At 45.6% G+C, this 72089-nt stretch overlaps 1 protein-coding gene and 1 non-coding gene across 2 annotated transcripts; both read left to right on the top strand.

Annotated features, from left to right (window-relative positions):
- Nucleotides 1–39011: 39011 nt before the first annotated feature.
- Nucleotides 39012–59003, top strand: LOC119393113 (ceramide synthase 1). Its single transcript, XM_037659936.2, has 7 exons — nucleotides 39012–39348; nucleotides 44536–44698; nucleotides 47302–47482; nucleotides 50255–50416; nucleotides 53480–53627; nucleotides 56152–56273; nucleotides 58793–59003. The coding sequence occupies exons 1-7, from the start codon at nucleotides 39109–39111 to the stop codon at nucleotides 58923–58925; spliced, it is 1149 nt and encodes a 382-aa protein (XP_037515864.1). The 5' UTR covers nucleotides 39012–39108; the 3' UTR covers nucleotides 58926–59003.
- Trnam-cau (transfer RNA methionine (anticodon CAU)) lies at nucleotides 57816–57888 on the top strand. Its single transcript has one exon. It is a non-coding gene; the product is annotated as a tRNA-Met (tRNA).
- Nucleotides 59004–72089: the final 13086 nt, after the last annotated feature.

Raw genomic sequence — 72089 nt, 5'->3', positions numbered from 1 at the left:
CAAAAAAGTACTCATGTCTGCTATAACTAAAGCCGCACACGTCACCGATGGTGGAACTGTTGCCGTCACTGGATGTGTACAGGTTGAATAAGCATTGCCGGCCACCATGATCCCGTCTATTTTATAGTGCTCAACAATTGCTCTCACGACCTAATAATTTTGCTTTTGTGTAAAAATGTTTGAAGAGGAAGACCTTAGAAAGTTTTTGGTACTGGGAAAGCATAGAACGACCCTGCAGTCTGCTGTACGCAGTTTTTTTTAATTGCCTTTGTCTTGCTCCTATTTTTACTTTCAGCAGAGAGCCAGAAGACTGCACTGGAAACTCCATTCAACACCATAGTGCAGAACATACAGTGATGTGACCCCAAGGCCCCCGAGTATTTTCTGACATTGTTCCCACTATTGCAATAAATGATGAGATCACATACACTCTACTAGAATAAATGCAGTTGTCGTGCGCTTACAGCAAATAAACTTCTTCAAAGTCTAATTTGTTTTGTGACTCATTTATGTTGCTTCCCCAACACCCACCATTATTCACAGCCAGGATACTAACTACCAGATGGACTGGTCCCACCCATGAAAATGTCATAGCTATTTAGCAACCACAGGAGATATACTTTTGTAATTAGAGCACAGGGTTTACGAAAGGACACAGTACATGGGTCTGCAATTGAAAATACACTATCTGACCTTGGAGTCACTGAAAAGTAAGTAGTGTCTGTGGCCCAATCTAAAATGAGACATGGGACAACTTAGTTACAAGATTCCTTGAGTAAATTCATTCTGTATGTGAATCTAGCAGTACAAATACAAATGAGGCTTATGAGAGCTTTGTTCCTTTATTAAAATATGCTTAGTATAATGCTTTACATTTCACATGGTAAGGGCTCCCAAGAAAGGTAGAAAGTCGTGGATTCCTTGTAATTCTCTGCAAATGTTTCATAAGAGATGCTTCCATATGTCATGAGAAAAAAGGACTTTAACAGTATTTTGGCAATGAACTAATGCAGATATAACAATGTGCTTGAATCGAACTGAAGATGTGCAGATTAGAACCTCTACCACAATGTAGTGCTCTAGTTGAAAGACGTGACGTGCAAACATAGACACACGAGAGAAGACATTGCAATCACCGCCTAACTGAAAAGGCACACAGTGGCCGAAAAAAAAGTACCTAGACACGAAACTTATCTGCGCATGCCCAGGCAAGATGTGATACCTATCAGTCCGCACACGTGGTGGTACACGTGAGAGATAACCGTTCAGGCATTTAATTTCTTTATGCGCGTTAACTGACGGCTGGCTCACGCGTGCACTACCATTATTATTTACACACCATGCCTGAACTATCAGACGTGTTGCTTCATTCCTGTGCCTGTAGAAAACTGCGCATTCATCGAATTTTGTCGTGCATTTACACTCTCGACAATGTCAAGATAGATGCATGCATCATTAACTTGCATAAAGCAGAAATAAAAATCCTGAACAGTTATCGATAGGTATCACCTCTTGCCTGGGCCTGCGCAGGCAAGTTTTTATGTTTACTTTCTTTTCCGCCGCTATGTGTCCTTTCAGTTGTTAGTCGGCGTTTGTGGTGTCTTGATATCTCTCTCGTGCCCGTGTTTGCACGCCCTGTCTTTTAACATGAATGCGAACTAGCTCAGCTCTCTCTTATTGTAGTGCTCATGCCGATTTGTCTCTTCCTGAATGAATGTCATCCAATTCATTATAAGTAACATAAAAGCATCAAATCTGGAAGCATTCTTAATCTGTATTTCACGCCTGTCATGTCATGACATTTATAAAGCGCCTTGTTATCCATAATAAAAACACAAGGGCCTTTTAGGAAGCATAACATGAGTAATGCATATTTCAAACCAGGACCGTACGCAGGAATTTTTTTCGAAGGGTGTTCGTGTGTAGAACGGCTAACTGTGGCAACTGGTGGTCGCTGTGAAGGCATGGAACTATTTTAGTGTCACACGAAAAAATTTTGGGGGTGTCAGAACCCCCTCAACTTCTCCTTAGCTTACGGCCCTGTTTCAAACCCCCGTTCATATATATGTCTAATAAATACACTAGTGCCAAATAATGCCAAATGTCTTATAATTTATTCAATTAAGAGCTTACTTGACCTGTTAACCATCCTTGTCCATTTCATTCAAAATTTGTCACGCTTTTTCCCAGAAAAAGTACTATAGCGTCCATATAACTTGTAACCTACTTTGAAAACACACACCTATTTTGTAACAAGAGTCGGTATTTTAGAATAACAGAGAGCTGAGCTAGTTGGTACGTTTTCATTCTAAAAAGACAGGGCGTGCAAACACGGACACAAGAAAGGAGTCAGGACACCACAAAGCACAAACGGCATTTGTGGTGTCCTGACTTCTTTCTTGTGTCTGTGTTTGCACGCCCTGTCTTTTTAGAATGAAGAGTCGGTAATAGTTCATTGAAGCACTTTCACAGATACTTTTGCTTGCATCAAGAACCTGCTATATATTATACTTTTGCTAATAAAAACAGCAAATCGTTAACGAAGTATTGAGCCTAAGCAAACAATGTATTGTACTAGCAATCTACTTACTGATGTGATAAGCAAGCCTGATAAAAAACTAGACACAATATACAATTGAATGGAAAGTCGCAGTCAGTGTAAAATGATAATATACAGAAAAATAGCAGCATGGTTTACAAGTTGAAGAGGTTCCAGCTGGCATTTGGTTTCTCGTTAAGAAATATATGTGCTGTTGGGCAGGTAATGATGTATACATCAGAATAAACAGTGCACTGTTCTGTTAGACAAGCGGAAAGGGAAAACAAACACTTTTTAAGGATGGGATGGGATTTTGCTTGCTATTTTAATGTCATTAGTGAACCTTGAACATCACATTAATAAAGAAGAGTCTGTGCTCCAATTTCACGACATATGTCGTTATTCTGTACTTCATATTCAAGTGGTATGTGCATCCATTTACTGGAGTAATTACTGGAGGGCAGGGGATGGGGGGTAGTTCTAGGGGTGCTGTATATTTTGTCTTTGCATATTTCTTACAGTGTTTCTTACGGCTGCATTTCGGTGGAGGCGAAAATGTTTGAGGCCCGTGTACCTAGATTTAGGTGCACGTTAAAGAACCCCAGGTGGTCGAAATTTCCGGAGCCCTCCACTACGGCGTCTCTCATAATCATATCGTGGTTTTGGGACGTTAAACCCTAGATATTATATTTCTTACAGTAAACATGTTCCTACTATAATGTACCACGTTCAGAGTTTGCAAAATATAGGTATATAATCTCCAAGTACATCATTTCTTGAATCGACTTCTGCTTTCTTCTGTTCGTGCTCTTTTTTTTTTCTGATCATGTCGTTAAGTTTGTTAACCGTCCTTCACTTCAATGTATGTCCTGTTTTGGTTTCGATATTTGGGCCCTGATGGGCAATCAATTGGCATTACTACTTGGTTCTGCATGTCCAATTCACTGTGATGGATGCATTGCATGCTGACATGTACATAACATGTCCCATTACATGTTGAAGTAGTAGTTCAATGCAGCAGAGCACCCATTAAAATTACATTAGTTCACATAAAAGAGTATGCTTTGCTCCCTGCCTTTTTTCAAAATGAGGTACTACACTTACCAGAAGCTTGGAAGTTTATCATTTAAAAACGCAATTCCCGAAGCATGTTTTTTTTTTTTACATTTGCGTGCGCTAAATTTTAATTTTAACGGCATCGAGCTGTGTTGTGAAGAATGAACAAATATCCACAAAGTGCCTCCTGTCTTTTCTTTCTCTTTTTTTTTTCACCGTAGCTGAATAAGAATGCACTCATACGCCAGCAAAATTAAGTTATAGGGTTTCTTGCGTCGTGTCAATTGTTATTGTTATTATTATTAGGTTTTAATACATAGAGAACACGAAGGCACAGAGGAAACAGAGAGGGTATAGGCTGACAACTGCCACCTAAAGGAGCACAATGCCTTCCTGCTCCTTGAACGGGCAGGGGGAACAGAGGAAATGAAGATAGGGGGAAAGAAAGAGGAGAAAAAAACAAATAACACAGACGTAAACACAAATTAGCACGTGCTCGCTGCATAACGAATGCGGGACACTAAAAATTGTGCTTAGTGTCTCACATGACCCACATGACGGGCTGTCTACACGTTCTTGACGGAATAATATCCCACGCACTCATACAGAGCCAACTTATATAAGAGGGCTCTGTCACGACGAGGCAATCCACGACCACGAATACGGGGAGGGAACAATCCGCTTGCTACACGCTGGTCAGGGTGCTGCTTCAGAAGATGTCAGCGGATGAACAGACGAGCGTTGTCAAAGAGGCATGAAATTTCTCGGCAGTCACATTCGTTGTGGGCACAACTTGAAGCTAGGTGATCGGAGTCTTCTTGTCATCAATACCCACATACGTAGGTATCCAGTAGGTCCAGTAGCACATGAGGGACAACCCCACGAGAAATAGCACACGATCGCGTTATAAAGCACGCCAAAGGGGGCGACGCCGTGTACACGCTCCCGGATTAATGTTGATTACCACTTCATCCATCGTAAAACGATCGGCGTATGGGCGCTTGTCAGCAAAAGGCTCAAACATTTCAGCGTCATCTCTACGGCGGGCACGGCTTCAGCGCAAAACAAAACGCGGGCGCCGCCATGTTGATTGAAAACAAACAAAAACAAAAAAAAATCCCGGAAGTGCGTGTAGGTCACGTGACCATCTCCGGCCAATAGCGGCGCAGTATGGGTCCCAGCCATCCTAGGGGATATGTTTCGGATACACGCCGCGACGAGGGTGCGGCGGCGTGGATAAAGGCAAAATAGAGGAAAAGCTCCCATTGAATCCTGTAACCGCATGGGTTCCGCCATGATGGAACAAAACGATCGTTGCCAGCGTTGCCAGACCCTGAGACGCTCGCTATATTTGACGGTAGTAATCAGTTTTAATCTACCAACCTAAGCCAGCTACGCGCTGTTCAGAGAACATCAGCTGTGTTTTGATGCGCGAAGCCGTGTGTTAGTGTACGGTTGTCTGTGCAGCTGGTCCGGTTGATAACAGTTAAAATTTCCACCTGTTTGTGCATGGTTTTTACTAGGCACTCCCTACCAAAGTTTCTCCGTTCGCTGGTACAAAGGTCACTCGACAGATTCGCAGCTCGAAGCAAAGTCCGTAGGCTGTGGTCGCGCGCTGATTCGACTTGCAATGGCGAGACACCTGTATCCACGTTCTTTTTCAGCTCATTGCTGCCGTACTTCAGCGCAGAGAGCCGTAAAGCAGAAAAATGTCGATTGCAGCATGAATGTGAGTGCGACATCTCCCGAAAGCTTCAATCGAAACTAAAGTTACAAGGCCCACGAAGCTTTATCGCCGTTAAAAAGTATTTAAAAAATCGGTTGCGACTAGTTCGTACATAACTTTCAGGGCTTGTCTCATCTCTTCTTTGCCGTCCGTCCTGGTTTGCACTGATGCACTGAAGGTTCCAGCTCGAAAGAAAAAAGGGCTGTCATATGAAGTCGAGTGCTATGCGGCGACAGAAAACGCACACAACGGGACACTATGACAACTACGAGATACATGACGCGAACGAAGTTTCAGGGGCTTTAACACGACGCGCAAACCGGCGCAATCGGCCGCAAGCACACACTCGCGTACTCGCGAGTGTTGATATAGTGGTGCCATCTAGTTAACCAGCCTGCAAACGCTCCTGTCCGCGCGCAGTAAATTGCATAGATAGCCGTCGTATTCTTTCGTAGAAGTATTCAAAATAAACACAAAACAATATCCTCAAGTTTTCAATTGTGCAGATGCTTCTTTAGGATTGATATGTGATGGCAAGAATGACAACGTTCCAAGATGTCAGCGTTCTTGTGGTTATAGGTCTCGCGGCCCAGCTTTTCCTCTAGTGTCAGTATATTAACTCTATGCAAAACCCCATTACGCGAAAATGCACGCGACAGCGACGAGCGACGCGACGTAGATCTGGTCTTCGCGCAAGCGGTCGCTTGGATGGGCAAACCCCATTTACGCGACGGCTTCGGCGAGCGATCTCCACTGTTGCTGGCATGAGGGCGTTTACTCGTGCCAAAAGTGGCCCGTTGTCAGCAGTATACAATGTAAAATACGATGTTTTGTTGCTTAATTGTACATAAAATGTTTATCATTGTCTTACAGCATTTTTTTCGATCCCATCACTGCTGCTACGTGCCGCCAAGCCGCGTCACAGAGGGCGTGGGTAGTTCCCGGCCCTGAGGTCCCGTAACGCACGTTCGCGTTCAACAACGTCAACGTTGCGCTCGTCGCCGTTGGCCATTGTTGATGAACGTTGTTGTTGATGCGCGTCGATAAGAAAGTGGCGGCAATCAGCAATACGTCACTGATGCATCTTGTTCCGGTGTTTTGCTATTGGCTGCTTGAGCACAGCACTTCCGGGCGACGGATTCCAAATCTGAAAAGCCGAGCGATCGCGCGAAATCGACCACGCGAAACGTCGCGCGAACGGCTCGTTTCGTCGCTCATAGCATCGCTCGTCGCTGTCGCTTGCATTTTCGCGCATATGGGGTTTGGCCTTAAAACAGCGCTGCTACTTTCCAACATCTAGGGGCTTTACACGAGATCGAGCGGAGTCGCCGCCTGGCGGCTACTGGCTGAAGCGCGCCTAGTGTGGATTGCTCCATGCGTCGTCTGCTAGCCGCGTTGTGTTTGCATGTGCGCGTACGTCATGCAAGGCCTCAAAAGGCGGTTTGTTCCGTTGCGTTGGTGCAACTTTAACCGCTCGTACGTGTGCCTAACAACATGTAAAGAAGCATTTGGCCTTGATCGGCTGTATATGTACTGTAATAAGATCAGTGAGTGCACTTGTCGAGAGTGCTGTGTGTGGTCGTCGTGCCGTCCGCTCACGAGAGTCATATCAGTGTAGGTGCCGCTCTGTCGTTCAAGCGCATTGCAAAGTGCACTTGGCGTTGTCCTAAAGATGAGAAGTATTAAATCTCACGTGAATATAGCCTTTTATCGGCTCGGTGGTTAAAAAAAAAGGCTCTCATGCACTTGCGCGTTGTGGTTAGGTGTATAACTTCGGGACTGTCGTTTATAGGTTACGCGACGAGCTTTAGTTGTGTACGGTCCTGGTCCCACTGCAGAGAAATATTTCTGTCAAGTCAAGTCACGTCTGACACTTCGGTACTTAAATTGTCCCCTAAACAGAACAGAAAATGGAATGACACGGAAATCGCAAAACTTAGTTGCCTTGCGCAATTATAACTTGTGGCGAAATGTATACAAAGACACCCGTGTACTTGCGAGGTAGCTTATGCCTGTCAAATTTGCGCTGTGGCAAGTTCAGTGTCGGAAGTGCGTCAGGCCTCAATCTCTTCCGCGAAAACCCTTAAAAAAAAAGAGAGCGAGCGAGAAAAATATATTCATCAAGATCAGCAGTGGCGATAAACTCGCTCGCGCATTTTCATCGCTTACGTGGCGTGTGAGGGCTCATAAAACGATACCCTTTACTATTGGCCGCGAGATCGAGTGGAGTCGCCGCCTGGCGGCTACTGGCTGAAGCGCGCCTAGTGTGGATTGCTCCCTGCGTCGTCTGCCAGCCACGTCGTGTTTGCATGTGCGCGTACGTCCTGCACATTCTCAAAGGGCGGTTTGTTCTGTTATGTTAGCGCGATTTTAACTGCTCGTACGTATACCTAACATTGTGTACAGAAGCAAATGGGCTTGCTCGGCTGCATGCGCATTGTAATTAGATCAGTGAGTGCGACTTTTGCGAGGGCTGTGTATTGGTGTCATACCCTTCGTTCGCCAGAATCATTTCAGTGCTGATGCCGCTTTCTTGTTCAAGCACATCGTAAAGTGCGCTTGGCACAGTCCCAAACATGAGGAGCATTCAATTGTGTGTGAATGCGGCGTTTTAGCGACTGCCGTGGTAAACAAAAACGAGGCTCATGCACTTTCGCGTTGTTGTTAGGTGTATAACTGCGGCACTGTAGTTCATGATGAGCTTTAGTTGCGCTTAAGATGTCCTTTTATTTTACGGTCGTGGTCCCGCAACAGCGAAATATTTCTATCGAGTGAAGTCTGAGACTTAGGCACTCAAACTGTCCCTAAAAAAAAAAAGACAATGGAATGACACGGCAGTGATTAAAACGGTGTTGCCGCGCGCAATTGAACTTGACGCGAAATTTATGCTGAACCAGCCGTGTTCTTATATCCCGATGGCGTGCCTTACATTTATGTCGTATAATTTCACGCAAAACCTCATCCTTTTTTTTTTCACATTATCTTGAGCGTGTGTGTGGCGTTGTTAAAAATTGATGGAAGGCAGCGGACATTATTATTTTAAAAAAAAAGACACTTATTCCACAAAATATACGGACCTTTGTTGCATCACTGTTCTGCACGTAATCAATCGATGAAAGCTCCGTGCTAAACTCTTACCTGCGTATGCGTATTCGCGTGAACAGTGCTATTGAACTCATTGCACAGGAATATGGGCTGGTATACAAATGAACAAGAAGTAAACACTTAAGTAGTTCAGTCGTGCTACAGCAGTGCGCAGTACACAGAACACAAGCTAAACGCGTGCAGAGCAAACAACAATACATATGTATATATAGTGCGTAAGCGCAGACTGTCATCCAGGGCGAGCATCCCTTTCATCGGCAGATTGCGTTTCTCTCACTAGTAATAGGAACGTTGCATAATCTTCGTGCATCAATTCAACAATGAGGAGTGTATATGTTACCAGTAAGCAGCAATCAACGCATTTTATTCGCCGACAATCGGCTCAAACTGCGCACAACGAAGTGCCGCTGTGCGCATTTGTAACGCGCCTCCGACCGCCTCTCCACACTAACGCGGCGACGCTGCTGCCGCCTATAGGTCGATCTCGCGGCCAATAGGGAACCCAAGCTCAAGTTTGCGGCGTGACGACAGCGCCGCACCAGCCGCGCTGCGGCTCTGTCGGAAAGCTCTGAACCTTATGCGCGGCCGACTCAGCCCCTTTCACGGTAGCGGTAGCGCACGTGCGCACGCGTTCTTCTATCGGTGCTGGTAACTGGGGGGCCGTCAGCTCGGCACGTTGAACCGAGAGGCTTGCTGTGCGAAGCTGCGCATTTCCGCGATGGCAGAAGCGACCCCACGGAAGTGGACGTGAGGTCGGAAGTATTCCTGTGTCGTGGGCTGCCACAACAGTGCAGAAAACACCAAGGCATGCGATTTACGTGTGAAACTGTATTGTTTCCCGGTCGTGTCGCACGAGAAATACAGGCGGCAAGCGTGGATAGCTGACAGCGCTGTCTCGCCTTCTATTTTGGCTGTCGTAGTTCATCGCTTTCGTTCGTTTCGACTACCTGAATCAGTACGTAACGCGGCGCATGCACGCAGCGACTACAGTAATGATTATACGCTGTCTTCTCGCATTGTGAAAGTCCAGTTACGGTTGTAGGTGAAACAACTTTGTGTTTTCATTCCCCGTGTTCGTGACACCTACCCGTCGTTGTTGAACGTTCACACTCGCGCTATACCGTTAGCGTTGCGCTGTTGGTTGAATTCAACTGAACTCGGCACATTGTCAGAAGTTCGGCGCCTGCAATTCACGTGTTGGGAAGGCTGCTTTATCACGCCGGAACGGACGTCCGTGCATTTTCAGCAAGCTTTGACATCGTTCTGCAGGTTTGCTTTGTTTTGTCACTTTATTAGTGTGATATATATTTAAGCCGCAAAATACAACTGGCACTTAATACATGCTTTGCAATTGCAACCTTGAAGTAACCTTCTGTCACCTTCTGACTTCGTGCGATTTTGTAGCCGCGTTTGCGCAGCAGCTTTTATACGCCTGTCAAGTCGATATCATAAAAATAGACTGCAAGCATGACACGAGAGCCGAAAAAACGAGGCGAGCCGTTGATCTTGCTTCACAGTGGTTAAAGCTCAGCTAGCTGCCTCGCGTCTTAATCGGCGGGTGATTCTCCAGTGGCACGGAGGACTTGACTCTAAGCTTCTCAGGAAACAGGGCCATGGCCGTGTAATTTCTTTTTTTCGCACGCCGCAAACGTTTGTTCACGAAAGTACACGGCTGCTACTGTTAAGCATGCCATATCAAAACAACAATCATATGATTCGTAGTCCACACCGCAGAACATCGATAGCGTGTACGGCTTCATTTCGGAGTGCATGTGGACCATTATTCATCTTTAACATGACAGAATGAGACTTACCTCGAGGTATACGTCCTACACGGTGTAATCGCGACTTGGGAAATGCATTTCGCTTTGAGTCGGGCGTCGTTGTCGTCGATCGTCTGCTCTTCACCGTTAAGGTGATTGAGCCTTTCTCCTTTTTATCAAGTTCGCTTTTCGGAAGTGCCAGTCAAGCTTGAAGATCCTTTTGAAGCCGCACTGCACGCGGTACATTTTGAGACGCCGTGCACCGCGAGATCTCTGCACGTGCACGGAAGCGAGCGGCAACGCGGTGGAGAGAAGGGAAAACGCTCGCTGCTTACACCCCAGTTTCTCTTTTTCTGCCAGAGATGGCGCCGCCTGTCAAGAGCAGCAGCGCCGCTAAGCGTTGCTTGGGAAGCCTATGCGGCCTATGCACCAGATCATGCATACACACTTGCCGCGTTTCGGTGCACGTACTTGCCCTGCGGAATACTGAGAACTGTTCTTGCGGCCGTGTAAACACAATGGAACATGCGCGAACTACAGAAGGGCTCGGGGACTCTCGTTTAAACAGACTCATGGCCAAGCGCGAACAAACTTTGCATTCACAGCGCAGACGGTACATGAATGACAAAGAATAAATTCCATGAATTAATTTTCTTCTTTTTCGATTGATTCTGGCTTAATTTTCCTGCGGAAGTGTAAGAAAATCAAAACACAGGGAAGCTTCCCCGAGCGTTCGCTTACTGCGACCGTCTTCACGCTCGTAGTGCACAGCAGCAACAAGCATATAAATGCACACATCAGCGAAGTTATCGCTGACTACTCACCATTCTTTCTCGTCTGCGAATGCGAATGCACCGTCGTCGAAGTGCTTGCTGCACACCATCGCGTACTTGGAAGGCGTCCTGCCGTTACGAAGCCTAACGAGCCACAGTCGGCGACGTTCCGCGTCGGTGGGATAAAATGGAAGCTTATCCCTGGCTCTGTGCAGTATGTGCGGCATTGTGGCACCGAACAAAACCTCACCATCGATAATGAATATTTTCTGCGGGTACGGAACACAAAATCACGATGTGAAAACAGAAGCCCCGTGCACTTCTACACACACCACACGAAACCAGTATCCACACTAGCGGGGTGACGGTGCTGCCACCTATAGGTCGATCTCGCCGCGAATAGTGCATTGGTGTATGCGAGCTTGTACAGTGTCTACTGCTGTTTGGCAGATATAGCACCGCTTCATGTGGACGCACCCACGTTGATGCCTAGTGGCACATCTCTGTACCGACGACTAACGCTCATGATCACGATTTAATCCTTGCGGTAGCTGAAGTTCTTAACATGCACGCGGGCACCGCATATGGTGAATCCCGCGCAAAGATGGCAGAAAGCACATAATAAACACTATGTTACTCGATATGCACTCCTCCAAAGCTTCGTGAAACGCGAACAGAAATTAACGCTACGCGCGTCGTGTCTCAGGGCGAGCAGGGAACGAAGTGCGATAGCCAGGCAAGCAATGCTTGCCTGGCTATCGCACTTCGTGAAAATGTTTCTGCTGAAAATGTTTCTGCTGGTTTCTATTGGTTTCTATTGGTTTCAACTGGTCCCAGTTGGTAATCAACTGGTCGGCTACTGGTTTCTAATGGTCCCAACAGGAAGTTACTGGTCTTGAACTGATACTGTACTGGTTCCAGTAGAACGCTACTGGTCTTGAACTGGGATCAAACTGGTTCCAATATGAGGCCACTGGTCTTGAACTGGTCCCAGTAGGAACTGGTTCCAGTTGGGACTGCAAGGCAGTTGGAACTGGGATTGTGCTGGCTTCAGTTGAAGATGCTTAAATAGTGGGCGTTGATAAAATATTTGTGGACGTTCTTTCACTTACATACATTACGCGAGAACAGAATTTAATCCGCGGCCAAAGAATCGAGATTAATATTTTTTTGGAAATGTGCACCACGGTGCACATTTCCAAAAATCTATTAATTGCAATCTATCGCGACACGTAAACAAACCATGTGTACTTAGAAGGGATATCACTGACCATGTTGCGATTGATCATTACTCCATAATATCACTGAAACACACACATTTTCATTTCATTTCATTTCATTTATTAGTACCCTCAAGGCCAAAGGCATTACAGAGGGGAGTGAGTAAAAATAAAACAAGTAAAAGCAAACAAAAAATGCAGCAAACAGGAAAATACAAGTTCTTCGGGCTCCTATTATACAGTGTTAGCTAATGTTTTTTTAAATAGTTGATGGTCTTCAATGGCGGCGATGCTTCCGGGAAGGCGGTACCAATCCTGTGATGTGCGTGGAATAAAACTATGATAACAGTGATCAGTATGACAGGAAATGATTCCAACTTTGTGGGAGTGATCAATGCGAACGGAGTGGTTCGATCTTTGTAGTATATCGCGCCCGATCGACACGGCGTCGACTGCAGATGTCCAACGAGGTGCTTGCTCAGCTTGGCCATACTCCGTTGCACAAATAACTCGTGTTTAAATCATGACAGTTACTTCCCTGTAAAAAAGAGCTCTTGTTTTCAACATTCGCTATTGCATGACACGATCGGAAAACAGTGAACTCTGCTAGCTTGCAATGCTCTATTTTCTATGACGCCGCTATAAACGCCGCCATGAAGAACGCCACATTCCCGCCCTATTTGATTGCATCTCAGTAGCAATAGTCTCGTACCTATTATATTTTTGATGTTTGCTGACTCTAATGGTAAATAATCTACTTTAGAATATGAATGTCAAATAAAAAAAATTGTATTTTTTATTTACAGTTAACAGCATCACAGACAACTGTCCAATTACACAGCATAAATTATTATGACACTTTTGGCCGCGCCGCAGTTTCGTACAGTGCACATGGTGCATGGTGCCTAGGCTTCCCATGTAACACAAAACCTCTAAAAGACGTCTCGAAACGGCTACGGAAGGCTATAAACGTCTTGGTTTACGAGAAGATCAAGAATAGACATTTTTGCAAACTAAGGCACTTGCCGCTCAAATATGCCTGCGTACTGTTTATTACCGTTTTCAACAGCTACGACATAGCCAGAGTGTATTCTTCCAAAGAAGTCCACAACGTCTACTTTGAGCCATTTTTAGACATTCTGCCCATGAAACACAAAACCTCTATAAAACGTCTTTAAAACGTTTAAAACCTCTATAAACCTCTATAAAACGTTTTATAGAGGTTTCGTGGGTGGGGGAAGTGCGCGCGCAACGACTATCTAAATGATTCTTCAAATGTTTTGTCCAAGCGCAAAGACGCCAAAACGGCATGTCTAAAGAGCGGTGACTGTCGCTTTAGTGAAAGAAGAGACGCAGAAAACAAAACCCTCAAAATAATTGGTTTCGCTCCGCAACGCGGGTTTCTATCAGTAATTTGGTAAGTATATTCTTTTCAAGCCAAGGCGGCAAAGGCCGCGCAACGCTCGCGCAACAGCGAACGACAACAGAAGCAAACGCAGGCAAGCCAGGCAAGCATGCTACTGATGCTACGCAGTCGGAGGCTCGAAGCGGGTGTTGTCGAAGCGCGCATGTTTACCCCTGCATTCAAGAACATCTCTTCACTCGGCGCTCCACCTTCACTCAATGTCCATGGCAGATACACCTATTGGCAGGAATGGTCACTAAATATTGAGCAATAGGCGGGATCATTTTGTGAGAAACCGTTGTGTCTTTTTCTGTTGAATGGTGATGCTGTGCTCAGCTCGGTCAAGTGAAGGGTGAGGCTTGTTTCAAAATACTTGTTCCTTCCTTCCCCTTTCCCGCTTTCCGCTCTTCATCCACTAGTTCGCGGCGGCTCGATCGGCAGCAGAGCTAGGCGACGGCCGGCGGTCATTTGTTTTGTGTAGCGTTGTCAGCTTTTGTTTGTGAACGGATGAACGGATTACGGGCTGTTTGGCATCAAGTAACGGTGATCATACTGTCTGTCGCATATTTTCCATCAGTGTTTGGTGAAACAAGCTTTACTGTCGTTTGTGCGACGATACGTTCGTCGGTACGTTCGTTTCAAGAAGCGATTGTTCTGCTCACCACCTTCGTTGCAGCCAGACAAACAGCTAAGAACGTGTGCACGTTCGGATAGAGTGCTTTTTTCGGTAAGTGCACCTGACCTTTCGTCGTTTTTACTGAAAGGTTTTAGAATTATGATTAAAATGTGAACAGTTATTTGCTAGGTTGAACCGCGTGGTCGAACGCGAAACTATAGTATACGCGCCGGTGCGAATCGTAAGCCAGACTGACTCGCCCTATTTTGAGTAATTATGTTTTGCGCGTTACAGCTCGTGGCTCCACGCACGCACGCTGGTCACAGGCCGACATAGTTTAAGCAAGCATGCTTACAACTATGCCGGCCTGTCGCTGACAAAGTGCAAAGCTTCTACCGTAGGCGCCTCGCCTGTAGGTGCGGTTATGATTGATTGTCGTTTCTTAATACATGACAGCATTTTATCATATCTGTAATTGGAAATGTTTCTTTAGAGTGACTTGATGATCTGTTATTTGTTGTAAATCCTGCGTGGCTTACTTGCTTTCTCTGTATGCAGCTTTTCTTCACTGCTGTTTGTGCAAGATATTGGGCCTGAGACCACGCCAGCTAATGCGGAAGCCAGAGCAGTTTCTTTGACGAGACTTGGAGTGCATTCATGCAGAAATTTATTTACGTTGCTGCCGTGCCACTCAGCTTCACCTTGTGCGGTCACCTTCCGACGTGTTTTGTGCCACATTTGGTTGTGCTTTATTCATTAATAAAGCCGATTTGACAACATCATGGGATAATTTATTGTTGCTGAGAAGCGCGATTATTTATTTGCGCGCCATCCGTTAAACGTCATTTATGTAGTACAGTATACGTGTTGATCCCCTGCGTACGTGTTCAAATTTATTATAAACCGATGTCTTTTATATGAAAATTGCATATGTACGGTGTGCTGCAGTAGCCAATAATTCACACGGCATATATATGAGCGACCGCAACAACTTGATTCGGTCCGCAATAAACGCGAGTAAACTAAGCGTCGAGCATTTATATATGCAACAGTGAGGACATGCGTGGGTGAACAGGTATGTACGTATGTTAGTGATCTTGCTTGATTGTTTGGTCACTTGCTCGATGACTGACATAGGAAGTGGGAGAAAAACAGGAAAGTGCTCTTGCGGGAGCTCTTTGGGTCCCTTCAATCTCTATCTTCCTATGGTAGCCGTCAGGCTGCCGACCAAACATGCTGCAAATGCAGTTATATTAGTTTATCTTATATTTCGAAAGTCCGAAATTTCGAAAACGGCGAAAAAACAAGAACGTCTATAAAACGTCTTATCTTGGTCTTTTCAAAACGTCTTCTAAAGACGTCAACTAGCGGGACATTAGCGCAGCTATCAGACGTCGAAAAGACGTCTACGGCTACGGGAATGTCTTGACCAAGACGTCTATTAGCCCTTTTTGGTAGCCGTTCAAGACGTCTTTTAGACGGCAAATAGCTTCTTTTGTGTTACGTGGGGTGCAACAGAAATGGGTAGCAGAAATTGGGCGAGACCTACTACTCACCGCTGGTCCACTAAAAATGTAGAACCTCTTGGCGTTATCATGCAGAACGGCGTGAGTCGTTCAAAGTTCTGTTTTTGTCGAGCTGCGCTTCGCTCACGCGGTCGCGTCTCTGTGGTATTTGCGGTATTGTGCACTGCTGCGTGTGCTTGGCTCTCGCTTTTTTCCTACTGTTGATATTCTACTTACGTTGCTGGCCAAACTAAGCTCCGCTACAGCGAACTATACAGTTTTCGGAATGGTCCGTGGCTGCGTGCTTGGCAAGGTTGATGGCCGCTGTTGCGCAAGAAACCGTAGCGTCAGCGGCCGAGCAGTAAAGGCGGCCAACGTTGGGCACGGCAACAGCTACGTCAGAATGCCCATTCAGGCGGGTGATTTGAAGTGCGCTACGCTGTGCCGACCACTAAAACGCGATTTTCTTTCAAAATAAGCATTTCCTTGGCACGAAACAAACACTACAATGTTTCTGGAGCGCTATTTCAACAATCAACGTCGACTTAATATTTGCCTTTAGTGTCCCTTTAAGGGCTAAGCAAAAATATTGAAAAAATCATTTTTTTCTTTTTGCGCAATTTGAAATCTGCGGCCTTTTCTGAACTAGAATCAGTCATTTGTTTGTTCCAGCGCGACTTATTTTTGTCTAAAAATGACATATTTCGAAACCTCTGTGCGGCCTGCCACGCCCCCCTTCCTTACGCTTCGCCGAATGCACGCGTGGGCAGCTAAAGCGCGCCGAAATGAAGGGGACTAATTTTTTAACAAGTTTAATGAGAATGAGATTTGGTCTGGCAACAAGACTGCGCAAACTAAAGAAAGAAGGCAAAGGCGTCGAGCTCTCTGACGGGAAATCTATAGCTCGCCGGGGACGTCTTAGTAATGCGATTATTGACCAGCTCCAAAACTATTATGGTTTGGTTATTAGAGGAAATATAGGCAGCTTGGATGACATGCGAAAAGCTGTCTGGGCGACAAATTTTCACATGGCATCAACGGATACCAATCCATCCCACGGCCTTTGCCCGGAGGACGCCGACACCTGGTGCAAATTCAACAAAGACCAGTTGAGTGGTGAATCATACGTTCACAAAGAACACCTTCCAGCATCTGTTCTTGAGGCTGTTCAGCCAATTTATCAACAACTTGCTAATCCTGAATTACTTCCTAAATGCCTCCATGGGAAAACTCAAAGCCCCAACGAGCCGTTCAACAATGTCCTGTGGGAGCGCGCTCCAAAAAACGTGCTTCTGGGACACCAAACATTGAAAATATGCACTCTTGATGCTGTGCTCACTTTTAATGATGGCAATATAGCTTATGTGAATGTGCTGAACTCCTTTGGAATTTCGCCAGGGCGCTACACAGTGCACGGCCTACGCGCCCTTGACCTGCGTCGACAGTACTTCGCTGACACAGCACAGCAGGCGACAAAATAGGCTCGCCAGGCAAGACGCCTCAACACAAAAAGAAAAAGTGATATTGGTAGGGCTCCGTGTTTTCGGTGCTTATTTTTCTTGAAAATCGGCGGGTGTTTATTGGAGTTCATATTTTTGGCCGAAATTCGGCGTTTATCGGAGTTTATTTTCAGTAAATCCCCAATTCTCCGAAACTGGGAGTTTTGAAATTATTCTCGAAACCCCAAAATCTTAGATCAATTCATATCTCAATACTAAAACACCAAAACACACGAAGCACATTTTTTTTCTTAAAGGTTTGAATGCACAAAATATACGCACAAGCAAAATACTTGAACACGAAATACCTATATTTGTGCGTATAACAACCTTAGGCTTAATGCTTATTTTAAAACACACGAGCATGCTTTGCGAGGTTGCTGTCAGTGATCGAAGCGCGCCCCTTTCGATATACTCTCAGCTTTGAAAATGCCCTTTCAGCGTTAGCGCTAGAAACGTGAAGCGCCAGAAGACGGAGCGCGGCGAGAAAGCACTGGCCACTGGACATTGTGAAGTCTTCAAAACGACAGGGGTTCAACAATGTTACATATTTCATAGCACTGATAGTTCGCAAAATCACTCAGGAGCTGGCTCATGTCGTCAGTTTCGTGAAGCACTAATTGAAAAATAGGCGCATAGGTTTCGAACGCGCAGGGCAGCTCATGCGTCACATTTGGATTCACAATTTGAACACAGTACCAAAACGATTCTTTGGTGTACTGGAATTGAGTGCACAGGTTCCTCTCAGATGTCTGTCTCCACTTTTCGGCGACAGCAGCGTATAGTATCCGTGAAAGTCTGCGACAGTCGTTAAGCGGCCATTCTTGTCAAGGAGGTCCAACAGACTTGTGACATCTGATGCGAAGACCTCGTTTGAGTCACGCCATTGACTGATCAGTGCGTGCAAACGAACCCCCAGTATGGGATAAACTTGGCGTACCATCTCTACCACAAATTCCTTAATGATTGAGCACACGAATTGGTCTTCAGAAACCTCATCTTAACGAGCAAGTCGTGCGCAGCTTCACGTGATGAAATAAGTCTCTTGCGCTTCTCACACTTCGTTGCCTTGGCTTCGTCGCTTCTCAAGAAAGACAAAATTGCGCGCCTGTAGTCTAAAATATCTTATAGAGCTTCATTAAAAGAGAACCACCTCGATGGACATTCGGTTTTCAGCGACTTGATGGACATGCCCATGGCCAAGCACACGAGATAAAAGTTAAGTTGAGTTTAGTTCAACCACGTGACATGAAAATACACTGCATGTGTGGTTTGGTGCAAAGGGCAAAAAGCTGCATTTCACAGCTTGACTGGCCCCTTCTCTCAGGAAAAAAAAGTTTCGGCGCAGCTCCCGCGACGACTTCAACAGGGCAGGAAAATGCACAACAAAATCGTGAACTACGTTAAATGAGCTCGTCCTCCAGAACGTTGTTGAGTAGGTGGCACGGATCTTTGAAGTGAAGCGCGGTTGGAGAGTTGCAAGTCCTTGTGAAGCTTCTGCGTGTAGGAAGGTGAGTCGGAGAAAAATACGGCTACGTCGCCTAATGTAGCTACACGCGGTAAACTTTAAATCGGTCAAACCAGAAGATGTATCAATGGGCGCTTAGAACTTGCCCTTTCGATAAAGAACAGAACCAGGTCATATTGGCCCTTGAAATCGGAGTTCATCGGATAAATCCGAATTATAAAAAATGTTACCGGCGAATGTTTATCGGATTTTTCCGGATAAAACCGAAAACACGGAGCCCTATATTGGTGATGAGTATCTGGCTGATGCCTATTGAAAGGGTCCTTCAATTGGCGGTTATCTTGTGTTACTTTTGAAATAAAGCACATTTTCCACTTTAAACGCGATTATCTCGAAACATGTTCTTTTTTTTTGTACTTTTGTTCCTTTATCTCAGCAACCGCGGTATCTAGGAACATAGATTTTGGCCAGTATTTAGAGAACGTGCTAGGAAATATACTGAAGCAGAATTATTCTTGTGTGAGGAAGTGCTTTTCTTCAATACGGCATCTAATACCTATTACAGAGTGATAATGACGTACGCGAAGTAAAAAAATTACAAAAAACGAGCATTTAAATTTTCATTGCTAAATCTGCTTCAGTAATAAGAGGAAAGGTTTATCATCACAATGATAGGAAAAGAATTACTGTAACTCTTATGGTTATGGAGGAAAAGGCACATAAACTTCGCCTAAAATACATGGCGGGTATAGGGCTTACCCTGTTCCCGTAAGGGGCAAGGGCAGTATAAGGGGAATGTATTCTAAATTTCTCGTGGTCCCCGACGCATTTTGCCACGCATTCGGGGCGTCTTCCTTACAGTTCCCGTTTACGAACTGCGCATTCTGCGAAACGGCTGAAACGACTGCGGTACGGCTGAAAAACAGCAGCATCGTACGAGGGAGAATCTGCTATAGACCTGTCGATGGCTTTCCACCGTCGAAATGTAAACTGCAGACTCGGGATCACTTTGCCGGCTGCCACTCGGTTTCGTCAGCACTGTCAGAATACCAGTTGGGTGGAGAGTAAATTCACAGCGAACTAGCTACAGCACATGGGCGTCGGCAGGATTTTGTCTTGGGGGGTGCAAACCCGTGTTGCATCGAGGTGGGGGAGGTGGAGAGCGCTGGTAGTGCTTGGGGGAGGGGGGGGGGGACATGTGCTTCTTTTGCACCGCCCCCCTGCCAACGCCCATGCTACAGCACGTACTTCATAAACATGTCCGGGATCACTTGCTTTACACGGCGCACGCTGTGAATCCAGCGTTCCCGCTGGTTTCTGAAGCATGGTCACAGCGGAAAACTGAAAAACTTTGTTCCAGCTGGGTAGTTCTTATAGCTATTGGCACAGTTTACGACACAGCAATTCATACGCGCATAGGCGTGCGCAGAGTTCCCCATTAGGGGGGGGGGCAAAGATTCGTCGCAGCGCCCCCCCCACCCTACTAAGTCAATGAATGGGGCAGATTTTGCGCCCCCCCCCCTCTTAGGTGGCTAGAAGGGTCAATGTACGGGGCAGATTTTGCGCCCCCCTTCTTAGGGGATTAGGGGAAGCGGCCGCCCCCCCCCCCCCCCCCCCCCCCCCCCATGTGCGCACGCCTATGCATACGCGACATTGCGAAGCACCGCTAACAACCTGACACGGCTCCGCTGGCTCCGCTCATGGGTCGGCTGCTCAGTGCACGGAGCACGCGAGCCGCTTTCGTTCACTCCCGCACCGCGGCGCCACCGGCTCAGTGCACGTTTTTTTTTTTGGGGGGGGGGGGGGGGAGGGGGAAGTCAGAGAGGCGAAGAGGACTTATTGGATAGCAGCGATGAAAAAAAAAAAAGAAACGGCTCCGAGTAACTATATGTACCGGATGGGCAAAAACTAAATAAGGAGCGAGGCATTTTATGATAATTCAAAGAGAAGCGCTTTACTGTTTGAAGCCAGGTTGAGTTGCCTTAGAACGCGTAGTTACAAAGCGAGATTCAGCACAAAGAAGTAAAACAATGCACTGCTCTCGTCCGGAGAGCTCACGTCATCGGGAAAGCCTTTGGCCTACCGGTGCCTACGTGGGCGGAGCCACCGACTTAGCCTGGGGGCTTTGCCCTCGGGCCGTAGTTTCTCTGGACCATCATAAAGTTCTTGCCATGCCATACCATGCTCTAAGGTTTCAGCCACAGGAATGTTTTTGAGGCTGTAGCGCTTTCCTTCATGAAACAAAACGAATGCAATTTTAAATTCTTGCTTGTAAAGTATTCTTATAGTAGGTCGATTCCACGAAAGATCGAAAAAGGGTGTATATTTGATGTTTCCGATTTTCCTGATTATTTTGTATGTTGTGCACATATGACTGCACAGCACGAAATCGCAGTTCGTTTTCAAATAAATTTTTTTTTCAACGCAGGAAAATTCGACAAGTGTCGCCGGTTGACGACGACCATTTTACGAAGGGTGCGTTTTCGTAACTTCGGAACCATGCTGGCAGCTACTCAAGCTATATATTACAAATATCTTTCTTTTTAGCGGAAGTAGAAGTAAAGAGGAAATAGCTCTTATCATCTCATAGAATTCTGAGCAAATTATGTATTTTTAAAAATTCACGAAAAACGCTGCGTTTTTGAAAATCAGTCAAATTTGGGACGCTATGGCTACTTCTGTGAACATCTTAGCTTGATCATATTTGCAGTATGAATAGGCCTTTATGGGAATAATGAACCTCTGCATTTGTATTTCTCTAATAATTTTCAAAGTAGTAAATTTTCATGCTCGAAACACCAAAAAGAGAAAAGTGCTCCTCGATTAAAAAATCTATAATAAAAAAAACCCAATCTCAATTTTGTTCAAAGTCCCCCAAAATGTTCTCAAAGGACTGCAGAATGATATTATGAAAAAACATGTTGCATCATCTTTATTAGAACAAAAGCAGAAAATGTCAAACATTGTGTTTCCAGAGCGTGGTGGCTACTGCGTAAAGGACATCTCTAGTAACAAGAAAATACAGTAACACAGGCACGTAGGCAAGGGGGGGGGGGGCGGGGGGCCCGGGTCGCCCCCGAAATTCGTCCAGCCTTCTATATTACCGGGCAACTTTTTTTTTATTTTTGCCATGAAAAGACTTTCTTTCGAATAATTCGGCCTTGGCCCCCCCCCCCCGAAAAAAAATCCTGGCTACGTGCCTGCAGTAACACGTCTTTTTTCTTCTCTGAGCTTCGCTAAACAACAGTAATGATCTATGGTCGGAAATTAGGAACTGTTTTGTAAAGAAAAAGACCGTTCCAATTAAATGCATTCGCGTGGTTTGCGACTTCACGCCAGTGTTAGACATCCCTCAGTCCACAGTAGGCACTTTCAGTTGTAGCCTCCTTTTCTTTCATCTATTTCAGTTGAGTATAATTCATATCTTGAGTGCTAAAGAACGCATTCCCTCCATGCGTCTCTTATGATGATGTGGTGCGCCAGAATTGAGAGATTGGTATAAAAGCCAAGGTCTCTTCATGAATGGAAATGAATTTCTGGAGAGCGGTCGCCAAGAGGTGTTGTTTTTGTTGGCCCAAATGTGTACGTTGTCAAACCTTGTGGTCAATGCAATGATCACATGTCAAACATGTGATCAATGCAGAGTTTAAAAAGAATCGATTACGTGAAGATTGGTGGCAGCAGTTCTGGCTACGGACAAAACACGTTTTGTTTGCATTGCATCTGCTTTGTATTGCATCTCCTTGTATCTCTTGAAGCAGTGCTGGCAGATCTGGTCTCCCTCTTGAATTGAGCGCGCATCCTCCTTCATGACCCCACGCAAAAGAGACTCGATCCGATATCTTCTACATAACGAAAATTTCGCTGCAGCGGAATTTTCTTTTTGTGCACCATGAGGCAATCCGTACAAAATCTCGGTCATGGCTATAACGCCGACCCATAGCCACCTTCAGAGCATAGGATAGTGATCGCATCAAAGTGAAGCACAATTTGGATGCTTAACTTCTATCTCAGGTGGTGTTTGGCTGACTGGCACAGCCGTGCTCGTTGCTGTCGTCTGCTCAGGCGGGCGTCTATCGCGCCGCCCTTTGCACCTGTCCGCGTGCTTGTAGCGCGGGCCACTCGATCCGCCACACGATCCGCACGGTGCGGATCCAGAGACCGGGCGGGAGAGCCACGAGCGGTGAAAAATGTATCGTGTAACCAACGCAATCGACACCCCAGCATTTTCTCGTGCAGAGCGACAAAGCCTGGCAAACAATATGTGGCTGCTGTGCTTAGGTTGCACTGCGGTACTCGCCGTTCACCACTGTCGCCATTTGCGATTTCTTACATTCTTACAATGCATGATCGACTCGGCTACACAAATTTCGCGTTTAGCTTTGTTGCTTTTATATAAGCGCATTTACTCAAAAAAAATTATCCAGAAGAATGAAAATGTCCGTGCTGCCCGTCGACGAGGAATATAAGTGGTGTCGCAAATGCATTTAATCGGAACGATCTTTTTTTCTTTACAAAACAGTTCCCACTTTCCGACCATAGATCATTACTGTTGTTTAGCGAAGCTCAGAGAAGAAAAAAGACGTGTTACTGTATTTTCTTGTTACTAGAGATGTCCTTTACGCAGTAGCCACCACGCTCTGGAAACACAATGTTTGACATTTTCTGCTTTTGTTCTAATAAAAATGATGCAACATGTTTTTTCATAATATCATTCTGCAGTCCTTTGAGAACATTTTGGGGGACTTTGAACAAAATTGAGATTGGGTTTTTTTTATTATAGATTTTTTAATCGAGGAGCACTTTTCTCTTTTTGGTGTTTCGAGCATGAAAATTTACTACTTTGAAAATTATTAGAGAAATACAAATGCAGAGGTTCATTATTCACATAAAGGCCTATTCATACTGCAAATATGATCAAGCTAAGATGTTCACAGAAGTAGCCATAGCGTCCCAAATTTGACTGATTTTCAAAAACGCAGCGTTTTTCGTGAATTTTTAAAAATACATAATTTGCTCAGAATTCTATGAGATGATAAGAGCTATTTCCTCTTTACTTCTACTTCCGCTAAAAAGAAAGATATTTGTAATATATAGCTTGAGTAGCTGCCAGCATGGTTCCGAAGTTACGAAAACGCACCCTTCGTAAAATGGTCGTCGTCAACCGGCGACACGTCGAATTTTCCTGCGTTGAAAAAATTTTTTATTTGAAAACGAACTGCGATTTCGTGCTGTGCAGTCATATGTGCACAACATACAAGATTATCAGGAAAATCGGAAACATCAAATATACACCCTTTTTCGATCTTTCGTGGAATCGACCAGTAGCAATGAATCAATAAGAAAAAAAATCAATGAAAAAGAAAGAGACGTCGGGTTACACTTTAATTTCGTTAAATTTTCTAGTCAGGATTACTAGTCTGGTATGAATCTACAAATAATTATTGCACTCTTTATTTTACATGTTTCCTTTTCTTTTGTCTTTAATCATTCGTTATAACTAATCATACTTAAAATTAAATATCAACAACTCTTGGCCAATCCCCCAGTGTGGGTATGAGCCATTGTAGGTGCACAACAACAACAACAACAACAATGCTGTGGGGAAGCTAAGGAAACGACGGAGCATGTTCTGATTGAATGTGGAGATATCTACCCAGGTGTACGTTTGGGCACGAGCCTACACGAAGCCTTGGGTTTTAGGGACAACAATGGAGAGCTGAACACACCCGCGATAGAAATAAGTAAGAGACGGTTAGAATATTCTATGGTGGCAGAAAACTAAAGAGAAAGGGCAAAAATGAATAGAGGGAAAAATAGGGACATTCTGTCGCAAGGGGCAGAGAACTGTGCTGTGATTTTTTTTTCTATATCGATTTAATCGATGTAGACAAGGCATTAGGCCAACATAAAAAGAAAAGGCAAAACGTTTTTTTTTTCTTTTTTTTGTGTCGAGCCTGGTGTCACACATATGTTATAAAGGGGACGCTCATAACATCAATCCATCCACGTTTCCTATACGGGTGTTTCAAGAAACGTGTCCGAAAATCCTTAAAATTAAAGGAGTCCTGAAGCACCCTTCGTGCTTGGTGAAAGAATACACAGCCGAAAGCAGAAGCTGCCCTGAACAGCTAGCACAGCCCAATATTTTACAGTCGTGCGCGGCAAGGAAATATCACAAGCGGAGCGCGAAGTTGGCACTTTCTCAACGCCATCTATTCATACAGAGGCCCGTACGTACCCGTACACTCTCTTCGGAGGGCCGCCATAGTGATACAGCAGATTTTTGTCATACAACATATTTGCCGACAGCCACGGCCCGACAGCTGACAAGAGCGGCGTTTGGATCCGATGCGATTCTTGCCACGGGGTGCCGCCACGTGTCGCGCACCGTAGCAACACTAGCGTGCACCGGAATAACACAGGAGAGCGCGATTGCGCTTCTTGAAGTGCGCTCAAGGTCGTGACACGTACGACCTGACGTTGCTTCTTTCCCTCTTTGACAACGCTCTTCCCCCTTTGTAGCTTTCAACGCGCTTGTCGGAAGAAAAGCAGATAGAAAGCGCTCCCCGGTAACTTCGAAAGATTGTTGCGGCAATCCCAGAAATGCGATCCCGTTTTGTCGATGCGTGCTTGATGCAGCTTCTTTCCCGCTTTGTCATCCCCCCTGTGTAGCTTCCAGCGGCAAGTCCGGACCATCAAACCGCAGAACAGTGAATAAGAATTGTTACCATAACGAGCCAACTGATTCGTGAATCGTGAGGCAATTAAATCTGATCTTGAAATCATTCGATGAGTACTTGGAAAGTTGATGCAGGGCCCGCTGTCGGCTGCCACAGAAAAATAATGCCGAAGGTAGCGCGCAAATATTGCAGTTACCTTGTTTTGAGAATTTTTGGACACACTTCTTGAAATATCCGGTACAGCTGTCTCGTACATTGCTACAGCTGTTGTGTTAAACAAGGAAACGAGTCCTCAGATTTCCTTTCATTCATTCACTCGTAGGGATCGAGGGTCTCGTTCCGGCAGACTTGATACCTTCAAGTAGTATGCAAGGGCTTATTGGCCAGCTGTCCGCTCGTTAAAGTATCACTACGTGACGCCAGCTGGCAAAAGAGAATGTTCCGCACTAGCCATCATGCACGGCTACGAGCGGCGCTGACTAATACTCCCAGGTTTACACGCTCATAAATATACCCGATAAACGTGGACGAGGACGACCGCCGCCGTAGCTAGAGCATTGGGCGCTTTATCGGAAGGTTGCAGGTTCGATGACTGCCAGTGGCAAGTTGTCTTTTCGTCCACTTTACTTTCTTTACATATATCACAATTACTACAATACAACAGTACAAATAACGTCCCTTATACATTTTGGCTTCATTATATCTGCTGGTCTTCATTAAGGTTGTGTCAAACAAAGAAACCAGCCCTCAAAGTTCCCTTCTTTCATACATATATCAATGCGTCACGTTCCTGGCAGAACATCAGCTATCTTTTTGTCCATATACGGTGTTTGTGTGATAATCAATGCACAGAAGAATATGCAGTTCAACACATAAGAATAATTAAGCCCTTTATAAACTATTTGTGAATGGTTAAAATAGGTACTCGAAATGTATAGCGCGTAACAACGTCTACCGTATAAATTTGGACATTATATTAAACGTAGTTTTGCGTGAACGCCGCTGCGGTCGCATTGCGGGAGACGGACACCGGAAGGCGTCCTTGAAGGCGACCAGTGGCATGGCGACGTCATTACAGCGGCGCGTGGCCCGCCGCCTCTTCCCGCTATCGTCTTTACCCGAACTCGTGCAGTGTGTGCGGCATGTCGCTACGAAGAAGAGGCGCTCAGCTTCGTGGGAGGACGCGCCCAGCGAACGTAGCGCCGACAGCGCTACGAGGAGCGCATTGCGGTCTCGCCGCCGGGCGCTTGGGGCGGAGCGAGGATACCGGTCCAGCAGTCGCCGGGCGGCCCGTTCTCCGAGGCCCGCGAAGTTCACGGCCGCCGGCAGGTCTTCGTGAAAGAACGGAAAGAGCCACGAGTGCGGCTCGAGCATCAACGTTGCCGTACTCGAGTCGCGTCGTTCTTGCGCTTGCGCCTCGCTCAGAGCGAGCCAGCTGGAGAAGGCTCCTTGGCTCGTCTGAAGATGCAGTGCGGGGGTCGACGACGCGTTGACGTGCACCCGGGTTGGAACAGCTAGAGCCGGCCTGGCGCGTTGCAGCACGTTCCTCACGGCGTCGATGACCCCGCCGTCGTGGCGCGGCATGATCAGGAGATCGTGCCAGGCGGCGCCTACCAAGTGCTGGACCTGAGCGTGCATGAAATTCCAGATTAGACCGAGGAGAAAATTGTGAGCATATACAGGGTTTCTTTAGACAATACAGATTTTTTTATAAGAATGCTATGACAGTCGGGCCCCTGTCGTCTTCGCAAACGAACTCTACGCCGAGGCGGACAAACTTTGCCGCACGTAAAGTTACATTCAGATTAGTTATGTCAAAAATTCGTTAACTTTTTAATTATTAGCTTTAGTGCCGAATTGATTATATGGAACATTTGTAGGACGTGACAATTTATGACATCGTCATCTTTTATTAATCGCGAAAAACGCACGTAATTTGAGACAATAATCACCGAAATTCAAGGCCCCGATCTAGGCGAAACCGAAAGTGAGCTCACCGGTCGCGCAGAAAAACCGTCATCCCCGCAATGTCAGAGCGGAAGCTCAAGCGGCTCAAGTGACAGTTTTGTGAAAAAAGGTTCGTCGCCGCAGGTCATGGTCAGGAAAAGCGGCAAGTCGTCTCGAATACCCGATTGGACCGCTTATTGCACGCGTGAGATAGTAGAAGCTGCAGCAATGAACTGCAGCGATTACGAGTGTGTCAGTGCACCATCCCTTGTCTTATCCCCAGGAGAAATACGTTTTCTTGATAGCAGCTGGTGAAAATGCAGTGTAACGCCCACGTGTTGTTGTGATCAGGTGATTGGGTGCAGCTGTTCTTTCTTTCTCTTTAACTGCATATATTTCCGAGCTCTGATATTAAAAGTTAATTGGAAGTAAGCTCGTGCCTGTCGTGTTTCTTTGTCCTTTGTGTAAGAAGTCCGCGCTATAAAGCTTGTAACTATGGATTACCAACTAGCCTGAAACAACGTCTTGCAAAGAATAAGAAGTCTATTTGTTTTGCCTGGCCATTATCTGCTGCGACTCGCCTTTTTTTCAAAAATTGTCGCGCGAGCTTCCGGTCTGACATTACAGAGATGACTTGATTTCCTGATTATTATCTTTCGATGATTATTATATTATCATCGATGATCTCTTTCGAATTTCGATTATTATTATCTCAAATTACGTGCGTTTTTTGCGATTAATAAAAAATGGGGTTGTCATAAATTGTCACGTCCTACAACTCTTCCATAACAATGGCCCTAAAGTTAATCATTTAAAAAAGCTAATTAACACATTTTTGTTAATTACTCGTTTTAATGTAACTTTAGGTGCAGCAAAGCTTTTCCGCCTCGGCGTAGAGTTCGTTTGCGAAGAGAACAAGGGCCTGACTGTCATGGCATTTTTATAAAAAGATCTGTATTGTCGAACAAAAAAAAAAAAAAAAAACGCCAGGCCTGCGCTGAAACCGCAGCACAGTCACAGCGAAAGCTGGAAGAGCGGCGTTTCTAAAGCACCGTTGTAAGCTCTCTTGGGGCTACTAATACAAGCACACTAGCAAGGTACCCACTACGCCATAAATCACAATTTTTGTGAACTTCGGAAGCACCTACTAAGCCATTATCCGTCATTCTGTCGGAGAAGCGAGGCGCCATCTACACGTCTGTAAGCATTATGTGCACTTTGTTGACACGACGACTGATGACGATGAAGAATTATGGCTCAACCCTTTGTAATGGGTTGGAAGCTTTAAACGGCCCACCAGTTATGTAATCTGCATTAGGTGACGCCCGGTCGCTATGTCCCTCTCCCGCCATGCTGTATAACATACGTTGACGTGGGAGAGAGAGGTGGGGGGGGGGGGGGGGCGAAGAACTTTACTGAGACCCCGAGGAAATGGATCATGCGCTTATATTCCTTGGCAACTAATACAAGTGCACTTGCGAGGAACCCACTATGCTATAAATCATTGTAATTTTTGAGAACTAGGAAAGCAGGCATTATGCCATTTTTCGTCATTCTACGGAGAGCCGTGGTACCTACTAAACGCATGTAAGGCATTATGCGCACTTTGTTGATGCTGTGCCTGATGACGATGAAGAATTATGGCGGAGCCCTTTGTAATGGGTTGGAAGCATTCAACAACCTTCTCGTTGCGCAATTCGCATTGTGTGACGCCTGATTACAGAATTCGCGTTGTGCGACGTTTGGTGTTTGTGTTACTCTTCTACCACGACCTTTTTGCAAAGCAGTTTCAAGCACCGGCATGGCTCAGAGGCTGAATACTGGCCTCCCATGCAGAGGACCCAGGTTCGAACCTCGTTCCAACCTGGAATTTTTTTCTTATTTCGTTTTTTTTTTCTTATTTCGAGCGATAGTGGTTACGGACACCGGCGGCGGCGGCGGCGGACAACTACGGCGCCGAAAACGGCCGGTGAAATGATCTCATAACAGCTTTCGCTGTAAAAAAAAAAAAAAAAAAACCTGCATAAGTCGGTCGCAAAATCCGGTGTGACGCCAAAGACCTTCACTACATTCCCAAGAAGAAACACATTCAAGACGCATGCAAGAAGGAAAGGGAAGACGAATATTTGTGTATGGAATGTCAATAATTTAGATAGTGCACTATATCGCTATTAGTCATAGTGCAGCAATAAACAGGCATCACGCCAACCGCCATATAAGCTACACTACGAATATAAAGAACAACTCCCGTTCAGGGAGGTACCGTTTAATTTTTTTTAAATTAATTCAGCTACCGTCATTAACATCACAGTTTCACATCCGGTAGAAGCGACAAACAGACAGAGAATGATGTTTTTATACCTCTATGTACTACGCCGCATATCAATAGTATTACGTACTTGCGACAAGCAGTGACGCGACCGCTGCTCTCCGTGAAGGTCAGGCGACGCTTCTAGCCGCGGGTCAACCATCCATCCGAGCAATTCGACAACACGGAGACCCACGCTGAGTGCCAAACGGGCCTCCGTTTCCGTGTCCAGCTCAGCGAGGTACACGGCGGCCTTGATCACCTCGCGGTCGCGCAGTCGGACGGTGTCGTGCATTTCCAGAGCTATTCCAGGCGGCAAGACGAGAGTTCTGTTGAACAGGTTGAGCCAAGCGTCCGTCGTATTTCCCAACTGCACGTGGAGAGACAGGTTTCCCACCGACGTCTCTGTGAGCATCTGCGAATGGCGAGACGCCGCGGCGCCCAGTAGAGTGGCAACCAAGTTGTCCATCGCTTTGATCACAGTGATAACGCTCGAGATAACATTGCCACCAGGTGCTCCGCCGAATAGCTTAAGAGTCATCGCAATCCAGTCCTCGTAGCCGGGTCCTCGCCTCATCCGTCGCGTTCTGATCCACCCGAGAAGGCTAGGGCTGCGTCGAAACTCGACAGCGGGCGTCTCACCGACAGTCACGTCCAACTGGAACCACAGATGCAGGTTCCAGTTTGCCGACAAGTCTACGAGCACTTCCAGCAGAGACAGGGTCGGGTCCCGCGGCCAAGGCAGGCCGCGGTCCTCCAGGAACCGGCGCAGGAGTTCGAGGTCATTGACGGCACCGTGGCCTTGACGCAGGCAAGCGCGCACGAGAGCGCCGACGTGCCCGCTTTCGCGGTCGGAGAACGCCGTTGAGAGGGCCTGAGTTTGAGCGTCGCGCTCGGCCCTGGAACGGGCTGAGCCGGTGTGCCAGCGGCCGCACACGAAGCCGTACAGGTCGTCGCAGGGCTGCTGCCGCCAATCGAGTGATTCGTTAAGCTCGCGGGCGTAGCGCCTGCATGCGGTTGACGTGCAGCGCGTGGGTTCCAGCGCGGATAGCCAGTCGTGTCGCGGCGCTGTGGACTGGCGGTGCCTCAGGGTAACAGTGGCGAAGCCCACGAAGACGGTCGCTACCGCAATGACGCAGCATCCACAGCAAGCCCACAGCAACCGCTTGGTGGCCTGGCCTCGTTGAACTCGTTGAACTAGGACCCACCACAGGAACTGGTCCGAAAAGTTTAATTGGACAGAGTGAGCCATAAATAGTGCTGCGTCATTGCTGTGTGCTCACGGCCATAGAGTTTCCTAAAATGACCTAGAGGGAACTCTGGCGCTGCGATCGTTCAGCCACCATGGGAATGATGGGTAGTACACGGATTTGCCTAGTCTTCGTGCTTGTGGGCTTCGAACGCACTTGTGGCTTTGTTTATGCTATGTTTTGGTTTTCTTTCGGATAAAAGAATGGATCGTTGTGAACTTCGTGACCAGATTTGAATCGGTGAGCCTGAAGAAGTTAAAGTGGTGAAGTGAAACTGCTGATTTTTGCTGAACTTCGTTTTGCGACAAAGCGGATGCAGGCGACGCGGAGCCCAACGGAGCCGAAAGAACGAAGTTTAGACAAATCCGTGTACTACCCATGATTCCCATGCTGGCTGAAGCGCGATGCATTGCAGCTCCCATAGACACTAGCGCCAGAGTTCCCTCTAGTAAGTATTGTAGGAAACTCTATGCTCACGGCGGGGCACACATGCTTCGCTCAAGCGGACACCTGCAAGTGACTAGCTTGTGGGTGTCCGCGTGGAAAAAAAAGAAACTATGTATAGGAATGTAATGAAGTTATGTACTGAATAAAATGGACTCTGTGCGGTATCTTGTGGAACTCTTGCTCTTCGATTTATTAGATTGGTCCGCTTAACTACTCATGATTGCGTCGTTGCTCATGGTAGATGGCGCAATCGTTGCCTGTCGGTAGACCATGTAGTGGCGTGGTATAGATAGCGGGATGCATGCAGTGCCTTTACGGACGGGATATACCAAATAGCCCACAGGGCTGCGTGCTATAAATCAACTGTGCGCACCAGTTTCTTGGGCTGCCTGAAATTGCAAACAAATGATGCGTGATATAAAATGAATTGTGCACCTATGCGCGGTTTCTTACCCGTCGGTTTTCGGAGTTCAGGTGCGACTCAAGGTCGAGGTCGTCCCCTCTGGGCCATTGGTCGTGGACCACCGGGTCGCCGTGGTTGTTGTCCACCTGACGTGCGGCTTCGCCAGTCGCCATCTTTTCTTCCTCTTTTAATCCGTTCATCACGTGTGTGCCTGCATGATGATGATAACGATCTTCCTGATGGCACTCGCCAGGGGATGGGCCAAGAACCGGGCGGCAGGGTGTTTAACCTATAGAGACCTTGACTCTCACATATATTCCATCGCTGCTAAAAATCAGACAAACAGACAGGCAGAACAACTTGCAAACCAGCCACCAACTAATTGTCAGCTGTGCTGCAGCTTAAAATTTAAACCCTTTATTAGATATGCTCTTCTGCCAAAGAAGTGCAGTGATATGACTCGGAAATACCTTCGATAACAGTCTTTTTAATGCCTCTGTCTCCGTGCACGAAGGCGAACTGTTCGCTTGCTCAAACATGATTCAACCAATTGCTGTAGCATCGATCGAGAGTATACTAGCGCAGTCTCCGTTAAACAAAAAAGAAAGTTGTAGAAGCGGCAGACGACTCAATTATTGACTGAATTAATACAATGTTACTGTTATATAAGCGATCGAATAGCCATCATTATCTAACATAAATAGCCAACGCTGTCAAACGTATCAATCAGTGCATGGTGCAGCAGTATGGCATGCAGTTGTCATATCGCGTAACGGAAAACGGGTGAAAGAGACTCAGTACTTCGAAAATAAGTTCCCGTTACGTCACAAAGCACATGACCAGACATGACACGCTCATGCAACCTTGAACGTGCGCCGGCCCAGACTGCCCACAAATCTTTCGTCCCGGAAGCGACGGTTTGTAAACACGCGTTCATCTATAAATACGCGCCTCAAAAAAACAGCCGCCGCAGCAGTGTCAACGACCTGTTTCTATTGCTCCCGGTTTTTACTGGATGCTGAACAACAGAAAATACAATACGGTGAATAGAACTTTAGGCACGCACAATCTGGCACACCATGCAGCCTAACAGCTGTATTCATAGCACGGCTATGGACTACTGGTTTTGTGCGTAATCGCCAAGGTAGAAACCTACTGGTTTTCTTGAGAAATTAAAAATAAAAGACACGTCTGCAAAATATGGGTTAACCACCTCGTTTGAAAGTCGCACACGAAGCAACTTTGGCAAGAGCGATGCCCCCCGCAGTAAACCGTCCGAGAACGCTCCCCACTATGCACGTCAAAGCACGTTTTTCAGTCGACCGGTGGCGCTGTAATGATGCCGTGCAATGCATGCAAAAACGGTGCGTTTAAGCGCTTTCTCAGAGTTATTCTATGTAGCTCTCTGAGTTTTTTTCCTTAACAGCGCTAACCTCAATTCCGTAGGAACATTACATTGTTGAATTCCCATGCGGCGGTAGTCACTATTGGAAAAAGAAACAAATGAAGGATTTTTTTTTTCTTGTCTTCCATCTTTTATTGAGTACAAAGTATAGTAATCGCCTCTTCTTGCGAGCCGATCCCCGAGATCGGTCACTTCGGTACTGCATAAGTCCTGGCTTTACCAGAATTTAGAAAATCCCCGGCGGTCTTCCTATGCATTCTATGCAAAAATCTTTCAGTTAAATGAATTTTTGAATAGTGAATATTTCAGTTGAACGAACGAGATCTGCGGACGCGGGCTCATTTTTAAAATAAATTCAGCAAAGTTTTGCGCTCTGCAGCACTGGCGTAGGCGATGAGTACCGCAACTAGCAAGTTGTAATGGCTGACGCAGGTTCGAATCCTGTTTCTCTAGCCGAGGCTGTAGGATATATTAGAAGGTTGCGAGACTTCGTGTCACAGCAACAAGCTGTGCCAGTGGCAGCTTGTTGCACAGAAACGTAGACTCTCTGGACAGCTTCATCTCTTCTTGCGCTTTAAGGGCGCCAGTACAAATGAAAATTACAGAATTCATTTCAAAATATATTGCATTTCACACTTTGAACTCGATATCTGCTGTGCCCCATGCTGTTACATGTGAATATTCGGTTCATTGAACTTTCAGTTAAGTGAACTACAGTGAAACCTCGGTGATACGATCACAGCTCATACGAATTTCGGGGTGATACGAATTATTCCTTGGGCCCGGCCAAGGCCCATTGGCCTGCAATGTAATGGAGTACGGTTGTTGCGAACCGATTTTCACCCAGCGACGTTTGATACGAACGTACGCTACCGCCCAGGTACGAAGAGGTGCTGTCCGCGCTGTCGCGGAAGACGCGCCAAGCACGTGCGAGCGAGGGAACGCAAGCGTGGGCATGCGCGCCGCACCGCCGAATCGTCAGACTCACGTTGTAAGAAAAACACTTTTCTTACGGTCAGAATAAACCTTCAGAGACGCGTCACGGCCTCCGTGTGTCGCGGGTCACAACGCACCTGGTTCATTAGTAAATGAGCGCGTACGGGCCGTATATTTACGATTGCTGGTATGACTGCCGACATCTAAAAACTTAACTGAAAATGATTCAGGATTCTTCCTGACGTTGCCGCAGCCCTGACAAACAATAAATGAAAATGTACGCCAGCTTTCTTTTGTCGCATGCTAATTTTTCATGCTTTCTGGTGATACGAATTTCGGATGATACGAATATTTTTGGTGGTCGCGTGAGATTCGTATCCCCGAGGTTTCACTGTATTTCCTTGGGTCCCAATTGGTGTTCGCTCAAGTGAGAGTTCAGCGTATTTGACTCCTCCTCGCGAAGAAATCAACTTTCTTGCGAGGAGAAACTTCGTCGTTGGTGTACAAAAGCTATCATCATCATGAGATCAATAATTCGGCCGGCACGCGCTATCTTCGTCCTCTTTTTCATCTTCTGCTTCGCTCCCAGAACACGTGCGCCGATTTGTCCGGCGTGAGACGGAATAACTCGGATGGGCGAGAGAAGGAGTACAAAGAGAGAGAGAGAGGGAAATTAAGAAAGCGAAAACTGGAGAGACAGAAAGAGGGAGAGAAATAAAGGGAACGAAGACATAAAAAGATAGAAAGACAGAGAAGGAAATAGACAGAGAGAGAAAGAGATATAAGGAAACAGACGCAAAATACAGAGAGAAAAACAGAGAGCAAGACAGTAAGAGAAAGGAAGAGATATATATATATATATATATATATAGAAACAAAGAAAGAGAAAGAAAGAAAGAGCGAGAAAGAAATAAAAAGAGAGAGAAAGAAAGAAATAGGAAAAAACGGAAACAAAAAAGATAGAAAAACAGAGAGAAAGAGACAACGAGAAAGAACACCTGAGAGAGACATAGAGAAACAAAGAAGGCCGCCCAGCGCCGCTCTTCCTTCAGGTTTGGCACCACTATAGCGCGAAGCTGCCTTAATTTATTACTATTTTATTATTAGATGTGAAGCATCTTATAGCGGAGTTCAATCCGGTGGTGGTGGTGGTGGTGTGCGGCGTGACCGCCCTTACTGCGTATGCGCAAACCTTCTCCACTTCCCCTCTCCACTCCCTCTCTCACCTTTCCCTCTCCACATCACATCTCCCCCTCCCTTTCCCACTTCCCTTCCCCCTCTCATTTCCCTTAACCCATTCCCTATCTACTTCCCCTCTCCACTCCTCCTCTCTCCCCCTCCTCCTTTCCCCTGTCCCCCTCTCACCTCGTCCTCTCCCCTTTCCCCTCTCCCCTCCCCCTCTCCACATCACCTCTCACCTTCCCCTTCCCTTCCCCCTCCCCTTTCCACTTCACCCCTCCACCTCTGAAACGTGGGCTCTACACGCCGAAACACTGCTTCGCATCGCCTCATGGTCCCCTTTAGCGGGAGATGGTGTGATTTTCTTCTTCTTCTTCTTCTTCTTCTTCTTATTATTATTATTATTATTATTATTATTATTATGTATTCAGCATTATATTATAATTTTGTTTCTTTCGCGACATACCTGGCTCACAGTCAAATACAGGTGAAGCTGCGCCAAGCTACTCTTCCGGGCTCCTCTCTGCTTCATTTCTAATAGCTTCCAGCGTCAAGCGGTGCTTACATAATCTCCGCTACTATATAGTTCCGAAAATACATATGCTACTATATAGTTCTATATAGTTCCTAAACAGTGAGGATACAACACGACCTTTCCGTCGTTTCAAGCGAGCGTTTTATACCTGTTCAACCGACAAGGCCGAACGTCAACCCTTGTCAAGTACCAAGGGCGTCCGCAGAACTTTTTTTGCCGGGGGGTGCATCCGCAAGGGGGGATAGCCTTTCTGTCACTGCCGTGCCGCGACGGCAAAATTAGTAAACAGTAGCGTGTAACGTGCAAAGTTGGATGGCAATCCTGAAGGCTTTTTCACACGGATATGTGGAAGCCGAGTGCGCTGATCAAGATAGCTCATTGCTACTTCCAAGAAAAATATTACCCGATATTCCAGAGGGGGGCAACTGCCACCCCTTGCGCCCCCCTCAGTACGTCCATGTCAAGTACCGCTGTTATATGCTTTCCACCATATTGCTGTGTAGAGGTGCGTGAGTTAAACAGCAAGCTTTGCATCGGAAGTGGCCGCGCGTCGCGCCGATTACGCGGCGGCACGCCTGCAAAGTATCGAGTGGCTTGCGAAGCTCGGCGAAGGCAGCTTAAACTTCAAACGAAGGCCGACGCTTATCCTCCCTCACGAGCGCACGCAGACATAACAGTCAAGAGAGAGAACACACATTTTGTCTAAGCAAAACTTAGGTTTACGCGAGTTGGTAGCGCTAAAGCACATGTAGGGACACAACGAAAGAGGGGGATTTTTTTTTTTTTTTTCAAGGGGCTATGTTCTTTGTTAGACCCACAACTTTCTAAGGCAGTGGGTTCGGATATCCCACCGACAGGAAGGGTCTTTTTTTTATCGGCTCTTTCGTGTTTCGGGTAAAATGTTAATTAGTCTAACTAGCAAAATCAGTTGCCCTATGTTTGCATGCAGTCATTTTGTGTGACTGCGCGCTAAAGGAAATCCAGCAGAAATCATTTTATGATCTCTTCAGCTCTGAATTTAAGGAATTTTCTGTACGTATGTCTTGAAACACGTGGTATGCGGATCCATCGTAACGCGCTTTCTCAGTCAAAAGAGCATGCTGGATCACGATCGCGCGGTGCGATGTCTAATCCTTCTTGTATATCGGCGGCGCCAGCATAGTATATGGTCCTCATTGTAAAGGGGCACAAACAACAGGTCACCATCAAGTATTGTAGCTTTAAATGTGTTAATAATGATCAGTATAGGGAAAATCACAGCAGATGGTGGTTTCGTATGCGTCACTGCGTTCTTAGCTCGCTGACGTTTTTGACGTAAACGTTTTCGATGTTTACCATTCGTTTTGTTTTCAGTGATGGAATATCAGAAGCCTCTAAACCATAGAAGCACCGTCAAGCAGAACAGCACCATAAATATTTTTGCGCCATGTTTTTATCGCGATCGAGGTACGTGTGAGGAGCGCGAACTTACACGAAGAGACACACGAGGGCCAAGTTCACGCTGCGAGATCGCCATGCCCATCTGCAACCTTGTTTTGATCTTGCGGTGTGTTTGCAATGACGTTATGGGCACTCTTCGTTCCTGTGCCCGTTGCGTCTTTCGCAGGCGAACGCAGCTGAAGCACACGCGCATCACTACAATCAGTAACGTGCCAGGAATTTTTTCGGAGATTGGGGGAGTGGGCACCATATTTTATGTATGTTCGCACGTATGTTTGTATGTGTGCGTGCATACACATGCAAAATTGAAAAAAATGTCGGGGGGGGGGGGTACATAGGCGTGCGCAGGGTTCCCCTCCAGGGAGGGCGAAGGTTCATCGCAGCGCCCCCCCCCCTTCCTATTAAGACAATGTATGGGGAAAACTTTGCGCCCCCCCCCTCTTAGGTGACTGGGGGGGGGGGCGCCACCCTGCCCCCCCCTCCTGCGCACACCTATGGGTGGGGAGGGGGGGAGTTGTATGTGTGCGTGTATGCACATGCAAAATTGAAAATTTTCGGGGGTAGGGGAGGGTTTAACCCCTCCCCCGGCTACACCAGTGACTACAATCGTTTCGTGCGTACCCGATGTCAGCAGTTAAAACGTGCTCTGTTAATCGATCATGTCGATTACCGCAGGCCGACATTTCCAAACAAACATGATCGAACTAATATATATCTTATGTTTCCAAACTTTCATCATAATCGTCATTCTACGCGCACGAAGCGTGTGTTCTTGGGTTTCTGAGTGAAGTGCGCGCCTCTGTGAACGCGTCACAAGGACGCGGTTCTCTATCAGCGATGCGAGGCCGTTTTCCCGGTGTGCGCGCTCGCACGCACGATGCGCGCAAGACGCTCGCGGGGGTACGGGTTTTTGCTGCCGCAACGGGCCGAAAGTTCACAGCGCGCCGCTGAACTTGTGGCCGAGCCCGGTGAGCGCCTCTTCGGGGTCATTGAGCGAGCGCCTGCGTGACTTGGGCGCTGAGAGCCGCCACTCGCACTCGTTCTTCCTCTGTTGGTGCGAGCCAACGGAACAGACGCCGAAGGACATGCGCAAGAAGCTCTGTGACAAATATATTACATTATAACAAACGGCTGGCGTCAAGAGTGTTTTTTACGTACAAAACTCGCAAAACAAATTACGCTTGTCTATAGACCGGTCGGCTACCGACTACGCGAACGTCGGCATGCAGTTGAGGTAGTGGCAGCCGTGATGTCTTAACCTATATGTTAATTCGCATGGGTCGAGCATGCAACGTGAGCATGCATGGCGGCCTTTGCTCTCCCCCTCTAAAGACAACACTAAATAGGCTGATTCACCAGTGTGATTGACATATGTGGGCACTGCAGTGGAATAACTGCACCAGAAATATCACTGTACCTTCTAAAGATCCAAGAGGACTGTACAGAACACATCGCGACTAACACGGAGACCTGTATGCATGAATAATGTCTTTCACTATAATAAAACACATTTCCTTCTTTCGAAATTTCCCGCGCGTCCTTGTGACGGATTGTGAAGGACTCGCGAGTCGGTCGTGTTTCCTAAGCCCTAAGCTGCTCGAGTCTTTTGGTACGACGTAAACAACACACGAAACAGAGCGTATCCGCTATGATTCGAGGCGCCTCGCGTGTGTTCAAGTGACTCATTTGAGCGCGCGTCACAGATAGCGCAAGCGACGTTGATTCGGCCTGCGGAGTGGCGGCGTGCGCAGGGAAGCGCGTTCCCCAGACGGCCGACCGCGCCCTCTCTCGCGGACAGTACGAAGGTGCATTAGCGCATTCGTTGGGTCGTCGGCGTACGGGCAAAGCGAGCTCCGCACGCAGCTACGGATTCGTGGGGGTGTGGTGGTGCTGTCAAGCCATGTCCGGCGACGACGGCCAGTGGGAGGTCGTGCCCTCGTATCTCGATGTGCTGCGGGGAGTGTACAACGTGTGCCACTACGGACTGTACGTGACTAACGGCTCCGAGTCCGTCAGCGCCAGCGCTGGGCCTCATCGGCGTCCCTGGCTCTTCATACCGCTCGAAGATGTCTTCGTGGTGCTCGTGCTGGCCGTCCTCTGGACTCTGGTCAGGCGGCTGCTCACCGATCGTGTCTTTAAGGTAACACTTCGCGCCTTCGCCTGTTGCTATCGCATCTCGCGGCGTGCTTTGCTCTCCATACCGACCGGCAATGGCGTGACCGATAGCGGCTAATGTTTGGTCGTTGTTGTAATGCGAAAAGTGTTCCGCATTTGGATAACGTGGCGCCCACGCCTACGCGTCAGTTCTCGCATTGTTTTATTTCACGTGAAGTGCTTCAACAGCCGCTCTTTACGTACTGTTCGTTCATTTCGGAAAACGAAACTTGCTTCGAAGGTTGCGAATACTCGCCTTCACTGCCTGCCATTTGTCGATGGGCGTTAGGTGCCGAATATACAGACCCCCGTACACCATTTCTTTCCTTTGACACTTAGCAGCGGCTATCCACATTTTCGCTGTTAGTATTGGTCAGCACTCGTCACTTGATTCTTGCGTAATATCGGCCCATATTACGGACCGACGTTTCCTTTTATGTTTGGCAGCCTGAACTCTAAGATGTGTGCATTAGCGCGATATTTTCCTCTCCGAAAGATAGTTTGGAGAAGCGAGAAAGAAACTATCACATTAAAAGTCATACTTTATCATCGCAGTACTCATCTATCCAAGAATTGTGTGCTGTGGTACAGCACACGCAGGCAGCGGAAAGCTGCAACAGCATAATGAAAACATGAAAGCACCACTGCAAGTATCTCTTCTTGGTCTCCGTGTGCTTGCGCTAATCCGTGAAGATGAACACATCCACAAATAATCAACCAGTACTTATTTCTAATGATGCACTGCGGTTGTGGCATTATACCCATGAGTGCAATGTCTGTCTCAACTCTTTTCCACAATGGAATTGTAGTAAATGTGCATCACAAAAACACTTGTGCAAATAGTCAAATCAATAAATTGTCCAAATGAATTCGGGACCCCCTAATTGATTATAATGTTCATCATAGTCCACTCTAATAGCTTAAATGCACAATTACAAATCAAGACTCTCTCATGAATGCAACATCATGAATCTCTATTCTGATGTGATGGTTAGGTTATATCCAGCCAGCATAAGAATGTATAGCACAATCATGGTTGCTGGATTACATGTTTGCATAATGGCACAAAACTGAGACAAACAACACAGCTACAGTACAAGTTTCTAATGACCATGCGATAGGGCAGAATAAATGTTCTAAAAATATGAACTAATAGAAAAATAATGGCACAATACAAATACGACAACAACCTCTGTGTCGAAGGCTAGAAATGAAAATAATGTTCCATGAACTTTCTGAAGACTGTTAAGTGTGCACATGGGCTCATTACATCTGATTCACGGCTGGACAAAGTGGAAGTTTGCTTTTTTGCTTGTGGATCTAACACTGGAACGACTGTCTTGGTAATGTGTCGATCCTGGGTAAGATCCCCAAACCTTGCCAACACCTTTCTTCGGCAGTCGTTCTATCACCTGAGCTAACTAGGAGGCAAGCAGCATGCAGAGTGAGGTTGAATTAATAAACTCAAAGCAGAGGGACACTGAAATGGTGAATCAGTTATGTGGAAGCCTGCAAAGTTTGGGAAGCTTCATGCAAGATAAAATTGCCATCTATGTATCACGAAGCTGCAAAGAAATAACGAAAGGCAAAGGAAAATTGTCATTCATCCAGCTGTAGCTTGAAGCTGCAGTTTGGTGGCTTAGTGCTTCGCCCATTTGTAAACAATGCTTACACAGAACTGGTTTGAAAGTGAAACTATTTTGTAGTGAAAATGTGGATTGTGATTAATGTACACGAAAGAAAGGTGGACGATTAGATAGTAATGTTGCAAGTATCCTAGATGCGAGGATTAAATTTTTTTTTCTTTTCTGTAGTACTTGTTACACTGCTCCACTGGCTTTGGCACAGCACATTCAGATGCTGAGCAAAAAGACGGTGATATATCTGTGTTCTTACACAGAAAATGCAATGCTCAGTGTTTAAAATGTGACACATGGAGTGCGTTGCTGCTGGCAAATTTCTTGCCCCCATTGGGCTCTGGAAACACGGAGCTGATGTATTGTAATATATGATAAAGGCAAGAGCCTCTGCATTGCATTGTGACTGCACTTGGTTCTTCAGCAATCACCCACAGCTCACTGGCTGTAAAAGATGTGCCATCTGCGGTGTGTTCATATAAATGCTGAACACTGTACCAACAGAGCCATTGAACAATACTGCCATGGTCATTTGCAACTGTTAGTGCAGTACAATTGGTTGGGTATATTGTGTGCAATTGATTAGATTGAGACATTGTCTAGGTAGGAGCAAATAATTAGCAGAGACTCTCAGTAGTAAATGCAGCCTACCGATCTACTCAAAGAAAAGTATACAACCTAAAGTCTGCTAGCGCTTAGCGATGGGTGAGTAACTCTGATGATAAAAAGGAAACTTGAGGGGCTGGCAAGGAGAAACAGTGTTCAGAATGACAGGAGATTAGGTGGCGTGACGAGATTAAGTTTGCAGGCAGAGTAGAGTAGTGTGATGCAAGGCAAGTGATTAGACGGCAGGGAGAGGTGCTTGTCCCACCCTGATAATTAACTGATAATGATGATGATAGTGCTTGCGTGCTGAAAACTCCACAAATTAGTCACTAGCATGGAACGCAGATCATGAGAAAGCAAGTGCGACTGGCATTATTTGTTGTACACATATCGTAGCTCCTTCATGAAACAGGCAGTCATTGTTGCCTTATTAGTGTTTTGTTTCAGTTGAGTTTAACTGTGGTACAGCGGCTTCATGTGAATACACCATCTTCTTTATAATTGCAGAAATCATTCTTAAAATTAAACTAATCTTATAAAGGTGCCTGATTATGAGTTGAGAGTTGTGATTCTTTATTTCTAATAAATGCTTTGCAGAAATACAAAAGACAGTAACTTGAAGGTGCTTCATTAGTTGAGACAATTAAAATATTGCTTGAAACCGCTATATTCATTCATTCATTCATACAAATAAAGATGATTAAACAAATAACTTAGAACATAAAGTTTACATTGCTCTAGCAAAAATCGCAGTGCCGAGGACTGCATCACATAGGATATCCAATGCAGAACGAGATTCATATGTTATGCACTGTGCAGGGGCGTGCCATTAATTTGTGATTAATACTATTGTGAAACTGACTTCAAGGAAGTGCTAACAATCTTTGCAAAATATTGGTGGCCCTAAATTAGTATCCTGCTTCGAGAAGCCAGTGAATTCTTAGTTATTTTTTAATTTCTGAAGCCCCTAAAGGCCCTCGGAGAAGGTATAGTATAGGGGAAGGTCAGTACAAGGATACTGTCACATAATTATTGAAATATATGGTAAGCATAAGTACACAATACAAACTGGTAAACACAAAGGTTTAAAAATCAGAAGAGGCATATTACAAGAGAAAAACAATATATAAGAGCAAAATAACATGTTACAATGCATGTGTATGTATACAATGAATTAAAAATAGTTATAGATTGTTATGCAGTAGTTGGAACCTACTCAGTGTCAAGAACTCTCTCTTAACTACAACAACACTCTTCCACATCAGTTGACTGTTATTTAATAATGAAGGCATTTTCATTTTTTGTGTGCGTTTGTACAGGTTGATTCAGACTTCCCTGTTTGCATTCCCTCATGCATCGCTGATTCATCCAGCCAGTTGTGTTTACAATGTTCGGGATAATGATCGGGACGTCAGTTGCGCAGGACTGCTCATACGTTGCGACAGCATTTTATGGCCAGGCAGTCTTACATTCCCTCATTGTTCGTTCATAACAGGTGGCAAAATATGAGCATGTTTATTCTTTTCGTTTCTCTCTCTCTCTCTCTCTCTCTCTCTCTCTATATATATATATATATATATATATATATATATATATATATATATATATATATATATGACATACGTATGTGGTATGCATTTGGTTTGCATTTCACAACGCTGGTAGACCTTGGAGTTCAGCTGAAACAACCAGGGCAAATATTGTGCTGGTACAGCTGCTGAAACAATAGATGCTGATACAGATATCATGTGCTGGAAACAAATGTTTGCTGAGTGATGGATGAAGGCCACTTGAGCTTAGCAACCAAGTAAATAGACGAGATATGACCGCTTTGTTCTGAAATCTTGCAGGGTTTATTTTTCATGCTGTTTGGCTTTCTTGTTTCCTCTGTGAAACGTAATTTTTTTTCTCTTCGATGTCAACAGCCTGCCCTGTTCCAGAAGCATTTTTTTTTAAGCTGCGCTTGTGTGTGTGTTGTTAAACAGAAGCCCGGGTGCTATTTGTTGTTCAGGATAAATGACCCATTAGCAGTGAATCACGATTATCATCAGCCTATCTTTATGTCCACTGCTGTGCAAAGGCCCCTCCTCGTGATCTTCAATAGACCATATCTCGTGCGAGCCAATTCTATTTTGATGCCCACAAATTTTCTTATTTCATCACCTCGTCCTAACTTTCTGCCATCCCTGGCTTCACTTCCCATACCTTGGTATTGAAAGCAAACAACACGACCAACGATTTTCAACATTTATATTGAAAATAGGGCTTGCTCATACAGGGCGCTTCTGCTGACTTGTGCCAAGCTTAAAGGGACACTAAAGGCAGATTTAAGTCGATGTGGATGTTGAAATAGTGTTCTAGTAAGCTCGTAGTGCTTGTTTTATGACAAGGAAATATTTAGTTTGGAAGAGAATCAAGTTTTAGTGGTCCGCATGCCGATGGTGCAATTCAAACTGCCCACCTCCGAGAGCGGGCTTGTGATGTAGCATTTGCCATGCCCACCCTTTCCTGCCCGATAGCTGGCGCAGCGGAGCATAGCCCGGCAAAAATGGAGGTTTTGTACCAGCTGTATCGTTCTCAAGGGTAACATCAAGTTGTTCTTTTTTCCTTGAAGCAAACTGAAACCCACAAGTTTCGTTTTATTGCTCTGCTATGTCCTTTTTTTATCATGGATAGCTTGAGTACTAGTGATTAATAGCATTGAGGGCCTTCTGTACCATCGGGCTGCAGTACCAAATTGTCCCACCGGTGGCGCAGATCGGGCCCTACATTTAACATAATCTCTCGATTACTATAGCACTGCTGTGCATAATATTGATGTTTCATAATATTGATGCTCTCAGATGTGAAGTGCATGTGAGCTTTCTCGTAAATTTGGAAACGAGTTTATTACACGTCTCACTCAGCACTGTGCATTTGTTTATGTGCAGCCCTTGGGCTGGTGGCTGTCCCTAGAGCCATCGAATGTGGCCAAGCTGCCAGAGAGTGCCTGGAAGCTTCTCTACTATGGATGTGTCTGGCTGCTCACCGTGTACATTGTGGTGCTCCAGGGGAAGTACCGCTTTTTCCAGCAGCCCTTCTCCGTTTGGGATGGTAAGCTACCCTCTCCCTGCCAGATCATGTGTGTTTTTTCTTCTCTTCTACCCTGACCATAGAGTTTCTTACAGTAACTTATGCACTGCATTTTTGTTGTAAATACACGAGAATGCTGACTTTGCATCGTAGAAGAGAGGGCCTTGAAGGCGTGCCTGGCTAAGAGCATTCGCTGTGTGGCAGTGGTTTATGCTATTCTTAAAGCATGCGTATGCTGCAATGTTTTTCTTCATTATTATGTCGAAAAATGTTTTCTAAAGCCATGAGGACCTAAAGGTTAAATTAGGATGAAGATGCAGTCACCGACCAAGTCAAGGTGAAAACAGACGTTTAGGGACCCGTACAGGTTCCTTGACCACATTCCCAAAACGTTTCACCTTGACTTGGTCGATGACCGCATCTTTATCCTCAACGCGTTACCTGACCAGACAAACTTTCGTTGAATTCTTCACTACTACATAAAGGTTAAATTGTGAGTTTTTCGGGTGCTAAAACCAAGATACAATTGTGAGGCATGCCATAGTGGGGGCCTCAAGATTTTGATCTCATGGGTTCTTTACCATGCATCTGTAAAGCTAAATGCCCAGCAGTTTTTGCATTTTGACCCCTTCATAACGTAGCCACCATGGCTGGGAACCTGAACACGTCTTGGTGCCTCCCAGAGCGACACCATAGCTAAGCCGCTATGGTGGGTTACCACAAAAACTTGTCCTGGGTGGTTCGACGCTATTATATATGAACACTTCTAATTAGTTTTCTTACTTGTTATGTTAAACAAGAGTAAGCAATAACAAGGATATATTACTGATAAAGAAAGATTCACTGAGATGACTTCATTCTATGAAAGCTTTATTTCTGTGGAAGTGACTGTATAGTTGAAGGAGCCAGCAGCATCCACTCAGAATATGTATTGAGATTTGGGTGAAAATGGGAAGGATCATGATTTATAGTGATGTAGCAATAAAGTCAGCCATGATGTTTGTGGCATAAGTAAGAATTGATATTTTAAATTAACAGGTAAGGTCTCTAAATATAGTACGTTTCTATGTTTTGTAGTGGAACAGTATCACTGTTACTGGATGACTACCATGTAATTGCAGATTACTGTACTTAACTGAGGTGTTTTGGCCATCATTGGCCTTTACGCTATAATGCACCATATGTCACCATTATCATCTCTGAACGTAACTATGCTGTTATTAGGTGCATCACATGTATTGTTTAAAAGCTAATGCTTTATATTTTGTGGCAATTTGCATTTTATGCTCGGTGTGCATTGTACTCTGAGGAAACGTTCGGTTATGCATTTGGTGCTGCCCTATGCAGCAGCAAATAGACTTGCAGAATCATCGTGTCATTGCAAGTGGTAAGTGTTATAATTGTATCACATGTTAGAGTTCATATGAATGTCAGTTCTGGTTGCACAGTTCAAGATAAAATTCACAATTCCTGCTTACTCGAGTTTACAAGAGACGACATGCTCCCACACATCAACACACTGAATTGCATGTCATTTGTAAAAATAAGAGTGTCATGTCAAGTTCGAAAACTTGGTTTGGCTTTGCGAAGTGTACATCTACAGCTAACAAAGTGCTCCAGCAGAAACCTTCCCCAGGAAGTGAGCAACAGCTTCTGTTTCTTACATTTTTTCCACAGTTGTTTCGCTCACGCAGTAAAAAACAGCCCAAACCAGAGAATGTCTGCACAGACGTCTTGGTTTGTGCGAAAGCGCATGATGCATTTCCAATCGTGCAATAATCTCTGGCGCTCGGAGTACACAGGAGTATAGCCTTTGAGGTTAGCTTCTATTGTTCTGAAAGAGATGACCACTAGGGTACCTATCAATTTCACGTCGCTCGTTGATCATCACTTGTCACTCTACTAAGCTACAATGCAAAATGTACAGGCTGTTTCACACTTAGGGGAAAACTTGGAGCGCTTTGCAACGTGCTCCGAGTTTTCCCCTAAGTGTGAAACAGCCTTTACATGCGGATCCCACAGGCTGTGGAAACCTGCTTAAATAAGCGAAGCTATCTTTGCTGTTTGCGACACATGCTGTTTTTGTTTAGCGACCATGTGCAACTAGAGAGCACATGAGCGTTTTACACATCTTCACCGGGAACAACCTTGCTCAACATAAACTTATGGTGCTCGATCAGTGCATATCAACATTTAATTTCATGTGAACATTTTATCACAGTGGCAGCTATCTGTGGTGCTCCATATTTATTTTCCTAAAGCAGCTTAGCAAGACAGTGTTCTCTGTCAGTGGCACTGGTACTGCTTTGATGTTGTGGTTGCGATGCCATAATTCATGAAGAGCAGATATCTGGGTTCATTCCACCTTCAGGTGTCTACATTTTTCTACGTTACTAAAATGTTCTTGGGATATATGTATAAGTTTTAAAATTTCAGTGGAGATCTCAATAACACACTTCCGTGTTATTGATATCTCCACTGAATAGGTGGTAGCACAGTCTCAAGTGGATCGAAGTTGACCACATGTCATCATGTATTGTGGCTGGTTTCTTTTTGAAATGTGCACAGAGTTGCTCAGCTTTCTGTGCATCCCACTGCAGCTAACAAAAGGAAAATCTGTGCAGGTTGGTCCCCGGAGGTGACTGTTCCTTCAGACATCTGGTGGCTATACGCTATACAGTCTAGCTACTATGTGCATGGCATGTATGCAGTATTGTATCAAGACCTGTGGCGCAAGGACTCGGCTGTCATGCTAGGACATCACAGCCTAACATTGGTTCTGCTTGGCATGTCCTACACCTTCAGGTACTGGGCTGAGTCGTTTGTTTTCACCTGGGCGACATAGGGGATGACCGTAGTTGACGTTCAATTGAATGTTCGAATATGTTGCCCTGCGATATTAGTTCATTGTCACCGTGAGAATTTGTAACTGCAGTTGACAGGTGCTGACTTTGTCCTTATGTTCTAATATGTATTTGAATGTTCTTACCTCACTACTGCATAACCTCTTTGAGGGTTGCAGCATGTATAATAAAAATAACTAACTATTACAATAGTCCCTAATGCGAAACTTGAGCATGGCTCTGCACATGTTTTTTTGGTTTGACAGACAACATAAATCCCATCGGCTTGAATTATGTGCAGTTACACACGGTTAACGTACCCTACATATTACCGAATACTGTTAAAACATATGATTGTTCTGTAATAATTGAATGTTGCTTTATCCATTTCGAACACTATACAGTGACAGTGAGAAGCGAAAGGTGGACATGATGTATGAACGTACGTTAGCGCCGGTATTATGTCTTTTTTGTCAGAAGGTTTCAACGCGCCGGCTCCGCAGAGAAAAAGTTTTGCTGAGATGCACGGAGCATCAGAAGAAGTCAAAATGCCATGCCATGTGACTGGTTTCGAACTCAAATTGGAAAATGCGCACAATACACGGCACATGAGGCATTCCTCCTTACCTTTCCGTCTTTCGCTGTGCTTGTTTGCTCTGTTACAGTGGAGTATGATGCTTAATCCAGGAACGGCCGATTAAGAGCTGCACTCTAAAAAAAATAAAAATTGTAGGATGTGACACTGCGATAATTATTTGACGCAACATGTGTAGCTTGTATTAATGAGAACTAACAGACAATAGCGTCAAGGAAAGTACAGGGGGTGTTATCTGTAGTATTTAGAATATAAATGTGAAGAAAGTAAAGTGGATGAAAAGATTACTTGCTGCCGGCAGGGACCGAACCTGCGACCTTCGAATAACGCGTCCAATGCTCTACCACTGAGCTACGGCGGTGATCATCCCCTCGTCCACTTTATAGGGTATACTATGTCTGCATTTAAACCTAGGAGTGTTAGTCAGCGCCAATCGCAGCCATGGCGGCGAGTGTGGAATACTCTTTTTCGTAGCTCAGAAGCCGTAGCCGTAGCTCAGTGGTAGAGCATCGGACGCGTTATTCGAAGGTCACAGGTTCGGTCCCTGCCGGCGGCAAGTTATCTTTTCGTCCACTTTACTTTCTTCACATTTATATCCCAGCTATTACAAATAACATCTCCTATACTTTCCTTGGCTTTATTGTCTGTTAGTTCTCATTAATATTGTGTCTAACAAAGAAAAACAAGCCCTTAAAGCCATCTTCTTTCCTTCAGGTGTAGTTTGTGCAATTTGTTGTTTGAATAGATGAATGAAATTTGAGAGGAATAATAAGACACACAAATGGAATGTGTGCATGTTTTTCTTTTTTTTTTTACTGCAAATCGCAGCGAGATGTGGGACTAATCTACCTCCGTTTCGCATGCGTTCGTGTTCTCGCTGTTTGCGCGTCGAGCAGACGCCAGCCCTGACAACGCTTGGTGCGTTTTTGGTGCATCGTCTCTGACAGCAGTTCCAGCTATGCGATGCGGTGTGTCACGGTAAGGATCTATGATCCGTGCCAGCCTCTCCAAACACTTGTACACCGAGGTATTCATCCCGCAGAAACAGGCAGTAGACCATAGAGAACGCTGACACAATGTGACAACACCACTCGCGTGCTCGGGGGTTCGGGCTGGCTTAGGCACGTTATGTGCACGTGACCTTACGTGTGCATGATGTCTTCATGCGTATGCGTCATGTGACCCTCCGGCTCCGATGCCGAAGAGGGCAGGAAGGGGATTTGGCTTGCAAAGGCTACACGGGGCGAGTGGCAAGAGTTTCAAGCTCGCCTCCTCACGTCATGGTTGTGCGCCGCTTCAAACTATTGTTTTTTTCAACTCGTAATGAACCAGTTTGAAGAATTCTTGCGGCATAATGCTCTTCATTCCACACACAACTTCCAGTGTCTAACAAATTTTGCTATGTGGCCTGTTGAGGGGCCCTTTAAATAAAAAAAAAAGTAGGGAATGCTGCAGGAAAAAAATTACACCAACTGAGGGCCGAAGGCATTCTTAATCAACAGGCAAAATTGTACAATAAAATACGTAACAGTTGCTGAGACGTAAGGATAAAATGAAGATGACGTATTTACTCTACCGTGCCCCCTTAAAGCATGTGACAAATCCCTGTAACTCCACTCGTTCTTTATGGATTTGAAAAAATTTTTCAGCGATCCATTTGTGGGGCAATAAACTCCGATACTGAGGTCATTCGATGATTACTTGAAGAAATTATTCAGGATGCCTTTAAAGGTGTGAACATTGTTGCATGCAATTATTTGCATGATTTAATTGCATGAATTTCGATAAATTGTTTTCAGGAGTCATAATTACACGGAATGGATGAGCGCAAAATGTCGTGGATAGCAGTGCACTTGGTTGCCCTAATTAATTAACGCAAGGGAAACTTACCAAAATGGCAAGTTAGGTGAGTTGGTGCGTATTAATTTCTTGAAGAATACACTGCAGAGAAAACGAGGACACATGAGAGGGAAGACACGCAGCAACACCTCTCTTTTGTTCTCGTTTTATGTGTGCTGTTTTCTGCAAGGAAAACTTCGTGGTCGTGAATAGAGCAGTCATTTCCGCCTCATTTAGAGTGTGACCTTTTGCGGAGCATTGTCAGTGATCTGATTATCGGTCGCTCCTTCATCCATCCAGGTGCCACAACATAGGTGTCCTAGTGTTGGTGCTGCACGACCTGTCAGACGTGCTGCTTGAGTTCTCCAAGCTCAACGTGTACCTCAAGGTGCGGGCTGGCCGCAAGCACGTCGTGCACGACCGCATTGCCTCTGCTGCCTTTGTCTGCTTTGCCATCACCTGGTCAGTACTCCTGCCTTTTCCTTTTTCCTCATCTGCCCTGTAGTGGTGCTTAATATGGGTTGCAACATGACGGCCATGGTTGAAGGGGCTCCAAGCCTATACTGTAACACCGGCAAACGTGAAATTGGGTTCGCAAACAGCAGCAGTCGGAACAGTGCTTACGTCACTTATTGTTTTCTATGCCGGCACCACCATGCAGTGTTGGCACCACTTTGACCACGGACGGCATGCTGCAACTCATATTGGGTGCTGCTGTACAACCAGAAGCTATTTAAAAGTAGAAGCTTTTCCACCGCGTCCCCTGGAGACATCCAGCCGAACAGTGATAACTAGGCTTGTGCGAATGCCTGAATTTCTAGATGTGCAATCGGATATTGTGATGTTCACTTACTTGCATTCAAATTTCAATACTTGGAGCTTTATCAATATATATTTGAAACTCCACAAATGACAGTCTTGGTTTCGGTTAGCCATGGCCAAAACAAGCCAAAGACAATCAATTCAATTACAGTTGCTGACTGATTTCTCTCATCTGCATAATTATTCAAACAGATGCAACCACTCATTGCCATCTTCTCTATTGAATTGGTGTATAATGGTGGCTGAAATTTCAGGTGCCGTACAGTTCCTCATTCTGTTTGTTGGACGTGAGCCACATTCACAGTGTCTAGAAAGTAGGCACTATTCAAATTGCCCCCTATCCTTGCACATTCATTGTTGAGATGCCTTCTTGACTTTCAAAGAGCTGTATAGCTGATTTTAAAAGAAATATCCATGTTGACTCGGCACCAAACCGTACATTTCGTTGCCAATACCCACTGTAGAGCACTCGTTAACCCTAACAGCTAAGGCAGTTCTTTGCTGTCTGGCATGAAAGTGAGTAGCAAGGTGTTCAGAGAATTTCACAATCATGCCAATATGCTAGTACAGCGTCACATCAGTGATTTCGTCTAAGATCATGTGCACGAATGTGAAAGCTGGGGCTGAGACTTCAAAAGGAGCATCTGGATCTGCGGGTCACCGGTCTACAACTACAGCAGGCATGTGTTCTTACCGTATACAACAAGTCAAGCAGTGACATGAGTCGCCTTAGTTCAAGTGAGGTGCATTCAGGTCACTTCTTATTTGTTGTGACCTGAATTTCAGGTCAAAACAACCTGAAATTCAAGTCACAGGTTCTCACAACCTATTCTTCGGCGCATTCAAACGGGATTTATGAGAAATGAAAGCAGCTTCACATATGCAGTCGTAAATCTTCGGCGCATTCAAACGGGATTTATGAGAAATGAAAGCAGCTTCACATATGCAGTCGTAAACGCAGTACATCATCTCATGCGCTGTTATTTCAAGCTACAAAATCTAACAGATATTTGTGAACTCTTATATAGCGTTATTCGTACGGGAGACTAGCATTGTGAACAAGGCTCCCGTCATGGGAGCCGAAACATCTTTTTGTTATTATTTTCCGTGGTCCGTGTCCCTCTTTTACTCTTTATGTTATATATTCAACGATGCCGGCTCCTTCTGCTGCACATAATCGTAGAGGCAGTTTGGCACTGGCGCGTATGGTACAGGTTCTGGTATGGGCCAGCCAACTCCAGTAAGATTGGTTTGGATTGGATAAACTTTTATTGGGTCCTCCAAAAGACAGATCACTGTCCCGCTGGCCGCTCCCACGTTGGGACGGAGAGGCCAAGCCCCTCAGCCGCTTCACCACATTGTGGGGAAATATCCTCACTAAATTGTACTCTCTGGCATTGTGTCAAACTCGCTCATTTACCTAACATCACGTCTGCCAGATGGAAGGTGGCAATCCGCAGCCCATCCTTGCCAAACAACTCTGGGCTATCCACCAAACTCCAGTAAAAGCTCCAGCGTCATTGCAGTGAAACCAGTGTCTTCACCAGTGAGACCCAGTTCTTTCCCAGTGACTCCCAGTGGGCACCAGTGTTTCCAATGAATTCTTGTGCCATAATACCTATTGGTTTCACACTGGAAGCACTGGGATGATGCTGCTGTTTGCCATAGGCTAGAGTTACTGTATATGCTACCTTTAGGTAGCAGAGTTGCGCATCTGTTTTCCAAACGCCGCTAGCAACCATGCATTGCGGAGAAGCTGACGCTCGGGCCAATTTTTGTATTTCTCGACGCCGCCGCTGCAGCTCACTCAATTACACTAGTCATCGACAGCCAATGTTTTCACCGGCCTCACACGCCAGCATGGTTATCGGCGACGCTAGGCTGTCGCCTTGCAAAAGGAGGTAGCACACAGCATAGCTGTGTGCTGCGGACCTATGCGGACTCTGCTACCTAAAGGCTATACAGCAGTCACTCAACCATGACTCAGAGCTCCGTTCCTTGGCCAGGGGGTGACTGGCCACGGAACCACGGCAAGCGAGTCGGATAACGTGTTGAAGGGAAGTACACAAATAATCGTCATTGGGTTCAAAATGTGGAATTTTCGCAAGGCTCTCCAGCGTTACTAATTCTAGAACAAGATGCAACCAGTGACTAGGGTTGTCAAGGTATTGGGCCTGGAGCCCCCCCTCCCCCCTTACAGTTGGGGGGGGGGGGCGGCGAGCTCTCCCCCAACTTGCCTCTCATAGCGTATGCTCTGTCTGTCTAAAAATGTCTTTTTTTTTCTCACAGTGCAGACTCCGAGTGCTTCTTCGATTAAAATTTTAATATCATGCTTGAAGGTACTTGAAAAATTCCTCAATTCAGTCTTCTTGACACATCGTAACGGTCTGTGAAAATGAGGAATGGCATAATAATGATGAACGCAACATTTTGTACGAAGCGTCTGCTCATTCTTCTCGGGAAAGTAAGGAGTCCATGTTCTGCCAAAACAAATTATGCAGTGCATAGTTTCGTGCCATATGTAGAAGTTAAAATGACGTATTAGTGGAAAATTTTCTCTTTTTTTTTTTAGTTTTTCTCTAGGGTCTCAAAATCTCGGTAATCACAGGTGAATGAGCACCGCTGCTGAGGCATTCGACGTGAAATATGACCCGCAACAACTAGTACTGTGAAAGTAAGAAACACTGCTTCCTTGTTGTCCAGGTATCTGATGCGTCTGCACTACTACCCATGCAAGGTAATGTATGCGGCCAGCACGGGACTCTTCGTCAAGCAAGTCTTTCCCGCGCACTACCTTTTCTTCCTGGGACTGCTGTCAGTGCTCCTGGTCATGAACATCTACTGGTTTGGGGTGTGTAATCAGTATATTTATTATTCAATAATATTTTATATATTTAGAGCACAGTGGCAGTGCTCAAGAGAATGTCTACAGAGATAGAAAAGGATGAGGCCAGCAAGTGAAGTTTCAGTGGCAGCAAAATGTGATACAAATAGCGAAAACAACAGAAGCAACGATGATTACTTGCAAGGCCATAAACCATAATGTCACTTTGATACGGATTAGATGAAAGCATTACAGAAACGAAGTGCCGAGGAAATATTATCTCTCTTCCCTTCTAAGTCAGAACCTAAGGAATCCAACAGACGTTATAGGTTTTCAAAGCAGGCCTACAGGCGAGCACTCTGCTGGTAGCGTCGGTGCACAATTTGCCGTAGCCACAGCCAATCGGATATCCACATAGTACAATGTGAATTTCATCAGGCCTGCCTTTATCATAATTTTTTTCTTGCCCCGTTTTTCTATGCGCAGCTGTTGTATGTGATGACGGTGGTAACGGAGAGGTGGAAATATAAGCTTCCAAACCATATCAAGACGGCAGTGCTTGGTGGCAGGACGTACAAGCGATGCCTCCTTGTACTTTGGTTCTTGTGCAATTTTGGTTCTTGTGCATTGTCCATGCTGACTAAATTACTTTTTCAGGCGCACTTTCAGCTAAATTGCATCTATACATTGTAGATTAAGGCAAATATGCAGACATCGGAAATGCAAACAAAAGTAGCCTCAGTCTCTTCTTTTTAAATTATTTAAATTTAAAATTTAAAATTATTATTATTATTATTATTATTATTATTATTATTATTATTATTATTATTATTATTATTATTATTATTATTATTATTTCGCACTCTCACAATGCGGCCTTCACTCTTTTTATTGCTGAAGAACTGTAAAAAATTAATAAATATAGCCTCATCCGACATTGGATTTTCGGCAAGTCGTGTGCTCCGCTAGAACAAGAAGTTGTCGCAGCCTTGCAATTTTAAATTTCAATTTAAATTGCAGGCAATTGCAATATATATCTTCTGTGTTCTCTGCTCTATCTTTTTGTCTGCTTCATGACCCATTTCTACAAAATGGCATCCATTGCATTAGTCAGGGAATTTTAGCCAAAATGGTCAGGGAAAACCTGGAAAAGTCAGGGAATTTGACTTACTGCAATTTGCTAGACACCCTGTCTGGAGTCTCGCATTGCAGCATGCCTTATAATCATATTGTGGTTCTGACCAGGGTGCTGAACTGAACTTTGAACCCGATTTGATAAGCATACTTGAACCAGAATTTTGGCCAGCATTTAACTTGAGCCCGAACCGACATTCTCAGAATGTGCCTGAACTCGAACCGACCCTGAAAAAGAATTTTTCAAAAATGTTATCGGTTATCACTTCGGAACAAAGTGGTTCAAACAAACACATGAAGGAGGTTACTTATGCAAAATAGTAGCCTGCAGTTGAGTGAGCATATATCGACTTTACGCAGCCTATCAATTCACCCTGTCAAGTCATTATTATTCACCAAGTAAGTTATTATTTCACCAACGTTGACACGCTTGTATTCTCTAAAAATAATGCACATTGCTTTAGCATTTAGCTCGATGGACATTGCACTCTACACTAGATGCATCAATGATGTACTCTTCTTTTTCAATCGCTTTTTATCATTATGTTCAGTGTGATCAGGCAATCGATGTAATTCTCCTGTGTGGCACGTTGTTTACATGTATCAAATTATGTAAACAGTTTGTTGCTGGACAGAGTCTATGAAACTTTTCATTTTATTTCATTTCATTGGGCATTCGGACGGTTGTTTTTCTCTAACATTCCTATTGCAACCATCTCATAGATATCGCTCCTCAAGCATCCACATAAATTTCTGCTGTTTTACCCATTCTCCTTGTGATTAGCAACGGAAAGAAACAAAAAAGAGAGTGCAGGGATCGCTGCCTCAAAGGACTACACATGCCTCCCATGTAACGCAGTGTCTATGAGTATGCCTGCCATAGCTGTTCTCGCTAAATTTCACCGATATTCATGTCAAAACATTGATCACTGTTTCCAATCTGCCAATGGCTCGATTTCTTCCACCTCCTGACAAAACTTTGGATGTGGCATGCCCTCTGCACAGCACAGGATTGGAAATGGAAAGGAGATTAAATGAAAAGTCGCAAAATACAAGTCCTAGTAAACTAATGAGTGCAGTCACATGAGCAGTGCTGCCTGGACTACTTCTGCTTAGCACATTCAAGTCTGTAGCATTGAGCAGCATGTCTGAGATGAAGTTTACTGTGCCATATTGGTTCAAGGTTGCAAGCATTTTCATGATGTGTTATCAATTTTTATTTCTCCTAACTGGAATGGGATGGGAGCGAGAGAAAGCACATTAAACCCAAGCTGAACCTGCATTTTTTTTCGGTTTGAAACCCTGGTTTTGACGTTTAAGACCCCCCCCCACTTAAATTTTTCTTAAAGAGCTGTTTGACCATTTGGTCTGCCCTCTAAGGTGATGCTAAGATATTCCTACATTGTATTCAATGCAGATGATCGTGCTCTTTGCGGTGCGGGTGGTGACAGGCGACATTCAGGAGCTGGATGACACACGCGAGTACGATGTGGCCGAGAAGTTGTACTCTTCAACTGCCAGCAATGGCCGTCACCGAGAGTGAGTACCGGCTCCATCACCCAGCATTTGAAGTGCAATTGAATGACACACAGGAAAAGAAATAGAAGTTCTCCACCGTTCGTGCTTTGGCCAATCAAATAGTTCATTGTTGATTCTAGCAGCGGGAGTACGTTTGGTGGAAAAGTTTGCAAGTTTGGAGAGCCAAAATAAGAGTGGCCATAGTCGTCTGCTAGTGGATTCATTATATTACATAGTGATGCGAGTGCACTTTAAAGGGGTCATGAATCACCCTTCGGGCTTGGTGAGAAAACATCCTGCGTAAACACACTATGAACATATGAGTCAAACCTTGCAGTGGTGCATGGCAAGGAGAGCTTAAAAGCGGAAAGTTGCCATTTGCTCGAGCACCCTCTTTTCATACAGAGGTCCTCACTCGCTTCGGAGCTGCCAGAGCCCGCTGTTCGACGTCAAGCAGCAGGTAGCATGCTATTGGCCAATGGCTAATGTAAATCAAGTGGGGTGTTTGGGTCAGACACACTTCTTGCCAAGGGGTGCCACCATCTGCAGGTGCAGCACTCCATAGTCTAACTTTACACAGTGAGCCACACTCGTGTGCAAAAATAGCAATAGGAGAAAGCGATCGCATTTCATCACGTGTGCTCAAGGTCATGAAGCGCTGACGTAACTTCTTTCCTCTGTGCCATCCCTCCCTGCTTATTTTCCAGTGCGCTCGTCGGGACGATAGAAGAGAGAAAGCACTTAAAGTGCGCGTCAAACCCCTGTAACTCCGCTTCTTCTTGATGGATTTGAGAAATTTTTATGGCAATTTATTCGTGAGGCAACAAACTCCGATACCGAGGTCATCTACTGATTACTAGGGGTGCGCGAATAGTGAAATTTCATCTCGAATCGAATTCGAATCGAATAGTGTCAAATAGTGGCCAAAAGTATTGCATATCGAATAGTATATTTACATGAAATGCGTACTGCCAGTTACAGCAAGCCAAAGGAAAAATCAGGGACGCTACAGCGTGCTGACAACTTCATTATGCACTCGTTCGGGAGTGGCTTTTGTTTCAGCTTTTATGGGCGCGCAAGCATGTTGATAGAAGAGCCGCCATTCCAGTCAGCAGTGCCGCTCCTAACCTCCCAACGGCTAACAGAGGGGCGTACAGTAGCTAGTTTTCTTTCCCTATGGTCGCACAAAATGGCTCACCTGACAACGGTAATGTTAACTTTAGGAGCTCGTTTTCTTTGTTATACACAATATTTATGAGCACTAACAGACAATAATGCCAAGGAAAGTATAGGGGATGTTTTTAGTAGTAAATGTAAGGTAAATGTGAAGAAAGAAAAGTGGACAAAAAGGTAGCTTGCCGCGGGCAGGGACCGAACCTGCGATCTTCGAATAACGCGTCCGATGCTCTACCAACTGAACTACCGCGGCGGCCATCCCCCCGTCCACATTATAGGGCAGAAAAAGAGTGTTCCACACTCGCCGTCATGGCTACTGGCGGCGCTGACTGACGCTCCCACGTTTAAATGTACATATATACCCTATAAGTGGACGGGGGGATGGCCGCCGCGGTAGCTCAGTTGGTAGAGCATCGGACGCATTATTCGAAGGTCGCAGGTTCGGTCCCTGCCCGCGGCAAGCTATCTTTTCGTCCACTTTTCTTTCTTCGCATTTACCTTACATTTACTACTAAAAACATCCCCTATACTTTCCTTGGCATTATTGTCTGTTAGTGCTCATTAATAAACGGTAATGTTGTGCTTCATTGCCATGGGTGCTCCGGGCCCAAAAATCTTCAGGAGCCCGTTCACAGCAGCGTTTTAACTGTGCTCCGGAACGATGGGAGTTTCTGAGCGAGTGGTGCGGTGCAGCAGCGGCGACTGCCCAGCATGAGCAAATTTTTACATGCAAAGCCAATCACCGATCGTTTCGCATGCCAAAGTCGGGTTGTTTTACTGCGCTTGCGGCATATGCGACTGAACTACACAAGAAGCTTGTGCCTTTGTTTCGGGAGCGATGTTGCGAAGGACTTGACAGTTTTCTCGTGTGTTTTTCTATGTGCGGAAATGACATAATTTCCTTTAAGATCAGCATGCGCTTGCTTTTGAACCAGTATGTCGGTGAAAGTTTAGCGAAAGGTGACGTTAGTATTAGTTTTAGCCACCGCACCCTAACCAAGTTGCACCATTGGCCTTTGTTGCATTTTAGATATTCGTCCTGTCGAATTATTCGAAACTTCGCTATTCAAAAGTTGGATCAAATTATTTGATTAGGAACCGTTGGATTCGAATTCGAAACTCGAATATTTAAGTGGTTCATGACCCCTTCAAGGCCTAGGTGAGAAGCAATAAGCCTGTCTTGCATCACAGCATCTGTCATCACCAACTGTGCGCCCTTGGGGAGCAAACACGATTATTCTGCTGAAAAATGTCAGGGAATTTAATGGCGCAACAAGTGTTTTTTCGCAGATTGTAGATTTAACATCTACAGTAACACTCACAAACAACTATAGAGGCACTGAAATGCAATACCATTCTTGCAGGTCTGATGAAGCTGTAGTCCTGCGACCAGCAAGCCAAGATGATGGGGCCAAACCAGAGAATGGCTTCCAGAACGGCTGGCACGGAGGTGTGCGCGAGCGCCATACGCAGCCGCAGCCGCAGAACGGCTCTTAGCCGACTACGGTGGCCAGGTCGCTCTTCCCTGCTGTCTGTTATCCTAGGATTGGCTGCCCTCTGATCTGCATGTCGAGCTAAGGAAACACCCAGAGTGGCCAGCTTCCTTGTTGGCTGCGAGCATCTGCTTGGAGTACCAAGACATCTGAAGGCCAGCGGTCAAGAGTTGGTGCTCTCCTACTGTTACTCGAGGCACGTCATGCTGCTCTAGGTTAAGCAGCATGCGCAAATGTTTAAGAAAAAGGCATTCCTTCTAAAATGTGGTTCGCCAGAAGGAGGAGTGTACTTCGCAACACACCACCGAGTGCCGTCGCCGCAGCAGCTCTGCAACAACATTTGTGCAATGTTAGATACAATGTTATTGCGTGCACTGCCTTGCGCTTCCAAGAAACGCTCTTCTCTAAACACTTGGCTATAGGCAAGTTTCGAAGTATTATGCTATTTCTGTATGTCCCGCGTGGTCTCCTATTGAGAGAAGCACTTTTTTTTCGAAGGGATCACACAGTTGAGTGTGTTTTTTGCCTACGTCATCTTGACCAAATGGTACGGTGCACCTCTGGGATATGCCATGTTTGGTTTGAAATCTGAGACCACTGGGCACTGTGGTCCTTTGGTCTCGCAGCAGCCTCAGCGAGGCACCTTGGCACAGTTGCTGACAGCAGCCAAGCCCACGTGCAGTGATAAAGGAAGGAGTGGCACTTGGAGCAGAAAAACTTGATAATTCAGGATGCTTGAATGGGCAAGGTTTCCTATCTATTCTAATGTTCGACACTTTTTCGTGTTAAAAAAAGTCTTCGCATGTGGTACCTACACATGCGCTTATTGTGCTAGGTGACTCCCTAAATAATTTGTATGTTCTTAAACTGAGGCACTTGAATCAAACATTCAGTCTGAATACTACAAAACGGAAAGTCAGGCTAGTTGGTCTTGATTCACAACGTATGGAATTGTACAGCGTGGAATACAGGACGAAACACTTGAATAAGCACACACGGACAGAGCTGACTCTCAAATGAGGTTTATTGCATACGACACATGCGCAAAGAAAACAATTATGAGCAAAAGAAAGGAAAAACAAGAAGTGCAATCTGTTTACCGTCTGTGCATGACATTCAGGAATTGAACTGCTTCATAGAAGGCTGGCTGACACACTGCTCTCTACCTCAGTTGAGAATTAGTGCTGTCCGTGTGTGCTTCTTCAAGTGTTTTGTCCTGCATTCCGCGCTGTGCAATTCCATACGTTATGATTCAGTCTGAGTGTTTGCTTAGTTAAGTCTTTGAAAATGTACAGTAAATCCAAAGAGCTACAGGAACTTGGGCACGAAGCTTTGCTCTTTCGCTTGTGTGACATGAAAGTAACGTAACGGCACCTTTGGACAGTAGTCTTCAAGTGTTCTAAAACACTCTTGAAAGGCCGATCTTGTTCAGATGGTTGAAAAAGGGGTCTTACTGGCTACGTTTAGATGGTCATTTGCTAATGTCAAACACCAGATTGGAGCGCTTAGAGGGTACTCCGGGTATCAGCATCAAAACTAAGCTAGCTTAGAGCTTTGAGCGGTTAGAAAATTTGCTTGCGCCATCCCTTGCTGTTCAGTACCTATTTCCCTCTGTTTGATCTGTAACTGTTCTGTTACTTTTTTTGTTCTTATTGTCCTATTCTTTTTGACATTCTTCTTGCGTGACGTTCGAAACGATGGTGTTCATTTGTGTGCTTTCAGCGTGTGTGCATTTGGCATGCTTACATCTCTCTCTGTTGATATCTTTTAACCCAAGGTGTACAAGTTTGTGTGGCAGCTGCAGGCTTAGACAAGGCAAAAATTGTGAATTTTACAGGCCTAGCGAAAACTGCTTGAGCTTCTCACTTGAAACACCCACTACACTCCTTCAAAGCCAACATCTCAGTGGCTGCATGTTTGATTGGATGCTTGATCACAACGAGTCTACCTGCTATTTTCCCATTAATTACTGTGCAGCATCTCGTGCCTGTGTTGTACCTCTGGCTATTTCTAAAAATCACATGGGTGTGGTCCACTTTCATATATATATTCGAACTATGAAATGCAGTGACTTGCTTTATTATCATAATTTAATTTGGGACCAGATATCTCATGGAGTGTTATCTGATGTCAGGCTCTGTTCATCGGACAAATGCAAGCATGGTGTAGCGAGTTCAAGGTGAGAAAAGAAGAAAGACTGCATTGAAAACAATGCTTTTCGTTGCTTTTGGGAAACCATCGCAACATTGTAGCATGTGTAGTGATGCACTATTGGCAGCCTAGCTCAGACGTTTGGTTCTGTCTCGGAACACTACAGTGAAATCTGACTTGAACTTTGAACCTTTGTCAGCATTTGAAAAATCCGCAGCCAAAGCCTGTTCACGCGTAAAAGTAATTCAATACGAACAGATCTCATAATACTAAATATATTTGCAGATTGTGTTATGATTCAATGCGTCTGAGGCTGTGCGCACTTCAGCAGTGCCTTCACGTAATGTGCGCATTCCCACTCCTATCTTGTAGAGTCCTTGTCATCAGCATAAACATATTTGTGGATGTGCTGCTTTCAAATGTAGGCGGCTCGTTTCGCTTATTCAGTTCTTAACGCCAATCTCCATGTTCTCGATGCAGCAATATTTTTGATTACCGAATCAGTTTCAGCAGTCATGGGAGATCAGCTGTTGAAAAAGAAAAGGAATAAACGCGTGCAGGCGAGCACTGCAGTAGAAGAAGAAGAAGTTGGAACGATGAACGGCTGTCTGTGTGGTTCCTTGGCTGATCGATAGTTTCTTTACATTTTGGTGCCGAAAACCCTCGTGCGGACACGTCTCTCTCATCGCACGACTCAAGGGGACCGTCTACTCGACCGCGTCACTCTGCGGGCGGCGAGGACTCGCAACGGATCGCTCGTGATCAGCGTGGGCCCGACACTTCAACATCTGCACGGATGGATCGCCTAAAGACCAAGCGCGCAGCTCGACGAGCTCAGAATACCAAGCTTATACAGGAAGCACGGTCCCTGCTGACGGATCCTACCGCGGACAATCCCAAGCTAACAGGTATTTATGACCGTTTGTCGGCTAGCAACAGCGAGCTCTCGAAGATTAATGATGCACTAGAAGAGCACCTAGCTGACGAGGAGCTCGAAGCGGAGTACGTAGCGGCGGCGGAGTACAACGACCAAGCCATTAGCATGCTCGCCGAGATTCGATGCAGAGTAGCCGATTTGGAACGCGGAAACAGTACAGCGGCGACTGCTCCTCAGAACGCAACGCCATCAGCTCCTGATGCTCCGACCAGGATTGGCCCAAGACTGCCGAACCTTGGCATGCCAACATTTAGAGGAGACATTCACGAATGGTCAGCTTTCTGGGAGCAGTTCGAGCAGACTGTTCATCTCAACAACGCTCTATCAACTACGACGAAGTTTTTCTATCTACGGCATTACCTTGCGGGTGAAGCGGCAGCGGCGATATCTGGTTTTCCGACTTCCGAATCCTGTTACGCAGACGCCATAGAGTTGCTAAAAGAACGCTTCGGAGATCGGAAACGGATAGAGCAACACCACCTGTCAGCGCTTCGCAGCCTCCCTCACGTGAAGTCAGGAAGCGACGTTCGAGGCCTCAGGCGACTTTACGATGCCGTGCAGCTCAACATCAGGTGTCTGACTGCGCTAAACGTTCCCACGCTCAGTTTCTCAGCGATGCTGATCGACATTTTACAGCAAGCGTTGCCGTATGACATCGTTTTGGCCTATACACGTAGAAAGCGCAGTCAAGCGTTAAGGGAAAGCAGGTCTTCTGCAAACGTCTTCGAGCCAGCCGCTGCAGCTGCGTCATCGGATGCAGAGTTAAAGGAGCTGCTCACCTTTACACGCGTCGAACTAGAAAGCCGGGAGCAGTGTAAGCCATTTGCAGAGCGACCGGTTGATGACCGTGCACAGCGAACTCGAGGCAGCAGCACCAGCACCGCTTCTGTACTACACAGCGCATCGTGCAACTGGAACGAGTGTTTTTTCTGCAAATCGAAGAAGCACGGCACACGCGCCTGCGACGCCGACCTCTCTATCACTTCTAAGAAAGAGATGCTGACTAAGGACAACCGCTGCTATCGATGCACGTCACGAGGTCATCCGGCACGGTCCTGCCAAGTCAAACTCACGTGCTCGAGCTGTCATGGGAGGCACGCATCAAGCATGTGCGACCCTAACTACAGGAAGAACATGGCAGTGACACCTCGACCAGTGGACGCCTCCGGAAGCACAGTAGGAATGGTGTCATCACAGTCGGTTATGCTGTGCGACAAGGATTCACTGAGCGGGAGCGAGATAAATGACAGAGAAGTATACTTGCAGACCTTTCGCGCCTTTGTCGTGAAAGATAACAGCTCAAGATATGTCCGAGGGATTCTCGACGGAGGCAGCCAGCGATCCTTCGTCACGGAAGAGCTCGTCAGGAAGTTACACCTGCAAGTACTGGGAGAAACACGGATTGCACTGAACACGTTTGGCTGCGCATCACCAAGTACTGCGGAAAGGCGGAAGGTTGTAGAAGTTCCCCTGCGCAGCCAGCACTCTTCCGACACCCGCATAGTGTGTGCAATTGTTGTCCCAGTTATTTGTCACGACATTGCTTCCCCGAAAGCTGACAGCCACTTCCTTCAGAACCTGCGGCTTGAAGGGAAATTCATCGCGGACGAAAAGAAGTTCGAAGCGGAGACGGAAAATGGCCTCAGCTTGTTGATAGGAGCTGACCATCTTTGGCAAGTAATGTCTGGAGAAATTGTAAAGAGCGCAGAAGTTCCAGGACTGGTAGCGATCGACACAGCGTTTGGATGGACGCTACAAGGACCCAGTCAGCAAAAAGCCTTTCTGCACTGCGACTCTAGCCTCATGGTCTGCATTCTAAAAGTACAAGCAATTGATGACGAAACAACGTCACAGATCTTGCAATCGTTTTGGCAACTAGAAGCCATGGGCATTACAGATTCGGGGGAATCTCCGTCCCATGAGTCTGTTGCAGGATTCCGTGGATCGATTAGCAAGAAAGACAACAGATACACCGTGGCGTTGCCTTGGAAAGAAGATAAGAAACCGCTCTTAGGAAACAACCGGGAAGTCGCGCTGTCACGTCTACAAAGACTAACACGGAGGCTATCGACGAAGGAAGGACTGTTGCAGCGATACGACATAGTCATCCGGCAATATCTGGAGTTGGGTCACGCTGAAGTGGTGCCTAAGGATAGCCCTCTGGATTGGGATCGGGCTATATATTATATGCCACATCGCGAAGTCATAAGGGAGGAATCGTTAACTACCAAACTGCGGGTAGTGTTTGACGCATCGTCACACACTCAAGGCGTACCATCCCTTAACGATTGCTTGGACAAAGGAGTGAACCTCAATCCAGACTTGTTGCAAGTCCTCCTTCGCTTTCGGTGGTTCCCGGTCGCCATAAACTCGGACATCGAAAAGGCATTCCTACAAATTGAAATACAGGAAACTGACCGAGATGCCTTCCGGTTTCTGTGGTTTGATACTACTCCCATAAGCCAACACAGCAAGCTTGTCGAATGGCGCATGACACGGGTGCCGTTTGGATCAACATCAAGTCCCTTCTTGCTCATGGCAACTATACACTACCACTTGGATAACGCATGCGAAGATAAAGCACTCGCTTCTACATTGAAGAAGGCATTTTATGTCGACGATTTATTGGTGGGTGCGGAGACATTCCATGAAGGTCTGCGCATCTATGAACAGTCAAAGGCAATCATGAGAGATGCAGGCATGAACCTCAGAAAGTGGAAGACCAACAGCCATCAGCTGCAGAACATTTTCAACAACCAGGAGGAACAAGTAGAAGGAGCATCCAGAGAAGCAGCTGCGGTCTTGGGAATGCAATGGGATATAGAAAACGACTACTTCAAGTTTTCTTCCAAATCTGTGGCACAATATTTAGTCGCTGGCCAGCCCGACACGAAACGTACTCTACTAAAGGCTGCTTCTCGAATTTATGACCCGCTTGGCATTCTATCGCCTTTCACCGTAACAGCGAAGCTTTTGTTTCAACGCCTTTGGGTTTTAGGCCGTTCCTGGGATGATCAATTACCCGAGGAGATCAAGACGCAGTGGACAGCCTGGTGTGCGGACGTGATTCAGCTTGGCCACATAAAGATTCCGCGCTGCGTGAGAGACGGGCTTCATGGAGCAGTGAAAGAGGCTGAACTGCATATATTCGTCGACGCCAGCCTGAAGGCTTATGGAGCATGTGCCTATTTGAGAGCATTCGACGAAGACGGGAACTCGGCTACTTCACTGATAGTAGCGAAGTCAAGAGTGGCACCTATTAAGACTTTAACACTACCAAAGCTCGAGCTTATGGCCGCGGTAGTGGGAGCCAGATTGCTAAAGTACATTTGTTCCTCATGGGATTCAAAAGATTTCCACTGCGTCATGTGGACTGACTCTATGATCACATTGAGCTGGATCCGCGGTGACCATAGCAAGTTGAGTCAGTTTGTAAAACACAGAGTGACTGAAATAGCAAAAGCTACTGAACCAGTGCTATGGCGCTACTGCCCGGGTGAAGACAACCCGTCAGATGTACTGACTAGGGGCATACCTTTGAAGACTCTACGTGCATGTCGCTGTTGGTGGTATGGACCTGAATGGTTGTCCCAGCCTAAATCAAACTGGCCTACCGAACCGAACCAGTGCACACCGATCAACGAAGAGGCAGAGATTGACACGCAACATGTATTTCTTCAAGCATCATCCAGGAAATTACACCCTGTGATTGATTTAAGCAAGCACAACAATCTGCAGAAGCTCCTGCGCGTCACCGCCTGGGTCTTCCGCTTTGTGGATCGATGCCGTTGTATTCAAACATCGCTCAGCGAAACAATTTCGACACTGGAGCTATGCAAGGCTGAAAGGTTTTGGGTACAACGAGTTCAACTCGAAGTATTCGCGAAGGACGTCGAACAGCTTCAACTTGGAGACACTCTCTCAAAACACTCGAAGCTGCTCGATCTTCACCCTTTCTTGGACCAAAGCGGACAGCTTCGGCTTGGCGGACGACTTGAAAGAATCGACGCTACGTATGACGAAAAGCATCCGGTCATACTACCACAGAGGCATCCCTTCACGGCTTTGGTAGTGACAGAGGCTCACTGCAGAGCTTTGCATGGTGGTGTGGCAAGCACTATGATGCAAATACGACAGCGTTATTGGATTATCCGCGCTCGACAAGAAGTGAAACGAATCATTAATGCTTGCTTCCTCTGCCGAAGGTACAACATGAAACCTGGAAACGTACAATATGCGCCGATGCCTGAGGACCGGCTTCTCTCGTCACGACCGTTTGATGTAGTGGGATTGGACTTTGCAGGTCCACTATATATAAAGCAACAGGAGCTACATGGTGATGCATCGAAAGCTTACATCCTGCTGTTCACCTGTGCGACGACGAGAGCAGTACACCTTGAACTGACGAGTGCGATCTCGACAAGCGCTTTCTTACTAGCGTTCCGCCGGTTTCTGGCTCGCAGAGGGGTACCAGCAACACTGTACTCTGACAACGCTCTTGCCTTTAAGAGAGCATCACGGGACCTCAGGAACATCTGGAATGTCATGAAGAGCTCTCCGTTCGCGTCTTTCCTACTGACCCATCGCATCGAATGGAAGTTTATCGTTCCGGGTGCACCTTGGTGGGGTGGTTGGTGGGAGAGGCTTGTCCGAACAGTGAAGTCATCGTTGCGCAAGGTGATGGGAAAGAGCAAACTCACCAGCGAACAAACCGAGACGATGCTGCTGGAGGTTGAAGCAGTTGTTAACTCAAGACCATTGACCTACACGTATACGGACGCCAAAGAGCCTTCTCCGATATGTCCGGCGCATTTTCTTGTTGGACGTTCCTTGCTAGCTTCTCCAGAGCGGCCCAACAATGACTACGATGCTATAAGTCCTCAGACTACTCGAAGTGACATCAGCAAGAAGTTGAGACACAGACAGAAGCTGATAGATCACCTGTGGATGCGATGGAAAAAAGAGTATTTGCTAGAACTGCGGGCACTTCACCTATACCCTGCACATCCCAGCAGCTGTCTACGAGTAGATGATGTGGTAATCATCGAAGAGCCTGGCATTTCTCGGGGTGTTTGGCCCCTTGGGCGAGTCACAGACGTTTACCCGGGTCAAGATGGCATAATCCGAGCTTGCCGGGTGAAAGCCCAAGACGGAAAGTTTTTAAGAAAGCCAGTACAGAAATTGTACAAGCTCGAATTGAGCGACACTACTGGGGGGCGGGAGTATGTTGAAAAAGAAAAGGAATAAACGCGTGCAGGCGAGCACTGCAGTAGAAGAAGAAGAAGTTGGAACGATGAACGGCTGTCTGTGTGGTTCCTTGGCTGATCGATAGTTTCTTTACATCAGCTATATTAAAATTTCTCAGTAGGCAGTTTCTGAACCAGCACGAGACGCAGGCACCACACAGTTTTAAGTCTCTGCCTGTCTACTTTGTCTGCCCATTTTCCTGAGAGGCCATCCTAGTTTTTTTTTCCTCTGCTCACACCGACCTGTAACCATTGTTTTCATAAACAAAGGTCTTGTTTGGTGCTGCTTCTCGAAAGCAAGCATTTGCTGATTATTCACTATGCTTTCATCTTGAGACCAGCAACTGTCTGCTGGCATCAAGGTAGCGTTCCATACAAAGATTGCCATCAAGGCTTACAGATCTCAAGGTGGCCATAAAAATGGCACTCGATCATGGCATAAATTACTGTCTCTCTGCAACAGATAGCGCGAACAAGAACACGTGATGAAGGGAAGACAAAACTAACATGTTCTCTTTTCTGACTTGCGCTGTCTTCCATGAATGCGTATAATCTAGCCAATCTATGTTGTTTCGCTATCATCCCCTACTTGGGGATTCATGTTGTGATCTCCGTTTTTCTGCTGTTCACTTCCAGTATATGGAATCTCTCATTGCTTACAGCATCAGAATGTTGTCCAAGGTTCATTACTATATAGTAACGGCAATATCGTGACGAACATATCGGGTACCTTGCAGTGGTTTCTTCACATCCTATGGTTGTACCATTAACGACAGCTATGTTCTTGCACACCATCCTTTAATATCCTTTTTTTTTTTACGGGCAATTGCGTTTAGCCTCAGTAGTTGTGTGTTGAGTCGTTCTCTCTGTTGCATTTTATTATCGTAGAATCTCAAGAGAGCCAACCCTGTTATTCTGTTGCCTTCACTCTTTTTAGGCACCACTTGGGGCTGTCTTGCTATGTGTTGTTCATAGCTTTGATTCTGCTTTGATTCCCCCACTTCAACATTTTCCTTCAATGTTTCGAAAGATTTCACCACATCGCTCATTTTCTGTCTTTTTTTTAGCGCTCTCTTTGCCATGTTTTCACATAACTACGAGCAAATTTATCATAGCTTTATTACTTCTACAAAACACTTGTGGGAAAAACATGGAGAGAAATGGGAATTAGTTTATTTGAAAAACTTATGTGATTATTTTCAAAGGCTATAGACGTGAAAGCTTTTGACGAGCATTACTTTGTTGGTTGATGGTCACAAGTTTTAATACGTCACGAGAAGTGGGACTCGCCTTGTGTAGATGAAGTAAAAATTGTTGGACCCCCCGCCCCCCCTGAAGTGTGATTATGTCACTTTTAGCACTTTCTTTCTTCTGACTTTGAAGTATACACCTTTTATTAAAGTATATTTCCATTATGCGATCTGTCTAGGAAGATAAATATCTTTCTCTAAAGGTGGCATTTTGTCTTCACATTTTTGCTGCCTGAATTACAAAAAATAAAGGAAAACACAATGGCCCTCGTAGTGAGGTGACACAGATTTAAAGAAATCAGTGTATCTGATAAATGGCATAAATTGAACTACTATACAGCTAGTTTTATGATGGTGCATTCTCTTCACTGCACTATGCTGCACTTTTTAATGATATTTAAGTGAAACTGATCTCGTAATTTAAAAAGAAAGCGGGGGGCAGCAAACGGAAAGAATTGAATTCAAGGCAGAATACACAGGCACTGTGGTGTTTAATTTTGCCATTGTCCTGTTGGCAGCACTGTTCCTTTTTCTTTTGGGCTCGGACAGGATAGTCCAACTTTATGTTTCTGCAGCAAAAAGCACATATACGAGCTAGGGAGCAGTTCTTGTAATCCATGACTGCACTCATACCAGTTTTTCTAACTCTTTACAACGTAGAGACTTTAGCACGAGTTGATGAGGGGGGCAGACTTCTTTCAATAATATCACACATTTGGTAAATTTTGTTCGTTTTAGTGTGCAGAATCTGGATGTTGATCACCTCATTTAAAACATTTAGAAGTGTGCCTTGTAGCCGAGTAGGTGTTTCGCATTGTTTTGGAAATTCAGTCTCTGCTGTGTGGAGTGCAGCAAATGCTGAAAGGTTAAAGCCGAAAGTGCTTTTGTACAAGCCTGCATGAAAAGTTCAGTGTGACATGCATTGCCCTACAATTAATGACAAATTTCCTAAATGGGCTTTCTGCACATCTGTTAATATGGCCAGTGTCGACAGGCTTGTGCTTGACATTGAGATGAACTAGAAATTAGATCGAAATTAGCATGAATATTTCAGCTGCATACACCTCAACCTGCAAGTTGAGGATATATTATTTAAAGGGAGCGTTGGCAAGCTGATTCTCTCTTCGATTGTTCGAAGGTTTCTTTCCAAGAAACCTGGACAACTTGGCTATGTAGCTCAAGTGCTACGCGGAAGTGGGTGCCACCTTTTGATTTTAATATTCGAGATATCCAGGAAAGCCCTTCCCTGGGATTCCGCAGTATGCATATTGGCTGTGTGCTTGGTTTGCTTGTCAGCACGGGTGGCCAACTGTCTCAAAAGGTTATGCCAAGATGTGTGGACTAGGCTACACACTGGTGCTGCCCTGGAATCGCTCCAGGACAAACCTGGAGGTGCACTGCGTGCCTCGCTTGGCCCCCCATCTCGGCAACAGGGTGTACAGCTGTGCCTGCAGCCCTTACAGCTGCACCGCATATACATTGGGGCTTTTTTCGAGCCTCCTTGGCTTGGCTTGGCGTGGCGTGGTGGCTGGGCGTGCTTGTTGGTAGGTGCTAGCGTTTGCACTCGTGAGCGGCAGCTGTTTGCTGGAGCGCGCTGCTCCTGGGACACTTTCTTTTCACTTCTGTTTTAATGTCTGTGGTGTGTTCACAAGAACTTGAGCAAGGAACGCTGTGCTTCTACGACTTGTAAGCATGGTGATTTAGGTGTGCAGCATTCTTTTTGTGCTGGACGATTTCAGAGGGGAATTTAGCCACTTTACGAGATGCTTTTGCGTGCTGTTGTCTTCTTGAAGGGACATTGAAGTGAAAAAGCAGTTCAGCTGTGTTATTATGAATTCTACTTCTGCAAAAAAAAGAGATAGCCACTTTTATTCTTTGAGAACGCTGATAGAGTGCTAAAATAAAACTTCAGTGTTAACATCACTTTGGAAGTTCCTGCAACATCTTGCCATGATGTCATAGATTTTGATTTCTATTTGGACCCTTTTAATTATTTGTCAGTGAAGGTGGACTGAATTTTGTTTTTAAGAACTGAAGGCTGAGCTTGACATGTTTTAGAACCCTTACTGCATCAGAACTGCCCAAATTAAAATATAATGTACCACCGCCTCAGGTATAAGCATGAAATTTAAAAAAAGATGTTTAGCCCTAACCCTCTTTCGCTTTGTTTAAATCTTGTAATTGATTTATGACTTCAAAATTAACCTTAATGCAGCCTTTGCACAATGCTTAATTTGTCTGAAGTAATTAGTTTTCTCTTTAGTGTCCCTTCAATTGCATCCAACATTGTTCAGTGTATGTATTGTTCTGCATTGTGAATTTGCTGAAAGAGTTGTTTGCTGCTAAGCTCTTTTTAAGAACATTTTAAGTTTTCTGGAAATTTCCGAGTAAAGCGCTAAAGTTTAATGTGCACAGCTGTGTTCAGCTAAGTGCATACGATCAATTGGCTGATGTTTATGGAGAAACTTAATTTCACCGCTTGTCACTTCATTCATTTTGGTGGAGTTCACCTTGTAGGTGTAGGCGTGCGCAGGGGGGGTGCAAATTCTGCCCCATACATTGACCTTAATAGGGAGAGGGGTTGCTACGATGAACTTTCGCCCGCCTTTGCACCCCCCCGAAGAGGAACCCTGCGCAGGCCTATGCTTGTAGGCACTGTTTAAAACTAGCTTCCATGCACTTGGTTGCTGTACATTTGCATCCAATATCACCCATTATAACTTTAGGATAACTAGTGTCACATTGAGATGACATGTTTCCAATGTTCCTTGGTGGTCTCATTGCTTCTGGAGGTTACAACATTTTTTTGTTTAACATGCAGATTTTTATATGCATAAAACATGCTCAACGAATTGAAAGGGTCTATAGCTAAATAGGAGAAAGAAGAGAAGTGTTTCATTGTAATGCTACTACATAGCTGGCACCATTTTTATCGAGGCAGTATATTCAGAAAGCCTTTTATAGCGCAGTACTTGTTGTGCATTCACTGCTGATGAACATTTGATATCAAGTGAGAACATTGATCACACGTTTCATTTGTACTGCACCTGTATCCACATGTGCTCACCTCTGTGGAGCTGCACTGTATTGACAGCCTTTGCACAGCAATATGAATGCATCTGTTTTGAAGCGTACATGGCAGGCTGCATCTTTCCTTTATATGAGTTGTTTATCAAGCTTCCTCTTGCATATACTATACCCAAGCCATCTATTGCTAAGAGTGGATCACATATCGTAATTGTGTTACCTTTATGTGTAGATGGTGGTTATGTTATTGGGTCACCTCTGAAAACCCTAAGGTCTCCCTGGTGGCACACTGTTGGCACTTTTTAGTGTTGTGCGAGTAACTGTCATTACTTTGGTGGTTCTCCTTGTTCCTGGTGGTAGGTGGGCACTGGTGTGCTGTGTACCTGCTCTTTATAGACATTTCTTTTAGCACTGGCCCTGTATTGTTTGGTAAAAAAAAAGCTCAACATCGGCCCAGCTTGCTTCCTCTGCTGGCTTCCAGGAAGTGGTCTTTCCTTGTGATGAAACACGATGCCTTCTTGTTAGGAAACCTTGGACCTGTAGGGGGCTGGCTGGCT

The sequence above is a fragment of the Rhipicephalus sanguineus genome, chromosome 5 (assembly GCF_013339695.2).
Source record: "Rhipicephalus sanguineus isolate Rsan-2018 chromosome 5, BIME_Rsan_1.4, whole genome shotgun sequence".
In the NCBI taxonomy this organism is placed as follows: Eukaryota; Metazoa; Arthropoda; class Arachnida; order Ixodida; family Ixodidae; genus Rhipicephalus; species Rhipicephalus sanguineus.
The sequence above is the reverse complement of the archived record's forward strand: the minus strand, read 5'-3'. Positions and strand labels throughout refer to the sequence as shown.

Excerpts from the sequence above, each read along its gene's own strand:
- LOC119393113 (XM_037659936.2), top strand. The coding sequence starts at position 39,109 with ATGTCCGGCGACGACGGCCAGTGGGAGGTCGTGCCCTCGTATCTCGAT. Across the intron at positions 44,699-47,301 it reads GCCCTTCTCCGTTTGGGATG|GTTGGTCCCCGGAGGTGACT; the intron begins GTAAGCTACCCT and ends AAATCTGTGCAG. Across the intron at positions 53,628-56,151 it reads TGAACATCTACTGGTTTGGG|ATGATCGTGCTCTTTGCGGT; the intron begins GTGTGTAATCAG and ends TATTCAATGCAG.